This window comes from Haliotis rufescens, unplaced genomic scaffold, assembly GCF_023055435.1.
Source record: "Haliotis rufescens isolate VD_foot unplaced genomic scaffold, xgHalRufe1.0.p SCAF_17, whole genome shotgun sequence".
NCBI classification, from domain to species: domain Eukaryota; kingdom Metazoa; phylum Mollusca; class Gastropoda; order Lepetellida; family Haliotidae; genus Haliotis; species Haliotis rufescens.
Window position 1 is genome coordinate 6625678 of NW_025963857.1, and position 72089 is coordinate 6697766.

Sequence of the window (72089 nt, forward strand, 5' to 3'; positions counted from 1 at the left end):
ACTGTGCATATTAAAAATGTGTGTACGGTCAACTGTGCATATTCAAAATGCCCCAATGGTCACACGTACATTTTCAAAATGCCTCTACAGTCAACTGTACATATTCTCTATGTCTCATAAGTCAACTGTACATATTATCTGTGTTTCTATAGTCAACTGTAGATATTCTCTGTGTCTCTATAGTCAACTTTACCTATTCTCTATGTCTCAATAGTCAACTGTACACATTCCCTGTGTCTCTATAGTCAACTGTACATATAATCTGTGTCTCCATAGTCAACTGTACATATCCTCTGTGTCTCAATAGTCAACTGTACGTATTTTCTGTGTCTCTATAGTCAACTGTACCTATTATCTATGTCATAATAGTCAACTGTACCTATTATCTATGTCATAATAGTCAACTGTACACATTCTCTAAGTCTCTATAGTCCACTTTAAATATTCTCTGTGTCTCTATAGTCAACTGTACATATCCTCTTTGTCTCAAAAGTCAACTGTACATAACCTCTGTGTCTCCATAGGCAACTGTACACATTCTCTATGTCTCTATAGTCAACTGTACACATTCCCCGTGTCTCTATAGTCCACTTTACATATTCTCTGTGTCTCTATAGTCAACTGTACATATAACCTGTGTCTCTATAGTCCACTGTACTTTTTTTCTATGTCTCTATAGTCAACTGTGCGTATACTCTATGCCTCTATAGTCATCTGTACATATTCTCTTTGCCTCTATAGTCAATTGTAGTTATATTCTGTGTCTCTTTAGTCAACTGTACATACTCTCTATGCCCCTTTAGTCAACTGTAGATATATTCGGTGTCTCTATAGTCCACTGTACATATTCTCTATGTCTCTATAGTCAACTGTTCATATTCTCTATGCCTCTATAGTCAACTGTACATACTCTCTATGCCTCTATAGTCAACTGTACATACTCTCTATGCCTCTATAGTCAACTGTTCATATTCTCTTTGTCTCTATAGTCAACTGTAGATATATTCGGTGTCTCTATAGTCAACTGTTCATATTCTCTATGTCTCTATAGTCAACTGTTCATATTCTCTATGTCTCTATAGTCAACTGTTCATATTCTCTTTGTCTCTATAGTCAACTGTTCATATTCTCTTTGTCTCTATAGTCAACTGTTCATATTCTCTATGCCTCTATAGTCAACTGTACATACTCTCTATGTTTCTATAGTCAACTGTTCATATTCTCTTTGTCTCTATAGTCAACTGTTCATATTCTCTATGCCTCTATAGTCAACTGTACATACTCTCTATGCCTCTATAGTCAACTGTTCATATTCTCTTTGTCTCTATAGTCAACTGTAGATATATTCGATGTCTCTATAGTCAACTGTTCATATTCTCTATGTCTCTATAGTCAACTGTTCATATTCTCTATGCCTCTATAGTCAACTGTTCATATTCTCTTTGTCTCTATAGTCAACTGTGCGCATTCTCCATGCCTCTATAGTCAACTGTACATACTCTCTATGTTTCTATAGTCAACTGTACATACTCTCTATGTTTCTATAGTCAACTGTGCGTCTTCTCTATGCCCCTACAGTCAACTGTGCGCATTCTCCATGCCTCTATAGTCAACTGTACATATCCTCTATGTTTCTATAGTCAACTGTACATACTCTCTATGTTTCTATAGTCAACTGTGCGTCTTCTCTATGCCCCTACAGTCAACTGTGCGCATTCTCCATGCCTCTATAGTCAACTGTACATATTCTCTATGTTTCTATAGTCAACTGTACATATTCTCTATGTTTCTATAGTCAACTGTACATATTCTCTGTGCCTCTATAGTCAACTGTACATATTCTCTGTGTCTCCATAGTCAATTGTAGATATATTCTGTGTCTATTTAATCAACTGTACATTCTCGCTATGCATCAATAGACAACTGTGCGTATTCTCTATGTTTCCATAGTCAACTGTACATATTCTCTATGCCTCGGTAGTCAACTGTACATATTCTCTATGCCTCTATAGTGAACTCTACATATTCTCTGTGTTTCTATAGTCAATTGTAGATATATTCTGTGTCTATTTAATCAACTGTACATTCTCTCTATGCCTCAATAGTCAACTGTGCGTATTCTCTATGTCTCCATAGTCAACTGTACATATTCTCTATGCCTCAGTAGTCAACTGTACATATTCTCTATGTCTCTATAGTGAACTCTACATATTCTCTATGTTTCTGTAGTCAATTGTAGATATATTCTGTGTCTATTTAATCAACTGTACATTCTATCTATGCCTCAATAGTCAACTGTACATATTCTCTGTGTCTCTATAGTCAACTGTACATATTCCCTGTGTCTCTATAGTCAACTGTACATATTATCTGTGTCTCTATAGTCAACTGCACATATTCTCTGTGTCTCTATAGTCAACTGCACATATTCTCTGTGTCTCAATAGTCAACTGCACATATTCTCTGTGTCTCTATTGTCAACTGTACATATTCTCTGTGTCTCCTTAGTCAACTGTACATATTCTCTATGCCTCTATAGTCAGCTGTAGATATTCCATGTGTCTCTATAGTCAGATGTAGATATTCCCTGTGTCTGTATTGTTAACTATACATATTCCCTGTGTCTCTATAGTCAACTGTAGATATTCTCTGTGCCTCTATAGTCAACTGTACATATTCCCTGTGTATCTATAGTCAACTGTACATATTATCTGTGCCTCTATAGTCAACTGTACATATTCTCTGTGTCTGTTTTGTCAACTGTACATATTCTCTCTGACATCTTTACATGTGTCCAGGTCTGTATGTTCAGATGACTGTTGACAACACCACAGTGGTATAAGCAGTATTTAATCTCCGCTGTAGCAGTTCTAATGCAAACGTAGCAGTATTTGCTAAGCTGTAGGGAACCCACATGTTTTCTATAGCCCGGGATCAAACTAATTGTCATGTGAAGACGTTGTGGGCAAACAGAAGCCACTGCAAGATTTCTATGCAACATCCAAGCCACCCCGCCATTGTCGCATACACTCGCAGTCAGTGGGTACGATCTTCTGGGACAGTAGGGCTTCAGCTTAAAAGAAGGTGAAACTCATCACCCGGCGCAGTCGATACGGAAGGAGAGATGAGGCCTGGACTACTCTTGTGCGGCTTGTTATGTGCGGGGGTACACCTCGTCCTTGCTCGGACCTTCCGTCAACGCAGCCAGACCAATAATGGGCTAGAACTCTCTTTGAGTAAACGGAATGTGTATATGCCTAGTTGGTACGCGTTAGTCTTCCTTGATCTCCGGTATAGTGTCTGCAGCAATGTCCAAGCAGTGACCGCAGAATCATGGCGGTTCAAAGCAAGATTCGGGTTACCTACAAGTAAGTTGGGTTTTCATTTATACTTTTTATGACCTCTTGTGTTAGTAACTTCAGTATACGTCAAAGCCGTTGAAAAGATTGGCAAGCTTTGTTTCGATACCATTGAGTTGGTAACTCTCCAAGTTTTGTATTCTTTCGCAGTAAATAAGGTACTGATAATTAATTTAAAACATAATTCAGAGCAGTGTCTTTTGTTTAAAATGAAACCTGGTGTCTCAGCGATTCATTCATATACTTTTCACTTTTACGCCCAATGAAATATGTTTTGGCGCATAATCGAACCTTGGGAAGTGTGAAAAGCAATACCTATATTTTGTATATAATATTATAAATTATAATGTCCTCCTTCTTGTTAACTATGCACAAAACTTTATCTTGGTACAGATTTAGAAGAGACCCATAGTCAAAATATAAAGTATAAAGTCCAACTAGATTTTAAAAAAGCTACAAAACCTTCCATAATTATAAGAAATATATATACAGGCGTTGGAGAAACGAAAATCGCTTATGTTGTGTGATTGATAAGGTCCATTATTATTTTTTTTGTGATTTTATTTCTTTTGGGAGTACACAAACAATAAGTTTACAGAATATAGTTCACTTGCATTATTATGATAACTTATTAGTCAAAGTGTTCGCTTGTCTTGAAGTAGATCCGGGTGGGTATTCCCCATCATAAGTAAGCAGTGTGAATTCCATTCCATGCCAAGATATCTGCTTGATTACATTGAGTATCCGTGAATATCCGGGTTAAAATAGGTCTTCATCAAACAATGTCTGTCGTAAGAGGCGACTAAAGTGATCGGGTGGTGAGACTCTGACTTGGTTGATGCATGTCATCGAATTCCCATTTCCTAGATCGATGCTCGTGATGTCAATCACTGGATTGTCTGGTCCAGACTTGATTATTTACAGACCGCCCTCATTTAACTGGAATATTGCTGAGACTAGCGTTAAACAACAAACAAACACACGATTATTTCTGAACAAAGTGAGTGACATGTTAACGCCGCCTTGAACAGTGTGTCAGAAAATTCAGTGTTCCTGATTATTTTTTTAGGAAAACCGAAAATAACATAAGACTGTATTGCTTTGGTGAAACCCACGGGCACGCCTACGGTGCTGACAGACCAAGTGTCATAATCAGTCTCAAATAGGGATTCGAACCTACGATGAGAACCTCCTGGTACAGCTAATGAACGCAGGTCAACACAGCTAATTCCGGAGCCTTAAACTACTGTACTGACTGTGCCCGTCCGAAACCTGAGAACGCAACCGTCGCAATACGATTGTTATTTATATTTCAGAAGGAATTTTGTCTATTCTGTTTGCGCGGGTGATGCAGTCTGGAAGAATACATGTCTTAACATCAAACGCTTAAACAAATTGAAATTTGCTTTGATATCCGTTTTAAGCCCCAAATAGGTTACGGTGTTAATGACAAGTAAATTGGAGGATTGTCGTGGAAGACAGCGGAATGTGTAGTTATTGTAGAGAGGTCCTGCTTAGTATTCATAGTTACTGTCCTGTAAATCCGTTAAGATTTGTCTACCCGTGCCTCTATACCTGACACCTGGTGTCGCTATTGTACTGCATTATATGTGAATGAGAGCGGTAGATATACGTAGCTGTTACCTACTACTCGGCGAGCCTATCTTTGACACAAGACAAAGTCAATGAATGAAATTCTGTTTTTTACTTAAATTACAATTACATGTTGTAATTTCGTACTTTGACGGATTTGTTTTCTACCATGATGACGTCACCGCATATCATCATTATCTATTATGTATACATATTGGTAAGGAATGACTTTCTATATCATTAAATTTTAACTGCAACGAAGCGTTAACAATAATCTCAACATATTGGTAAAGGTGAGGTGAGATGACATGGGGTTTAACGTTGCGTCTAAGATTATTGCACTTATAAAGCGACGTGCATGCACGTGTGTGTGTGTGTGTGTAGCTGGAGTCTGGACTGATGCCGATTAATAGTGCTAGCTCACAGAGATACCATGCCGCAGTTTAACATGAATACCTCACTCATACACTGTACGTGTATACTGACTCCGAGCTGACTAGTCCTTGTTTTAGCCCCTTAATGCCGAGCGCCAGACGGGGTAACAACAAGTACCATCGTTTAACGTCTTTTGGTATGACGCGGCCTGGGATCGAACCCCGTACCTTCTGTTCTCTTGGTGGACGCTCTTCCACTAGACCACGGAGGCGGTTCTATTGGTAAAGGACAATGGTGGATAGCATTCCAATATCATTCCACGACGTCCAATATCATTAAATCTGTTATGGTAATTACTTGGTGAAGAACATGTTGCATTGAAGACATTCGTATATATTGATATATTTCTCAATCAATCGCAAATAAGTTCGAATCCCATATTCATCCCCATTATAATCCTTGGTTTATCAGAACCATATCCGACATCGAGGTTATCTGCAGAGATTTCTTATGATTACTGAAAAAGGTTGTGTTGTTTTATTAAAGTATTAAACTGCACGACCTACATCGCTGTGGGGTTTCCTCCCCAATAAACTGACAAACCGGAATAAAACTGTAGTACAGTTCAGAGCGCTACACCCACTCCACCACCAGTTGTCCGACCCTGCCCAACACAACAAGTGAGTGAGTGAGTATGGTTTTACGCCGCGTTTAGCAATATTCCAGCAATATCACGGCGGGGGACACCAGAAATGGGCTTGACACATTGTACCCATGTCGGGAATTGAACCCGGATCTTCGGCGTGACGAGCGAACGCTTTAACCACTAGGCTACCCGACCGCCCCTCAACACAAGTGCATGTATGGGTGGGTGTATTTTCCTGAAATATGTCATACAATGGATTTCGGAATTGGTTAGAGACATTGTCTTTTACGATCTGACACCCAGTCCAGATCAAGACAATGTCATTTGTAGCAAGTTAGGGTACTTTTCGGTAGTTGAGGTTAGGTTTGCTGTTTGGTTGATATGCAACTTAATTTGACTTGTAACACAAATAGTATTTAAAGACATCAATCAAATTTGGTAGGACTTTCATTTTGCCTGCGCCTCGTCCCTTTAACGGAGTCGCCTATCCGGATACGCTACTTGCTTGACACGTGGCACGGTCACCAAGTGACCTTCATACCTTTCACGGTCAAGGTTACAACTACGACTATTGTACAGTAGCTGTTTATATAGTCGTTAGGATTGGTGCACTATGTTTAAATGAAGATATTTGTATCAGGATGTTATATCAAAACGATATCCTGTCACAGTGAACATTAATATTAATACTGTATTCACCTTTTTGAAAACACCTGGTGTCATCTCATGATTTGGCTGGAATTGTACAACCGTCTCTGCTTTTTGCAGAAATGTCTTATGACATTTTGTCGCTTTTATTTACACACCGCTGTCAATGAATATTATCGAAGAGCAACTGCATTGACATTAAGGACACTATATGTGATAGTGGAAAAGCCTTTCGTGAAGCTAATTGCTGCTAGATATAATCTGAAAGTGTCCAATGCTTTCGTTACAACGGGTGAGTTGGATTTAACGCCGCTTTGAACAATTTTCCGGTTATATCACGGCGTGTCACTTTAATGTGAGAGGAAAGCCCGAAGTAATACAGCTCTCAGACGTTTACCACTATGTGTTGGGAAACCTAGAAAATATAATCGGGGCGAACCGGGATTGAGGGATACAAGGACCCCATCCAAGCCCCACCCCCATCCCCCAGTTATTATGAATTATATGACAAAAAAAAGAATTGTGTTGCGTATCGTGGCTCTATTACAAACTATTTGTCATAATTTGTCTTGCAGAATACTACACAGACTTCTCCATATTAGGTCTTTGAAAAGCATTTAGAAGTGATACACATAAGGAAGAGAATATATGGATGTCAACTTCTTTATTATGAGGAACACAACGTTTCGGAGTATATGCTTACTCCTTCATCAGTTGAATGATTCACAACGTTTCGGAGTATATGCTTACTCCTTCATCAGGTGAATGATTCACAACGTTTCGGAGTATATGCTTACTCCTTCATCAGTTGAATGATTCACAACGTTTCGGAGTATATGCTTACTCCTTCATCAGGTGAATGATTCACAACGTTTCGGAGTATATGCTTACTCCTTCATCAGGTGAATCATTCACATGATGAAGGAGTAAGCATATACTCCGAAACGTTGTGTTCCTCATAATAAAGAAGTTGTCATCCACATATTCTGTTCCTTCTCCATATTAGAAGTAAACTCTGACCCTACAGCGACAAGAACATACACTAGTCAGACCCTATTCACGACAGCAGGATCATGTATGTATACACAAATGAATCATTGTCGAAACAGTCACGACACACATGCGTCGTGACGATTGGGAATGTCAGGTTAAAATAAATGTCACGAATATAACAAATGAACTTTATGCCTGTTTCCACCCGGTTCATATCCTACATCTTTAGCTACTGATACAGGTAGCCCCACCTATGCTGTCCCCGACATATGGAGTCAGGTCTTTGTCGAACACATACCCCTTACATTACATACCGTGAGCTATTTGCCAATGTATGACCTACTTTAAGTACTGATTCACCGTGTCCCGCCCTTACTGCCTCCATATACGTTATTCTAACGGTGGATGAGTGTAGGACTGCTCGTCAATATGAAGGCGTTTTGTTATTTTGTCATATTTATATCTACGTTTGCATTAAGGGCGTTATGATGATGCTTGTACTCACACTGAATGTTGTACGACTGTGATTTACAGTGCAATGAAAGCCAGTTTTTTTAGTGTAAAATACAGGTGAGATAAACGCTGGAGGGAGGTAATGAGTGGGTAAATGTTTTTAAAGATGGGACCTAATGGATGGCTGTCCTGATGTGGAACGCGTGGTAGGGTGGTATTAAACGCCACAAATCCCGATAATGAACCGTGGTCTGTCAACACATCCCCTTTTTTTAATGTTTCACCAACGCTAACGAGCTTTGGGAAATACTGCTAAAGCGGCAAAAAACAATCTCACTCTTACAGTGTACGTTTGTACATTTGTTGAATAGATATGCTACACTATTGTAGAAAAGCTGTAATATTTTAAATCATTTACGCGTTTATCCCCACTACAGACTTACATGTACGCTAAATATATAATATATAACGTCAACGTCAGTGGATAATCAGCCTCGATTATCTGCCGAAACAGATTCCACTGGGTTTACACGGCACAGTAGCAGTGAAAATAATATGAATAGATCACTGTAGTTCAGTGATGATACCAAATGTCCCCGTAAAACCCCGTTATTACGGATACCCTGCATTCCGGACTGGCACTGTAGGACGTCTACATACGTTAAACGTCATTACTCAGTAACAATGAACCGGTAGGGGGGTGTCCACAGGGAACAGAACAGTCTATATTAACGGGGTTCACTTTAAAATACTTTACGTGGGTTCTGGAGTAGAACCGGAGAGCGGAAGGTCCGGGGTTCGATCCCCGGCCGCGTTAAACGATGTTACTTGTTGTTACCCTGTCTGGCGCTCGGCATTAAGGGGCTCAAACAAGGACTGGTCGGCTCGGAGTCAGTATACTGTGTCTAAGTGGGGTATTCATGTTAAACTGCGGCATGGTATCTCATTGTGCTAGCACTATAAATCGGCATTGCTCCGGACTTGTACGAGCAGCCACACACACACAAACACACACACTCACAAACACACACTCACACACACCTAGACTCGTTACATTGTACCCCGACGGCTTAGGACGTTGCTCAATATATCAATCTCTGGTTTGTTAGGAAAAGACTCGATTACGAACAAACCGCCGTCATACAAGAGGACTATTTGTGACTGCGGCGTTAACAATAAGTATATTAACAAATCAACATGTAATAACATGCTGATTAATTGCAAATAACAGAAATTTAGTAAACGGAAATATATATGCGATAGTTTAAGATGATACGAATAGGATGATACCCTTATATGCAAACAATGACGTCTCTTTGTACGCATCGTTATAACATAGATAAATATATTCGGAGTTTATGTTAACAAACCTGCTGTTGTTGAGAGCACGTCCCTGCGTGGGAATGATCACAGGATGCCGTTCACTGGTCATATTCCGTACACAGATACAGGCTAGACGCTTCACCACCCGCGAGGAATACAATGTCGGGACATATGTGTGTTGTATCATCAATACAACATTGACAAGACGTATACAACATGTCGGGAGTCTATGTTTGCCAACATGCAGTATTTGACGAAGTAACTGCTTTAAAAATTATGAAAACACCTATAAGGATATGCTATACACATCTTTAAAGTTCTTGAAGACAAGACACGCTTGGATAAACACTCTCAGTTTTGAGATACACATAGGACTGTCTGGTGAAGCTGCGTTTTTGTCCCGCATAATCAAATTTGTAACGAAATGTTTGGATTATAAACATGTGGGATGAAATATTTTTGCCATTTGATTCAAGCATTTGGGATACGATGACATGCATCAACCAAGTCAGCGAGCCTGACCACCCGATCCCGTTAGTAGTCTTTTACGACAAGCATAGTCGCCTTTTACAGCAAGCATGGGTTGCAGAAGACCTATTCTACCCCGGATCTTCCCGAGTCACGACTCCTTTTAGTGTCTAGCATCGCAGACCAAAACAATTTGTTCATTGATATTTTTACATAATCAAGACTTGGGAGGATCTTTCGCAATGAAGTATTCGTATTCGAAATCGGAGTCGTATTTAATGCTAAAACTTTAATATATATTTAGTTAGAAATAACAAGGTTTCACTGCATGTGTTTTTAGACATAACATACTGCCCCGATTGTGCCAAATAGAAACCTTTTTTCACATGTCTTTCCAATAAGGAATTATGAATATGCGAAGAAGTCCACATGTCTCTTGGTTAGGGTATTTCAATACCCGTTAATACAGGCACGTTTTCGCGATCTTCTTGGTTAACCCAGTCAAAAGAGGCAGGGTTAAGTTTAAGGTCAAGTTCTTGACAAAGAAAGTTTAAATATGATAACGACCTCTTCTTTTAAATATTTGTAAAATAGCTTTATTTTTACAAATATACCGTCTATACATATTAATGAGGCTGAACGGCAACAATCTCGTAGCGAAAGTCGGGAGGTTTCATATGTGACATATTTTTCTTATGCATTGCTTGGCTTTTATTAAAATGCCGGGCAAAGGAAAGTTTACACTTGAAAACTGGATTTGAGCAAAAATTACTAACGTCATCAAAACGGTCGAAAATAGTCGCCGAAACACTGCAAACGGTCCAAAACACAGCTTTGACACCTGTATCAAATACATCCACACCGAATAACCATTTCTTATTTATTTATTTGTAGCCACCATCAAACATGCAGGTATACTTTCTTTTGCCAGGTAGTTTTTAGTCCTTTAAGAACAGCATTAACTGAAATTATTGATTAAGAGCAAAATGCATAATTTATGCAAACAAGATCAGGCGTTAACAAACCGTATGTTTCCGTGTCAAGTATGTCAAACAGATCCACGAAGTCTTTTACAGTGTGTACAATGCATAACAGAATTCTGGAAGCATTGAACTTGAATCATTATGTTATATATAATGAAACATATTTCAAGCAGTGTACAGCTGTCGCAGTTTCGGTCAATCTAAACCCTTTTCATGAGGAGCCTATAGACGTCTTTAATATCACCTACCATTATACTAGCCTATGGTGAAGTACATGTACATACTCTGCACAGCGCGCCTCTCCCTGACCTTGCTGTTTGATGACTACATTAGAGCATATAGACCTTCTCCCTCACCGTGTAGGGAGCCTCGCCCTCGGCAAACTACCTGATTAGTCATGCGTTCACTACACCGCCACTTAATGCACCATGTCCGAGGGTTTGTCCGGCAAATTCTTGGATATGGTGCAAATTCCAGTTATATCATACTAATGCGACAGACGGTTGGAAAGCAAATGTAGTTAAACACAGGGTAGTGTGAGTGAGTGAGTTGGGTTTAACGCCGCTTTTAACAATATTCCAGTTATATCGCGGCGTGTCAGCTTAATGTGGGAGGAAAGCTCGAAGTGATGCAGGTCTCAGACGTTTACCACTTCGGTGAAACCCACGAGCACGGGTATTGTGCTGACAAACCTAGAAACATAATCGGGGCGAACCGGGATTCGAACCCACAATCCTAGGTTTCTGGCGTGCCAAAGGGACGCAACTCTGCACAGCGAATCGCGGCGCCTTAGACGACTGGGCCACCCGTGCCCCCTCACACAGGGTAGTAATGTGAATGTTTATTAGATCTTCAGCATGAGTATGCCCGTGAAGATCCGGGGTAGAATAGGTCTTCAGCAACCCATGCTTGTCGTAAAAGGCGACTCACGGGATCGGGTGTCAGGCTCGCTGACTTGGTTGATGGCATCGTATCCCAATTGCGTAGATAGGTGCTCATTATATCAATCACTGGATTGTCCAGATAATTTACAGCCCGCCGTCTTGAAGCTGGAACATTGTTGAGTGCGGCGTTAAACAACAAACAAACAAAGTGTATTATTCTTGAACTTACAAGATGTGTAAACATCGCTTGACGTGTATCCTCGATCCCTTGTCAAATTAACCCTGCAGTTGTCCGTGGTTCGATCCCCGGCCGCGTTATACCAAAAGACGTTAAAAGATGGTACGTGTTGCTGTCCTGTCTGTCGCTCGGTATTAAGGGGCTGAACAAAGACTGGTCGGCTCGGAGTCAGTACATTGTGTCTGCCAATGATCACCTATATCAGAAGGATTTTAACAGGCTGACAATGATCACCTATATCAGTAGGAAGTAAACAGGCTGACAATGATCATCTGTATCAGTAGGAAGTAAACAGGCTGACAATGATCACCTATATCAGTAGGAAGTAAACAAGCTGACAATGATCACCTATATCAGTAGGAAGTAAACAGGCTGACAATGATCACCTATATCAGTAGGAAGTAAACATGCTGACAATGATCACCTATATCAGTAGGAAGTAAACATGTTGACAATGATCACCTATATCAGTAGGAAGTAAACAGGCTGACAATGATCACCTATATCAGTAGGAAGTAAACAGGCTGACAATGATCACCTATATCAGTAGGAAGTAAACAGGCTGACAATGATCACCTATATCAGTAGAAAGTAAACAAGCTGACAATGATCACCTAAATCAGTAGGAAGTAAACAGGCTGACAATGATCACATGTATCAGTAAGAAGTAAACGGGTGACAATGATCACCTATATCAGTAGGAAGTAAACAAGCTGACAATGATCACCTATATCAGTAGGAAGTAAACAAGCTGACAATGATCACCTGTATCAGTAGGAAGTAAACAAGCTGACAATGATCACCTATATCATGTCATCCCTTCTGTTTCAGTTTGTCCAATCCTAAAACACTATTGCGAGAAAATAGTACGAGACAAAACTGCAGTCGAGTGCCAGATCAGCATAGTGGCTACCGAAGTCGCCAGCATCTGTGATTGTGCCACGCCAGGTAAGTGCCTTCAAAATCTCCTACAATGTGTGGGGGTTGGAAGTGAGAGTGTATTGAAAGTGTGTGAGGTGGCTGTTTGAATGGTGGGGGGGGGTGGGGGGGGGGTGGGGGTGTGGGGGGGGGTGTGTGGAAGGGGGGGGGCGTAGGGGGCAGTAGGGTACCAGTGAGTTTTGGGTGAGATTGGGTGTAAGGTGAGTGTGAGAGTGGGGTGAGAGTGAGAGTGGGGTGAGAGTGAGTTTTGGGTGAGTGTGAGTGTGGGGTGAGGATGATTGTTGGGAGATGGTGAGTGTGGGGTGAGAGTGAGAGTGGGGTGAGAGTGAGAGTGGGGTGAGAGTGAGTTTTGGGTGAGGATGAGTGTGGGGTGAGGATGAATTAGGGGTGATGGTGAGGGTGGGGAGAGAGTGAGTGTTGGGTGAGAGTGAGAGTGGGGTGAGAGTGAGTTTGGGGTGATGGTGAGTGTCGGGTGGGGATTAATTAGGGTTGATGGTGAGTGTGGGGTGAGAGTGAGAGTGGGATGAGAGTGAGTTTGGGGTGATGGTTAATGTGGGGTGAGGATGAGTGTGGGGTGAGAGTGAGAGTGGGGTGAGAGTGAGTTTGGGGTGATGGTGAGTGTGGGGTGAGAGTGAGAGTGGGGTGAGAGTGAGTGTGGGGTGATGGTGAGTGTGGGGTGAGAGTGAGAGTGGGGTGAGAGTGAGTTTTGGGTGAGGATGAGTGTGGGATGGGGATTAATTAGGGGTGATGGTGAGTGTGGGTGAGGATGAGTGCGGGGTGATGGTGAGTGTGGGGTGAGGATGAGAGTGAGGTGAGGATGAGGCTGGGGTGATGGTGAGATTGGTGTGAGAATGAATGTAGGGAGAGAGTGAGTGTTGGGTGAGAGTGAGTGTTGGGTGAGGATGAGTGTGGGGTGAGAGTGAGTGTGGGGTGAGAGATGGTGTCGGGTGAGAGTGGATGTAGGGTGAGGATGAATTAGGGGTGAGGATGAGTGTGGGGTGAGGATGAGTGTTGGGTGGGGATTAATTAGGGGTGATGGTGAGGGTAGGGAGATGGTGAGTGTGGGGTTAGAGTGAGAGTGGGGTGAGAGTGAGTGTTGGGTGAGAGTGAGTGTGGGGTGAGAGTGAGTTTGGGGTGAGAGAGAGAGTGGGGTGAGAGATGGTGTGGGGTGAGAGTGGGTGTAGGGTGAGCGTGAGTGTAGGGTGAGGATGAGTGTGGGCTGATAGTGAGTGTGGGGTGAGAGTGAGTTTAGGGAGAGAGTGAGTGTCGGGTGAGGATGAGTGCGGGGTGAGGATGAGGCTGGGGTGATGGTGAGATTGGGGTGAGAATGAATGTAGGGAGAGAGTGGGTGTTGGGTGAGAGTGAGTGTGGGGTGAGAGTGAGTGTGGGGTGAGAGGGGGGTAAGGATGAGAGTGGGGTGAGAGTGAGTGTAGTTTGAGAGTGAGTGTGGGGTGAGAGTGAGTGTAGGGTGAGAGAGAGTGTGGGGAGAGAGTGGGTGTAGGGTGAGTGTGGGGTGAGAGTGTGTTTAGAGTGAGAGCGAGTATTGGGTGAGGGTGAGTGTGGGGTGATAGTGAGTGTAGGGTGATGGAGAGTGTGGGGTGATGGAGAGTGTGGGGTGAGAGTAGGTGTAGAGAGAGTGAGTGTAGTTTGAGAGCGAGTGTGGGGAGAGAGTGGGTGTAGGGTGAGAGTGAGGGTAGGGTGAGAGTGAGTGTGTGGGGTGATGGAGAGTGTGGGGTGAGAGTAGGTGTAGAGAGAGTGAGTGTAGTTTTAGAGTGAGTGTAGGGTGAGAGTGAGTGTTTGTTTGTTTGTTGTTTAACGCCGCACTCAGTAATATTCCAGCTAAGTGACGGCGGTCTGTAAATAATCGGTCTGAACCATACAATCCAGTGATCGACATCATGATCATCGATCCACGCAATTGTGATACAATGACATGTATCAACCACGTCAGCGATCCTGACCACCCGATCCCGTTAGTCGCATTTTACAGCAAGCATGGGTTGCTGAAGACCTATTCTACCCCGGGTCTTCACGGGTCACGGCCGTTTGTATATGCTTTGCTTCAATTGTCATGTGTCACGCTTCGCTTCAAGTGTCATGCGTCATGCTTTAAGTCACGTGCCATGCGTCATGCTTTAAGTCAAGTGTCATGCGTCATGCTTTGTGTTAAATACCATGAGTCATGGGGTTTGGGGTGGTGGTGGTGGTGGTGGTTGGAGGGGGGGGGGGGGGGGGGGGGGGGGGGGGCGGCGTTTCTATAAATAATGGACATTACACCTTCCCCAGGACCAGTCATCCTAAAATGCAACATTTTTTAATCCGGATTACTGTCCGGAATACTTAGGCTCTATGTACGTGTATTGTATTACGGATTTGTTTCAGTAATGAAAGCCATCGCGCCCACAGTACTGACATATTACATTATCAATGGTTTTGCTGTCCATCACAAGTATGAACAGCGATAGCCCATATTTCTCTTCTTTCCAAAAAAGCTTTATACACAACCGAGCATTACACTGGAAGTCGCAAATAACTGATAGAACTCTATAACGACTGTAGGCACGTACTGGTTTACAGAATGTGTTTCACTGTACATTCAGTGAGTGAGTGAGTGAGTGAGTGAGTGAATGAGTGAGTGAGTGAGTGAGTGAGTGAGTGAGTGAGTGAGTGAGTGAGTGAGTGCGTGCGTGCGTGCGTGCGTGCGTGCGTGCGTGCGTGCGTGCGTGAGTGAGTGAGTGAGTGAGTGAGCGAGCGAGTGAGTATGGTTTTACGCCGCTTTCAGCAATACCCCGGCGGGGAACACCAGAAAAGGCTTCGCACATTGTACCCATGTCGTGAATCGAACGCGGGTTTCGGCGTGACGAGCGAACGCTTTAACCACTAGGCTACCCGACTGCCCTACTTTACATTCAATACGTACTGCACCACGATATGTACGTCACAGAAACCTCTTTTAACATGTTGAACTCCAAGTAAGTTAAAGCCTTTCAATTATTCTCAAAAGAAACATTTAGGACATGAATTCACAGGCAATGCAATGAGATACATACTGAATGATGACTATCTTGCACCACACAATCTGCTAAACGCCACCATTCCAAAACCATACGAACATAAGTTTGTTTCCGTTACGTGATGAAATCCAGAAGCTCGGTTATCGTGAGACTAACCAAGAGTCATAATCGGTGTAAGATTCGAACCCACAGTCAATGGATCCTGCTACCCCTGCGCAGTGAAGAGCTACAACTCCTCCCACTTGGCCCCCGTACCCCCATTCTTTGAGAGCCTTTGTGCAATGTAAAGTGTATACACATCGTAAGAAATTTTCGTTTCCGTGGATCACGAGAGTGGATCGTCCTCGTTGTAAGTGTCTGATGGTGTTTGGGTTTTCAGTGGTGGTTGTCAATGGCAACTGGGGTGAGTGGTCCGATGCTGTGTTCGACCTGTGCTCCGTGTCGTGTGGAATCGGCACGGAGTCCTACACCCGCACAAGGCTGTGCAACAACCCCGCCCCATCATACGGGGGTGCTCATTGTGTTGGGGACAACGCAATAGGCCCATATACCCGATCCTGCTCTAGACCAGCATGTACAAGTAAGATATAATGTCGTATCGCAACGATCCCCTTGTAATCCTGCATGTACAAGAAGCATCACACCATGTGGTGATGTAATCCTGCATGTGCGTGTTGCATATATTTCTATCACACACCATATTCTATAGTAAACCTGCATGTATAAGTGACAGACATTGTCATATCGCACCGATCCCCATGTAATCCTGCATGTACAAGAAGCATATAGTGTGATATCACACCATATGGTGATGTAATCCTGCATGTGCGTGTTGCATATATTACTATCACACACCATATTGTATAGTAAACCTGCATGTATAAGTGACAGACATTGTCATATCGCACCGATCCCCTTGTAATCTTGCATGTACAAGAAGCATATAGTGTGATATCACACCATATGGTGATGTAATCCTGCATGTGTCAATATGATGTTATTTCATAACACGCCATATCCTATCGTAATCCTGCGTGTATCAATATGATGTTATTTCATAACTCACCATATCCTATCGTAATCCTGCTTGTATCAATATGATGTTATTTCATAACTCACCATATCCTATCGTAATCCTGCGTGTATCAATATGATGTTATTTCATAACACGCCATATCCTATCGTAATCCTGCGTGTATCAATATGATGTTATTTCATAACCCACCATATCCAATCGTAATCCTGCATGTTACAGTATGATAACACACCGTATCAATATGATGTATTTCCATAGCACACAAAACCCTATTGTAATCCTGCATGTAACAATATGATGTTATTTCATAACTCACCATATCCTATCGTAATCCTGCATGTATCATATGATGTTATTTCATAACCCAACATATCCTATCGTAATCCTGCGTGTATCAATATGATGTTATTTCATAACCCAACATATCCTATCGTAATCCTGCGTGTATCAATATGATGTTATTTCATAACCCAACATATCCTATCGTAATCCTGCATGTATCAATATGATGTTATTTCATAACTCACCATATCCTATCGTAATCCTGCATGTCTCAATATGATGTTATTTCATAACTCACCATATCCTATCGTAATCCTGCGTGTATCAATATGATGTTATTTCATAACTCACCATATCCTATCGTAATCCTGCATGTATCAATATGATGTTATTTCATAACCCAACATATCCTATCGTTATTCTGCATGTATCAATATGATGTTATTTCATAACTCACCATATCCTATCGTAATCCTGCATGTATCAATATGATGTTATTTCATAACCCAACATATCCTATCGTAATTCTACGTGTATCAATATGATGTTATTTCATAACCCACCATATCCAATCGTAATCCTGCATGTTACAGTATGATAACACACCGTATCAATATGATGTATTTCCATAGCACACAAAACCCTATTGTAATCCTGCATGTATCAATATGATGTTATTTCATAACTCACCATATCCTATCGTAATCCTGCATGTATCATATGATGTTATTTCATAACCCAACATATCCTATCGTAATCCTGCGTGTATCAATATGATGTTATTTCATAACCCAACATATCCTATCGTAATCCTGCGTGTATCAATATGATGTTATTTCATAACTCACCATATTCTATCGTAATCCTGCGTGTATCAATATGATGTTATTTCATAACCCACCATATCCTATCGTAATCCTGCATGTATCAATATGATGTTATTTCATAACCCAACATATCCTATCGTAATCCTGCATGTATCAATATGATGTTATTTCATAACCCAACATATCCTATCGTAATTCTGCATGTATCAATATGATGTTATTTCATAACTCACCATATCCTATCGTAATCCTGCGTGTATCAATATGATGTTATTTCATAACTCACCATATCCTATCGTAATCCTGCATGTATCAATATGATGTTATTTCATAACCCAACATATCCTATCGTAATTCTGCATGTATCAATATGATGTTATTTCATAACTCACCATATCCTATCGTAATCCTGCATGTATCAATATGATGTTATTTCATAACCCAACATATCCTAACGTAATTCTACGTGTATCAATATGATGTTATTTCATAACCCACCATATCCTATCGTAATCCCCAGAATGGTGAGACCTGATTGGTTCACGTGATCACGTGATACTTTGTCATATTGCACCGATCCTTTGGTAAAACTGCACGTCCAAATAAGAGATATTGTCATATTGCACCGACCCTTTGGTAAAACTGCACGTCCAAATAAGAGATATTGTCATATTGCACCGACCCTTTGGTAAAACTGCACGTCCACATGAGAGATATTGTCATATTGCACCGACCCTTTGGTAAAACTGCACGTCCAAATAAGAGATATTGTCATATTGCACCGATCCTTTGGTAAAACTGCACGTCCAAATAAGAGATATTGTCATATTGCACCGACCCTTTGGTAAAACTGCACGTCCAAATAAGAGATATTGTCATATTGCACCGACCCTTTGGTAAAACAGCACGTCCAAATAAGAGATATTGTCATATTGCACCGACCCTTTGGTAAAACTGCACGTCGAAATAAGAGATATTGTCATATTGCACCAATCCTTTGGTAAAACTGCACTTCCAAATAAGATATATTGTCATATTGCACCGACCCTTTGGTAAAACTGCACGTCCAAATAAGAGATATTGTCATATTGCACCGATCCTTTGGTAAAACTGCACGTCCAAATAAGAGATATTGTCATATTGCACCGACCCTTTGGTAAAACTGCACATCCACATAAGAGATATTGTCATATTGCACCGACCCTTTGGTAAAACTGCACGTCCAAATAAGAGATATTGTCATATTGCACCGACCCTTTGGTAAAACTGCACGTCCAAATAAGAGATATTGTCATATTGCACCAATCCTTTGGTAAAACTGCACTTCCAAATAAGATATATTGTCATATTGCACCGACCCTTTGGTAAAACTGCACGTCCAAATAAGAGATATTGTCATATTGCACCGACCCTTTGGTAAAACTGCACGTCCAAATAAGAGATATTGTCATATTGCACCGACCCTTTGGTAAAACTGCACGTCCAAATAAGAGATATTGTCATATTGCACCGACCCTTTGGTAAAACAGCACGTCCAAATAAGAGATATTGTCATATTGCACCGACCCTTTGGTAAAACTGCACGTCCAAATAAGAGATATTGTCATATTGCACCAATCCTTTGGTAAAACTGCACTTCCAAATAAGATATATTGTCATATTGCACCGACCCTTTGGTAAAACTGCACGTCCAAATAAGAGATATTGTCATATTGCACCGATCCTTTGGTAAAACTGCACGTCCAAATAAGAGATATTGTCATATTGCACCGACCCTTTGGTAAAACTGCACGTCCAAATAAGAGATATTGTCATATTGCACCGACCCTTTGGTAAAACAGCACGTCCAAATAAGAGATATTGTCATATTGCACCGACCCTTTGGTAAAACTGCACGTCCAAATAAGAGATATTGTCATATTGCACCGACCCTTTGGTAAAACTGCACTTCCAAATAAGAGATATTGTCATATTGCACCGATCCTTTGGTAAAACTGCACGTCGAAATAAGAGATATTGTCATATTGCACCGACCCTTTGGTAAAACTGCACGTCCAAATAAGAGATATTGTCAAATTGCACCGATCCTTTGGTAAAACTGCACGTCCAAATAAGAGATATTGTCATATTGCACCGACCCTTTGGTAAAACTGCACGTCCAAATAAGAGATATTGTCATATTGCACCGACCCTTTGGTAAAACTGCACGTCCAAATAAGAGATATTGTCATATTGCACCGATCCTTTGGTAAAACTGCACTTCCAAATAAGAGATATTGTCATATTGCACCGACCCTTTGGTAAAACTGCACGTCCAAATAAGAGATATTGTCATATTGCACCGACCCTTTGGTAAAACTGCACATCCAAATAAGAGATATTGTCATATTGCACCGACCCTTTGGTAAAACTGCACATAGTAAATCGTCACATCATCTTTGATCATGTTGTACACCTGCATGTACTATTATGATTATTATATAAATGTATTGGAATTTCACACCCGATAGTTCACTAAATCGTACCTAAGATGAACCTTTATCTACTGATCCTATGCTTGGCAAACAGGTGGACAAGTTGGAAGTACATGTATATCACCTGATCCTGTACTTAACACGTTGGATATATATCACCTGATCCTGTAGTTTACACGTTGGATATATATCACCTGACCCTGTGCTTAACACGTTGGATATATATCACCTGATCCTGTACTTAACACGTTGGATATATATCACCTGACCCTGTGCTTAACACATTGGATATAAATCACCTGCTCCTGTAGTTAACTAACACCTGTACAAGTTGAATGTGTTTTGATCACATCTATTGTCGTTTAACAGAAGTATAGACCCTGTTGTAGCGCTACACTTGGTAGTCAGGACCACCCGTCACTGTGTAGCGTAAGCAATATGCACTAGTCCTGTAGTCCTTGCCCAACCGCCAAACAGTGAAGGTATCGATTACACACTTGACATTTTTTAGGGTTTGCTATATGTTATCATTATACAGATTAGTGGACCAAAACTGTTAGTTTCTACCGCTGCAGTGTGCAGAGATTGTTTTCACACATGGTACCGGTGTGATGACAAACGTCCATTGAAATGCCTTAAAAAATATTTTCTAAACGTAAGCATATTGTCCTCTACATTAACATTAAAAATTAATGAACCATTATCGTTTAGTGCATCCATTATACAATGAGCGTTTGACACATACGGGTCGAGCTCTCCTGTCATCTCACCCGTCTTAATCCAGACGTCCTTCACAGCTCCAATATTAAAACCTGACTTTATTAACCATATAATATTCCAAAAACATTTTGCTCACTATGAAAAACAATTGTTAAACATGACCTGTCCGATGATAAGAAGCTTTTTTGTCCTTAGCCAGTTCAAAGTACAATAAATTCGTTACAGACAAAAGTGGCATTCAGACTAGATATCTATATCTACTTCAAGTCTGTCCCAAGATTTGAACTCAAATTATTTAAATGATCTCAGTATGGCTCATATTTTTTTAAGTTGAACCGGTAAATGGAGGCTGGAGTGCATGGAGCGAGACCCCACTTTCTGCATGTACAGTAACGTGCGGAGGTGGTACGGAGGTCTTGTCGCTGAGTCGGGAATGTAACAACCCCACCCCTGCTAGAGGCGGAGAAGAATGCCAAGGACAAGCAACAGGCACAAGGACCAACATTTGCAATACCCAAACCTGTATTAGTAAGTTTATATGTTTCTTTTGTTTGATGCTATGTGTACCAGTCAGGACGGCCTGTAGATAATCGAGTCTGGGTAAGACAAACCGTTCGTAGATGAGGACGTTGTTTGCTCATCACCGATCAAGACCACCCAATTCAGTTTGTCAGTGATTGTATTACCTGAGGACCTATTCTTACCCGATTCTTAAAGAGTCGGCGAGTGAGCAAGTCTGGCGTAACGCCGCTTTAAACAGTATTCCAGGTATATCAGGGCGGGTCTGCTTAATGTGGGAGGAAAGCCCGAAGTGATACAGGTCTCAGACGTTTACCACTTTGGTGCAACCCAGGAGCACGGGTATGGTGCTGACAAAACAAAGATCATAATCCGGGCGAATCGGTATTCGTGCCAACAATCAAGGGACGCAACTCTGCACAGCGAATTGCGGCGCCTCAAACGACGAGCAACTATGTGTTCTTTACACAAGTGATGGTCGTATGTATTTGTTCCCCTTAAGAGGACTCGTGAAGACCTGGGTAGAATAGGTCTTCTGCAACCTATGCTTGCCGTAAAAGGTGACTATGCTTGTCGCAAAAGGCGACTAACGGAATCGGGTGGTCAGGCTCGCTGACTTGGTGGATGCATGTCATCGTATCCCAATTGCGTGGATCGATGCTCATGATGTCAATCACTGGATTGTCTGGTCCAGACTCGATTATTTACAGACCGCCGTCATATAGCTGGCATATTGCTGAGTGCGGCGTTAAACAACAATCAATCAATCAATCCCTGTAAAAGATGTACAGAAATTTGAAATAGAAATAAGAGATCACAGAAATTTGAAATAGAAAATTTATTTGAAGTTTAACTTTCATTTTGAACCATTACCAGAGGCCATTGGTATATACACGGTCTCTGTCAAGACCATTAAAACGATAATCAAGCTACCGTGGTCTTCCAAAAGGTAGAATGAGTACACAGGATTGGTCGATATGAGTCCACATGTTTTGTCTCGGATATAGTTCTGCTGTAGGAGCAGGTAAGCCTGAATGTACATGTGACATACTGGCACTGAGTGTCTGTTTTCCAGACGATGGTAGCTGGGGAGCGTTTGGACCCGAGGTTGCCGTGACCACCTGCACTACTACATGCGGAGAGGGACAGAGGACGTACCGGAGGACACGCGCATGTGACAGCCCCGCACCTTCACCCGGGGGCCAGGCTTGTGTCGGTTCGGCGACGAGTGACGTCATCAGGACATGCAACGAACAAACGTGTCCAAGTACGTTGGAGTTGTTGGGTCGGGTTGTCGTTGTGTTGTGGGGTTAGTGTGAGGATGAAGATGCGAAAAGGGTTGCCTTGGGACTTGATCATAGGGTTCGGTTTGATATCGTTGGCTGGGGTTTGGTTGATTATTGGGTTCAAGTGATATCGTTGGGTGGACTTTGGTTGATAATGGGGTTTAAGTTTATATCGTTGGGGGAGTTTGGTTGATTATTGGGTTCAAGTTGATATCGTTGGGGGGAGTTTGGTTGATTATTGGGTTCAAGTTAATTTTGAGGGTGTGGTTTGGTTGGTAATGGGGTTTAAGTTGATATCGTTGGGTGGAGTTTGGTTTAAAATTGGGTTATAGTTGATATTGTTTGGTGGGGTTTGGTTGATTATTGGGTTAAAGCTGATGTTGAGTACAGTGGGGCGTGGTTGATGGCAGGATTAAAGTTGATATCGTTGGGTGGGTTTCGTTGATTATTAGATTAAGGTTGATTCTGCTACAGCAGAGATTTCCTATGATTACGAATCCGACTATATCAATAGCATGGTGTTTATGAATCACTATCAAATAGTGATGATATCAGGTGTTTGCGAAAAGGTGAGCGCATCCTGCCCCACCGACGGCACCCGTCACAAACACATGCAAGAGCAAGTCAAGTGTCCTCCCGCGAAAAACACAGGAACATAAAATCATGGTACAAGTGAAAATAGGGAAATGCATCGAACATCATTTTTGTCACTGATGTCTTCAGATTTGGAAATTACTTTCACAAGCCCTGAAAAGCTTTGGTCGCTTTACTAAAGCCTTAAACGTTGTACCCCTGATCAAGCAACTCTTGAGCTAGAGTCGTATGTCGCTCTTTGAAATCTTCATAGAATGAGCATGCCCGATTGTACCAAAAGCCTTGTGAAATGTCGGCACCAAAGGCAGAAGCTGCTGGAATATTGCTCGACGGGAAGGGAAAGTTGACTATTGGAAAGTTGAAGTCATCTCTCTGGCCATACAGTCTTGTGGAGAGTGTTGTATCACTAAGAATATGTATGCATAGATCTTAATATGAAACAGACGAGTTGGCTTCATTGATCTCCTGTATTTCTAGTTCAGATGGGTATATATGTGAATAGTTGTTGAAGGGTGGGGCTAGACTAACAATGAGTCTCTGAAATCTTATATTACACAATATCCTTCTTGACTCTAAAAATAATAAAAAATCCCTATTTGTGTAATAGAACTAGCTAAAGCTGGCTAGACTTGCTTTTGTATGCGTTTCTAGATTTATTTTGTTTCATAAAATAAATAAAGTCCACAGTCAGGGTGCAGGACTAGGGTGGGGCTGACGTTTTGTGTGGGGGATAAAATGGTGCTTATTTTGACTGAAGATGAACCCCACATATGCTTTCTGAAGATTATAATTGTGTGGTGGCGGGGGAAAATTATATTTAAATTTCAATTATTAGTTTTGTAGTCTTTACACAAGTGATGTATTTAGTCCCCATTAGAGAATACAGAAATTTGAAATGGAAAATATATGGAAAAGTCGTTTAAGGTTTAACTTTCATTTTCATATCAATACCAATGACCTTGTATCGGTATTCGGTCTCTGACAATATCTTTAAAACGAATTGAAGCATCTTTGCTCCGCCAAAAGGTAGAACGAGTCATTAGTTGATATGAGTCCATATCATCGAACTTATTATGTACAAACATGACTGATATTCATATGGTCACATGTTTTGTCTCTGATATAGTTCTGCTGTAGGAGCAGGTAAGCCTGAATGTACATGTGACATACTGGCACTGAGTGTCTGTTTTCCAGACGATGGTAGCTGGGGAGCGTTTGGACCCGAGGTTGCCGTGACCACCTGCACTACTACATGCGGAGAGGGACAGAGGACGTACCGGAGGACACGCGCATGTGACAGCCCCGCACCTTCACCCGGGGGCCAGGCTTGTGTCGGTTCGGCGACAAGTGACGTCATCAGGACATGCAACGAACAAACGTGTCCAAGTACGTTGGAGTTGTTGGGTCGGGTTGTCGTTGTGTTGTGGGGTTAGTGTGAGGATGAAGATGCGAGGAGGGTTGCCTTGGGACTTGATCATAGGGTTCGGTTTGATATCGTTGGCTGGGGTTTGGTTGATTATGGGATTAAAGTTGATCTCGTTGGGGGAGTTTGGTTGATAATGGGGTTTAAGTTAATATCGTTGGTGGAGTTTGGTTTCAAATCGGGTTACAGTTGATATCGTTGGGTGGGGTTTGGTTGATTATAGGGTTAAAGTTGATATCGTTGGGTGGGGTTTGATTGATTATGGTATTAAAGTTGATCTCGTTGGGGGAGTTTGGTTGATAATGGGGTTACATTTGATATCGTTGGGTGGGGTCTGGTTGATTATGGGATTAAAGTTGATCTCGTTGGGGGAGTTTGGTTGATTATTGGGTTCAAGTTGATCTCGTTGGGGGAGTTTGGTTGATTATTGGGTTCAAGTTGATATCGTTGGGTGGGCTTTGGTTGATAATGGGGTTTAAGTTGATATCGTTTGGTGGAGTTTGGTTGATAATGGGATGACAGTTGATATCGTTGGGTGGGGTTTGGTTGATTATTGGGATTAAAGTTGATATCGTTGGGTGGGCTTTGGTTGATAATGGGGTTTAAGTTGATATTGTTGGGTGGAGTTTGGTTTCAAATGGGGTGACAGTTGATATCGTTGGGTTGGGTTTGATTGATTATGAGATTTAGTCCCCATTAGAGAATACAGAAATTTGAAATGGAAAATATATGGAAAAGTCATTTAAGGTTTAACTTTCATTTTCATAACAATACCAATGACCATGTATCGGTATTTCGTCTCTGACAATACCTTTAAAACGAATTGAAGCATCTTTGCTCCGCCAAAAGGTAGAACGAGTACATTAGTTGATATGAGTCCATATCATCTAACTTATTATATACAAACATGACTGATATTCATATGGTCACATGTTTTGTCTTCGATATAGTTCTGCTGTAGGATCAGGTAAGCCTGAATGTACATGTGACATGCTGGCACTGAGGGTCTGTTTTCCAGACGATGGTAGCTGGGGAGCGTTTGGACCCGAGGTTGCCGTGACAACCTGCACTGCTACATGCGGAGAGGGACAGAGGACGTACCGGAGAACACGCGCATGTGACAGCCCCGCACCTTCACCCGGGGGTCAGGCTTGTGTCGGTTCGGCGACGAGTGACGTCATCAGGACATGCAACGAACAGTTATGTCCAAGTACGTGGGGGTTGACAGCGACGCTATTGGTGTGGCTGTCGTTGTGTTGTGGGGTTGGGGTAAGATTGCAGATACGAGAAGAATTGTCGTGGGACTTTACAATGTGTTTCGGGTTTATTGTTTGGTTGATTATGAGGTAAAAGATGATATTGTTGAGTGGGGCTTGATTAATTATTGGATTTAAGTTGATATTGTTGGGTGGGCCTGAGTTGATTATTGTGTAAGGTCGTTCGAGGTTGGGGTGAAATAGTGAGTGAGTGAGTGAGGTTTTACGCCGCTTTTAGCAATATTCCAGCAATATCACGGCGGGGGACACCAGAAATGGGCTTCACACATTGTACCCATGTCGGGAATCGAACCCGGGTCTTCGGCGTGACGAGCGAACGCTTTAACCACTAGGCTACCCGACCGCCCTGGTGAAATAGTGCTTGGTTAAATAGTATTGATGTTCTCGGGAGGGGGTGATGTTTGGAGGATAGGGGCTAATGTTTTTGACGGGGGTAAGACTTGATCTTGTGTGAGGGGTCGGTGCTACGGGGGGATTGCGATAAAATGTTGTTTGGGTTTATATTGTACGATGGGGTTCGTGGTGTATGTTGGCCCAAATGTTAGGTTAGGGTCGATGTTGAGTGGTTGGGGTTGTTGGTTAGGGCTGATGTTGTTTGGGGAGTTGATCTGAGGTTAAGGTCGATGTTAGTGGTTGGGGTTGTTGTTTGGGGCTAATGTTGGGTGAGGGTTGATCTGAGGTTAAGGTCGAAGTTGAGAGCTTGGGGTTGTTGGTTTGGGCTGATGTTAGGTTGGAGTTGGTGTGGGTGGGATTAGGGTCGATGTTGTGGGCCTGGTGTTATTGGCCGGGGCTTGGTTAATATGATGTTAGTTATTCGGAGGGTGTGTTATTGGGGCTGAGAGTGTTGTATCAAAACATCATTACACTGCAACACAATCATAACAAAACTTATTTCCGATGTTTTATTTTCACTGTTCTGCCAGTTGATGGGATGTGGGGCGCTTGGACTGCGGTATCGACCACCGCGTGCACGGTGTCGTGTGGGGGCGGTACCCAAACCAGGACAGACCGTCGTTTGTGTGACAGTCCCGCCCAGGCCAATGGAGGCCTTCCCTGTAGTGGAAACAATGAACGGAACGTACCCTTGAATTGTAACACTGATGACTGTACAGGTTAGCATCAATTATCCTCAGTTACGTTTTTCTTTTCCTCGGTTATTTTAGGTCCTTAGAGTCCTTGTTCGAAATAGCATGATTTATGTGTGGTAGGTATTGTCGATCGGTTGAATAAAAAAATACTGAAAGGAAAGAAGGAAAAAAGTTAAGGGACATTTCCGGTTGACGGTTGAATATTGAAATAAGGGGATTTGCACTGTCAACTAGTCTGATCTGTTTTATCTATATCTAGTCATTTCAACACTTGCAAGTGATGGACATAAGCCTCTGGAAGTACAGAAGTTTGAATAATATGAAAATCAAAAACATTTTGTTCTTCTCATCCTGATAACGAAGGGATTATTGAAAATAGCTTCCTTCAGTAGTCGTAAATTCAAAATGTCCACACCAGAGAATAACTAGTCTCTGTTATCTGGCGAAACACATTCCATTGTGCGTAATAAAGTAGCGATTAAAATTATATGAATGCATCACTGGATGACACCGGGTGTTCGCGAAAGTATATAATTGGTTGGTTTGTTGTTTAACGCCGCACTCAGCAATATTCCAGCTATATGACGGCGGTCTGTAAATAATCGAGTCTGGACCAGACAATCCAGTGATTGATATCATGAGCATCGATCCACGCAATTGGGATCGATGACATGCATCAACTAAGTCAGCGAGCCTGACCACCCGATCCCGTTAGTCGCCTTTTACGATAAGCATAGTCACCTTTTACGGCAAGCATGGGTTGCTGAAGACCTTTTCTACCCTGGAATCTTCACGGTTTGAAAGTATTTAAGCAATGTTCCCGAATACACGGCTGTACTGCTGTGCTGCACCAGACAATAAATACTTACTTTTTTATGCAAGTTGTATGAATGGCGGGTACAACGGTAAGGCAGGCATGCTTACCCGTTTCGCGAACACCTGGTGTCATCACTGATTTTCAGTGGTCCATTCATATTATTTCCACAGCTATTTACTCTTTACGCCAAGTGGAATCTGTTTCGGCAGAAAATCGAGCATTGACAATTTATATTTACTGTTTGTTTCAGTGAGTGATTACGGTTGTACGCAGCTTTTAGCAATATTCCAGCAATATCACAGCGGGGAACTCCAGAAATGTGCTTCATACATATTGTTTGTTTGAAAATCGGTTGAGCATAGCTTGAGTCCCATTTTTAAGCAATCAATGAGACAAGGATGGTGCAGAATCCTGACCTCTTCATGTGTATTCAAATAATACCAAATTATAACTTTTCTGGTTTGTGTCATTGGACTACATATGTCATGTTAACATGAAGGTGGTTCGAACAAGTCTACGGTGAAAAGAGGGTTTCTACATGCCATCTCACATCTTCAGTTATTCAGGATGGTGGGTGGTCTCCGTGGTTCGATGTCCCTGAAATCGAGTGCACCACGCCTTGTGGGGGAGGACGACAAAACGTCACCAGGACGCGCACGTGTACGAACCCTGTGCCAATCAATGGACAGCCATGCACTGGGTCTGCAATAGGAAATACGTTTGAAAAGGCTTGCAACGCTGAGGATGCACAAATCTGCCCACGTAAGTGGTGAATTGATAGGAGAGCAAATGAGGCCATAAAATACCTTTAAACTCAGTTGCAATAACTCTAGTTTTCTTCAACGCCAGCCAGTAAACAATCATGACAAGATAAACCAGTGGTTGATAGAATGAACATCAAAGTAAAAAAATATGTAAAAAGTAGTAGCAAATTCTGTGAGAGAGGTTGCAGTAATAGTAGTAGTAGAAGTAGTAGTAGTAGTAGTAGTAGTAGTAGTAGTAGTAGTCGTAGTAAACATGTTAGTGAGTGAGTGAGTGAGTGAAAATTTAACGTCAAATCGGGAAAATATCAGCCATATCGTGACGAGTAGTAGTAGTAGTAGTAGTAGTAGTAGTAGTAGTAGTAGTAGTAGTAGTAGTAGTAGTGGTAGTAGTAGTAGTAAACATGTTAGTGAGTGAGTGAGTGAGTGAGTGAGTGAGTGAGTAACGTCAAATCGGAAAAATATCAGCCATATCGTGACGAGTAGTAGTAGTAGTAGTAGTAGTAGTAGTAGTGGTGGTGGTTGTAGTAGTAGTAGTAAACATGTTAATTTCACCATGTAAACACTCAGCATCTGTCTACAATGGAAGGTTGTGCTTGGTGCTACTGTTTCAGAGGCTGCATGTTTGACAAGTCGCATAGTTGGCGGAAACAACGTGGACCCTGCTTGCAAGTACCCCTTCGTAGTCGGCGTGCGTCGGTTCGGCGCCTACTCCTGCGGGGGGAGTCTGATTGGACTCAACAAGGTCCTCACTGCGGCTCACTGTGTGGTGTAAGTTTGTTTGTTGTTTAAAGGGCAAGTTCACACGGAAATGAACCTATTTTTCTTGTATTTTTTCCACATTAAAAGTGTTAACCTAGAAGTGTCAAAGACAAAAATATAAAAATATCACAATTAATTAACATATTTTTCGCATTAAATCGATTTATATTTTTCACATTAACCAAGTGTTCTATTTCCACAACAAAAACACCATGGCTTATGCCCCTTGCAATATGACGTCATTGGTGCCAATTGATAAACATTATGACGTCATCATGATTTGTTTAGAGCCGCTTCACGTGGTGTAGGTACAGGTGTGTGATTCTAGCGTCTCAGATGCCAGCCAGCATAGTGTTATGCTGAGTCACCACTGCGCCGGAATGTGTCGTAGGCCATGTTGTTTTACCGCAAACTGGTACTTGATATCTTTTGCGTTGAGAATAGACAGGGACCCAGTTGAATTGGCACCAATTACGTCATAATCTAAGGGGGATAACTCAGGCCTGTTTAGCTCGAAAAACGAAGGCCTCATAACGGCATATCATTTTCACACTATTGTGAGCTTCCTACTTTCACTGTGAAAAAAATGAGTGTATATTTTCAAATACAGATACTAATTAATTCTAAAATTGCGTTTTGTTTAGAAAAAGATAAAAAGTGATTTTTGTGTGTACACTTCCCCTTTAACGCAGCAATATTCCAGCTAAATGAATAGCGATCTGTAAAAAACCGAGCGGCATAAAACCCAACTCTGTCACTCTTAATCCAGTTATTAAAAAGTCCAGGTTCAACAAAATTGACGGAATACGTTTATTGCTGGATTTTGGTGCCTTGAAACAAAAAATAGTTTACCAAAATCGGACATGGGAAACCATCCGAAAATAGGTCAAATCCAAGATGGCCGCCAACAAAAGTAACAATAGTCATAAACATGGAACCAATAATAATAGAAACATTTATGATGAGTCTATCTATATTAGCTTGACAGGATAAATGCAAAGGAATGTATATTTCACAATTTGAAAAGGAAAACCCACATACATATTAGAAATAATTGCCTCAGAATGACGAAAAGGTACACAAAATTGTTAATATCAGTAATTCGTGCAGAAGATGAACCCATTTATCATAATATTTGTTTTTCAGAGGCCTTCAAGCTTCTTCTCTGTCAGTAGAGGTCGGAAAGCATTGTTCCAGTACCAGCGGCAGCGCCAGTTACAACTCTCGCAACCCCAACATGGAAGTCATGGAAGTAGAAGAGTTCGTCATTCATCCCAACTTCAACTCTGGAAACGGACTGTGTCAGTGCCTTTGTTTTTACGTCATCTGGGGTATACTATGTTCGTGTTTCTGCAGACCTCTTCCACGCAGAAACATTAGGGTCACTGACACAATACGATCGTTGAGAGTCGACTTTCGTAAGTCCCATATACTTTCGATATTCGGAGAACGGGCCTCGGGAAACATTTTCACAATCAAAACATCGCAAGGTTAAAACTTTCGTAACTGTTATACTTTAGCATACACTTACGATGTTCGTAACGCCATGATCGCTTTGTGGTCCACTTTCCCGAAAAAAAGACATCATAAGGTTACGAACGTCGTAACTCCCATCCTTTGCCCTAAACCCATTATAGCCGTATGATTTGCTTTGGGAACAGCAAGAGTGACAGGGCGCTAAAAATAGCCGTCCAATCAAATGACACTCACCTGCGATATAACTGCTGTGCTAAGATAGTGATTGGAGCTAGATGGAGATGGGGTTAACACGAGGTCCCGGTGATGACTGGGTCCTAGGTATATAATAATAATAGAATTGAGATACGATACACATGATAATCTAAGATGTTGATTACCTCGCTGCATCCATATTTTGTTGAATTGATTCGGAACCTCCTATACGAGGAACCTGTAGTGTTCCCAGTACTCCGTTATTTGTAATAAGGGTAGACTAGGATAGCGTTTGGGGGTAACAGTTTAAGATCTGGGGCCGTATTCATAAAACTGCTTACTCTTAACTCGCTAAGAAAATTCTTAGGAGTGTAGTTATTAGAGCTCTAAGAGTAACGTTTGTTATTTCTCAGATTTCTTCTAAAGCACTTGAACAATGTTCTTGAATATGTCCGCAAAACATACCATGACAACATGGTATCAAGCACTGGGCCCACTTGCACAAGGCGACCGTAGCGCTACGACGATCTAACACGCATACTTTAACACAGACTTACTATAGTCGTAGCGCTAAGCGCCCTGGTCCATACACGCCGCCAAGCATATACATGTAGCTTTAAACTTCCTGAAGTTTAAAAAAATACCATTATTCATCCACAAGGATACTGTTGATATCAATGGAGAGATGTATCTTATATGTTGTAGTATTCGATGCTGCTGTCTTGAAGCTAAAGAAAGATGCGATCACCACAAAGTGTCGTCAAGTTGTTCAAATGGCGCCTTCGTCTCAGGTGACCCAGACTGGGAGGACGTGTACTGTGATTGGATGGGGAACAACTTCCTGTAAGTGTGCATGACGGGAACTGACATAGGCCTTGTATCACATAGCGTCAAATGGTGACCACAACTGTGCAGCCCCAGTGCTATAATACGACTAACGAGAGAGGGCGTCAATGCCCCAATTTGAGGTGTTCATATTTGTCATAAATGATGAAGGTCATGGTCACGGTATAGTTATGTACCAATCGGGTCAACTCGGCTTATTCCGTTGCCTTTCTAATGCCTCGAGAAGCTGTGGTGTATTAATATTGAACTGTAGTCCGCGTCATAACGCCAGCTCAGGTTCCTAAAAGTTCGTACAACAGGACGTCCGAGTTAATAGAAATTAGGCATATAACTTGACATTGAGCAACATTATAAATAAGGGTTCCGACTACCGCCAAAATGTGATAGTCACGTGAACTAGTGGAACTAGCGAATCCAGTTTTTTACTAATTCTGGTGGAGATTACTTATTGGAATGAGAGAATTAGTTGGATAGGAATATAGTTTTGTCACGGCATATCGATGACAAAGCTCGAAGACGCTTACGGCTTTAGTGAAAGCCCTGATCATGGTATGGGCGGGTATCCACGACCAGTCTAAGGGACGCAACCTTTGTGGAGCCTTAAACCACTGGATCTCCTGGGGCTATTGTGGTTACAAACTTCTTTGATACACACTTGCTTGATAACGGAGTCAGAACCTACACCGAAACGTCGCTCTTAATTGTAATAAAGAAGTTGTTCATCCATAAATTCTTATCCTTACTTGTTACAAACATGTATCAATGTATGGTTAATTATTTTATATTATGTTTCACATTACATTATCTCTTTTAATACGTTTACTTATCACCTTTAGCAATAATTACTAAATAATAGGGGCGGTCGGGTAGCCTAGTGGTTAAAGCGTTCGCTCGTCACGCCAAAGACCCGGGTTCGATTCCCAACATGGGTACAATGTGTGAAGCCCATTTCTGGTGTCCCCCGCCGTGATATTGCTGGAATATTGCTTAAAGCGGCGTAAAACCATACTCACTCACTCACTACTAAATAATACGTCACAATGTAGATGATACACGAAGGAGTGTTTTATTTCAGACAATGGCCCTGCTGCCAGTATTCTACAGGAAGTAGACCTAGAGCTGTACGACTCTGAAGACTGTCGTGACACCTTCCCCTCCACCGCCTCCGGAGTCGACAACAACGTCATTTGTGCTGCTAATGGTGTTAGTGGCGGCGAGGACGCGTGCCAGGTGACTACCTGCTTCAGTATGCTGTCTTGAGTGGATATCCATTTTAAACTACAGCATTGTATCTCAGTGGGCTATCACTATAAATTTGAACACTCACTCACTCACTCACTCACTCACTCACTCACTCACTCACTCACTCTCACTCTCACTCACTCACTCACTCACAGGTCCATGCACCAGGGACGGATCCAGCATCTTTAAAAGGGAATTGTGCAAAATATCAAAATCCTCTCTCGGTCACTTTGACAGCCTACAACATTTTACATTTTGTTTTCAAAAGAGGTCCGGACCCCTGAAGATCCGGGGTAGAATGGGTCTTCTGCAACCCCGTAAAAGGCGACAATGCTTGTCGTAAGAGGCGACTAACGGAATCGGTGGTCAGGCTCGCTGACTTTGTTGATGCATGTAATAGTATCCCAACTGCTTGGATCGATGTTCATGATGTCAATCACTGGATTGTCTGGTCCAGACTCGATTATTTACAGACCGCCGTCATATAGCTGGAATATTCAAAGTGCGGATTAAACCAACCAAACAAACAAACAAACAAACAAACAAAACAAGAATACAGGGAAGCATTAGGCACTTGGGTTCGTGTACATAGCGCCTCGTCTCATTTAGTGGATCCTACCATTGTTTCAGGGTGACTCGGGCGGCCCGCTAGTCTGTCTGGATGACAACGTGTGGGTACAGTACGGAATCGTCTCCAGTGGGTTTGAATGCGCCAGGGCCAACCAGGCGGGGCTGTACACCGAAGTTGCTGCTTTTAGGACCTGGATCGACAGCCAATTTGTGTAGAGGGCTTCTTTCGGAACACACTAGTCATACCATTTCACATGAAAAGAGACGATGTGTTCCGAGTGACAAGGAAATGATTCGTTATTCCTGCCCAGCAACTGGATAGATGGTATATGAAAAAGGATATGTGGCAGTGATATTGGAAACACTAGACATTTGGTGTAAACCTTGTGGGCCGTAAGAACATTAATAAACAAGTTAGTTGATTTGTTGATATGGATTTGAAGATGTAACTGTGGACACCAAACTGTGTAAATCCTTCTTCGCAATGTATCGTAAGAGGTATATGAAACTTCGAGTCATGAATGAAAACACTTTTTATCCCAACATCAACCTCGTTAAAATCAGATCATTTTCTCCGATACGATACCTCTCTCTCAACGTGAAGTTTGCACAACCCCATATAGGTTTCGCCATGTAAACTTTCTTATCAGCTAATCAGCATCGATGAATACTCGTTTGGAGTGAGCGAAGCATTCAGACCATCATTTACGTATCTCGGGCATCAACTTAATCGACCAGTTCTGTAATATAATAAAGGATGCGTCATAACGTTGCGTGAATATTTTAATTTTTGTAACTGTCGTTTCTGAGCGCCATGCCATCTGGAGGACCTTCAAGCAGTATTTGGTTTTCGCTGAGAGGTTTCTTCTGTTAAAACTGGACCCCGTCATCCTTCTGTTAGTGAGTGAGTGAGTTGGGTTTAACGCCGCTTTTTCCAGTCATATCACGGCGTGTCCTTCTGTTAGATTAGGCGGTCAAAGGTCACTCACGGTTCACCTGACGTGGCCTCCTGTGGAGGCGTTGTCACACAGATGTTCAGGCAGAGTGGTGTAGTATCGGAGAAATAGTTCTGAATTTAATGAGATTGTCTCAACATAAAACTGGTTATCGCCAAATGTCTGTGTTCTAGAACCAAGTCTTTCACCATTAATTAGTAGCTTCGTCGTCGGGAGAATATATTTTGTACAAATGTTTATTTTTTTTCTGTAACATAATAACCATAGAGAGCTCACATTACGTCGAGGTGCGATGGTGCCGAGACAGACATCCGGTTTCCATTCAGTGATGAATATTCATGTAAAACCATTAATGTGCTGAACTGTCACGGGCGCCGCTTTTGGGACATTGACATCTGACAGTGTCAGCATCATTTTGGGGTAAAGAATTCACAAGAGGATCGATACCTGAATGATTGTAATTGATTTTGTGGAGAATGTCAATTCAAGTCGATATATGTACAGTATATTTCTAACGTTAAACGCATTATACATGTGAATTTTAATAATAAATGTGTTACGTAATTGTTTATTTATTGTGATTCGAAAATTCTCTCACCTGACGAGTTACTGTCTTCAACTTTAATAAATGTGGTAGTCTGCATACATATACTCTCCTGTTGATTTTCGTAAAGATGAGAGAATTGAAAATAGGTCGTCGACTTCAGTTTCAAAACAGATGAACCATATCTAGCACAGTGTCTACGATTGACATCACATACAGGGCCTACAACTATGCGAAAACATGCAACTATTCGTCGTATCAGGGCGGTGGTGTAGCCCAGTGGTTAAAGCGTTCGCTCGTCACGCCTAAGGGTCAGGTTCTATTCCCCACATAAGTACAATGAGTGAAGAAACCCACTTCTGGCGTCCCCCGCCGTGATTATTGCTAAAAGCGGCGTAAAATCATTGCTTTATTTGTTTTGGTTTGAGAAATGTACATGGGGACGAGTTATAGTTGGAAAGATGTTAAGAAACTTTTAAAAGAATCTTTATCTTTGCCTCACATATGTAAAATGATATACGTTCGTACGAAATACATAAAATTAATGAAAATATGTTCTAAAACATTCGTAACTGTAAACTTTAACACGAAACACGTTCGTATTATTCGGGCACAATCATAAGAGAGACACACGATGTCCTAGACGGGTTTGCCTGCTCCAGAGCGCATGCACAACATCGCCTGCAGCCTCTAGGAAGCGAAATGCGGGGTACCGGTCTCGCTCTATCTGACCTATTTCTCCATGACCTATTTCCGTGTATCGGTTCTGTCTGTCGAGAGGGACGGGGACAGACCTACAGCAAGTCGCTGACCCAGTTTCCGTGTAGCGCGGTATTAGCGCTTTTGGACAGTAGTAATAAATGACGTGTCAAGCCACATGAGTAAACATATTAGCATTGAGGAGGTACATGTAACTCTCATAGAAGATTGTGGTTCATGGTTAAAGTTGTCGGTTTCAGTTGTAACAATAGCTGCATGTCTCCACTGATCGCGTTCATTATTAAATAATATTACAACAATGTAGTTATTACTTTGAAAATATTAATTATGAAAAAATATTAGTAACGTTACCTCTGTAGATATATCAATGTCAACAGTATCATGTATGCCACTATGAATGTGTCAACTTAATACTCCTTGTTCTTGAAAACAATAACACGTTTCAGGAAGTCATTGTTGTGAAAACATATTACTTGTGTTGTTTTCATAATATGTTTGTTTTCTACTTATATATTACATAAATATTTCAACTGAAATGTGCCCTATTCTCATTTCTGAAGCTACCACTGATCCTCTGACTCTATGTATGTATGTATGGATCGAGGGGCGTGCGTGAAAAAACCTAACGATTTTACAAACGCTTCAAACACCTAATGTGTCCTATCACACTGCAACAGTACTTGTAGCAAAGTTAATGAGAGAATGTTTCTTTGACGCGGCATTTAGCAATATCCAATCTATATGTAAATAATCGAATCTGGAGGAGGCAAACCAGTGACTAAAACCTTGCGAGAGCAATCCTGCCACTGGTAAGGTTGGGGAACGATGACACCTGATCAAGACTTCACACTAACCACAAAATAGGTCGGCAGGTCCATTAATACGTACATTTACTCCCTACAATCTTGAATATCGAGTACAACCTTCAAGAACATACACAATATGAATAAATTTCCGCAAATTAAGAACCGAAAAGTAAAGCTACGGTTGAGTAAAGCTACCATTAAATCTGGCGATGGAAAACAAGATAATCGCTGGTCCGTCTTATAAGTTGCCGAGTAATGTTCCCCAACATCGTCATATCGTCAGTCTCACTGGTGATAATGCTGGAGTCCACTGCCACGGGTAGGGGAGGTGAAATGGGGTTTAACGTGGGGTTTAACTGGTTTAAATAGGGTTTAACTGGTACGCGCGCGCGCGCGCGTGCTTGTGTGTGTCCTATTAATACCACTTGAAAACAGTAGTGCTACGCCCCAGTGGATACCCCACTATAGGCTTGTTTTAGCCCCTTAATGCCGAGCACCAGGCAGAGTTTCAACAAGTACCATCTTCTAACGTCTTTTGGTATGGTGTGGCCCGACCACCGAAAATCTGTCACTTAACATGGTCAGCAAAACATAATACAGTAATAAGGCCAATCGCATTGCAGAGTTGCCTCCCTTAGGAATAAATTAATCCTGTGGTCGTGGATTCGAATCCCGGTTCGTTCTGATCATGTTGGCTTTCATTCCACATCAAGCTGACATACAGATGTATAAATGAAATACTCCTACGTGTTCAGAAGTCCAAAGAGTATACACACACCTGAAATGAGTTAATGTTTGTGAATATTTCAGTTATTTTTGGCCATGCTCCCAGTGGCTCAAAGTATATGTTGATCAACCAGGGATTAATCTGGGATTCCAAACCGAGTGCCCTTGTCAGGCAATGCTGATCAACCCGGGATTAATCTGGGATTCCAAACCGAGTGCCCTTGTCCTCTAAGAAGCTATAACATTAGTTATGAACTCAATATTCCAGCTTTATGACAGCGGTCTGTAAATAATCGAGTCTGGACCAGACAATCCAGTGATTGACATCATGAGCATCGATCCACGCAATTGTGACACGATGACATGCATTAACCAAGTCAGTGAGCCTGACCACCCCATCAAGTTTGTCGCCTCTTACAACAAGCAGTCACATAAGCATGGGTTGCTGAAGATCTATTTGTTGCAGACTTGGGGCTGACTGTCTCGTTAAGTCAATGCTCTTTCATTGAATGTCATTGTGTCCCAATTGAGCAGACTGAGGGTCATGATGTCAACCACTGGATTGTCTGGTTCAGAATTGATTATTTACATACCCGTTCATATAGCAAGAAAATATTCCTGAATGCACACAACACAAAAACAAAAAAATTTAAAAGTTTGGATGAAAATATAATAATAAGTTTATTGTTAGCAAATGATCATTCCCACCAAAAACTAACTGAAAAGCTGACAGACAGGGATTTGACAAAATGCCAGTGTCGTGGTGGAATGTACAACATTTCCCCCGGCCCCAACACACACTCCACATACGGAGCCTTGGCAAACAATGGAAACTTAGCATGATCCGGCTCCTCCAGGTCCACCTGTGACGTATTCACCAGGAGTCTGTTCGGGTGGGGGTACAGGTGGTCTGTGACTCTGTCCGAGTAGAGCCTCACATACTTCCACCCCACAACTTGAGCCAGAAGGTTATGCTTGGGGTCATAGTGCAAAGGTGACACAGTACCTGCAGGCCCAAACCATGCATTCTGATCAACATCGTCCTCCTCCCCTAAACAGCAGTAGGTTGGAATACTGATGTCCTTTTGCAGCTCAGGAATCTGATCAAAGAGTTGATGCTGAGCTAGATAGCCCTTGGTCACCTGTGCGGGGTTCTCAATGTAGCGCTCAATAAATTCTGTTATTGTCATTAAACTCTGTGACCAAGACTCTTCTGTGTACTTAGATCCTAGCTCAATAGGTACAGTTCTGTAGCCAGCCTTTTGTTTGATGTAGTCCAGATCCCACTTCCTGGAACTCAAGGCCGGCCAGAAATCAATGGCATCAGTTACAATAACAGCTTGATGTTTGTCCATGTAGCTTTCTTTAAACTTCTGTAAGGATGGACAGGAGCATCGAGATACAGATTTATCTCCATCGATCCTCACATCTGCAACTTTCAGTCTCTTAGCTTCACTCACCTCATCTCCACACTGTCGTTTCCTGGGAGGGTTGAAGATGGTTTGAATTAATGAAGACATCCGTGCCAGGATGTTGTCCAAGATGGGGGCTCCCATCAACAGACCCATGTCACATGACCTCATGATATCAGCCAATGAAACCTCTCCTTTTTGTTGATTCAGCAGCAAACACTGACAGTACACCTTCATCACTGAGATGACTGTATAGGTGTATCTCCAGCTGATGTCCACGTCCTTCCAGTACCCTGTGTTCAGCTTCTCCCAAGCCATGTCCAACAACACCTCACAGGAGTGCTTGACACTTCCACCATCTTGTCCATACAAACAATCACATGTCTTCTTCAGGGAGTCATGATAGTCTTTCCCCAGAATGTCAGGACTGGTTATTGTAACCAGCAGCTCATCTGGTGTCTTGGGAAGCTCTGATCTTAGAGCTGCGAGGTCAGGCATCCTGGCAAAATATTTGTGGAAATTAATCAGTGGATAAATGTCTGAACTTTCCTGGTGTACAGTATACTTATGGTATAAGAGAAAGCCCTACTATAAAAGGGAACCTGTGAAGATCAGGGAACGGGGTAGAATATGTCTTCAGCAACCCATACTTGCAGTAAAAAGCAACTATGCTTGTAGTAAGAGGCGACTAACAGGATCGGGTGGTCAGGCTCGCTGACTTAACAACTGGAATTAGAAAGAATCATTAAAGATTCCAAGATCAGACTTGTACATTTTGGGGGACTATATGACTCCCAAAACTGTGTTTTGATATAGATATATGTCTTAATACTCAAATTTCATAACCACAAATGACACTAAGTCATGTGACAGTCACGACATGATGCTACATCTCTTGCGGTCTTGACATGACCTTACATCTCGTGCAGTAAATATATGATCCATACCACATGATGGTCAAAACAAGATCTTACATCGTGGATGGTCAAGCCATGATGCTACATCAGTACGGGATTCGTAGTACCTTTGCATGCAACCACAGGATTGAATTTGTAGCTGTACACACGGTCACATATGGTGTACAGTATACTTATGGTATAAGAGAAAGCCCTACTATAAAAGGGAACCCGTGAAGATCAGGGAACGGGGTAGAATATGTCTTCAGCAACCCATACTTGCAGTAAAAAGCAACTATTCTTGTTGTATGAGGTGACTAACAGGATCGGGTGGTCAGACTCGCTGACTTAATAATTGGTTGATGCATGTCATCGTATCCTAATTGCGTGGATCGATGCTCATAATGTCAATTACTGTATTGTGTGGTCCAGCCTTGACTATTTACAGACCACCGTCATGTAGCTGCATATTGCTGAGTGCGGGGTTAAATATTATGGTGCTGTTCTATAACTGAAACTACTGATATTTTATATATGCATTTTACCTGATGATTAGTATTACTTGCTAAACTATAATTATATGAAATGATGTATAAATATTACACCATGATAACTCATAAAAGCACTTGATGTGGATCTAATTATTATAGGAAAACTTAGTATATAATAATAAATGTTATATCATGATATAAAAAATAAACAAACAATAATACGGAAATACTTCCGCCCGTACCCCCCCCCCCCCCCCCCTTTCCTTTCAAAAGTTGTATGCGTCGATAGTGTCACTCAATCCTTTTAATTATGTATCCCCGTGTTGTGGGGTTTTGGACGCTTCAGAAACATTCATAGTTGTCTCTCTAATCAGATGAACAACAGTAAAACATCTCATTTTCTTATAAAAGTGGAGAGAGAGAGAGCGAGAGAGAGAGAGAGAGAGAGAGAGAGAGGCGGGCGGAAGTCGATCTTACCCACAACTAACCCTCGGGATCGAAGGTGCACGCGAGATCTGTGAAGCAGCAGCCCGAAGCAGTTAACGCTACTAATCAGTAAGCTGCGTTACTTGCAGGTGAATTGTTCTCGACGGAACAGACTTCCCGTTGTAAACATGTCGGTGGTGACCTCGGTCGTGTACACGTGCTTACCCTATTTCCTGTCAGGCGCATAAGAAATACGTTCTATTTTTAGATAATGTATTCATTTCTTTACAGGGTTTTTGCGATTCCATTTATATGACCCTGTAGCTCAAGAACGGTGATTAGAGTTCCGAAGGAAAACCCGGATGACAGTATTCCCCGCCCATTTATATAACTGAAGCATGTCAACAACTGTCACAGCGTAGACTCTCTCAATCATTGCGGAGGTATGAATTCATTTTTTGTGAAAGTTTGACATTATACCCAAATCGGTTACTTTCCAAGAAATGTTCTTTTTTGTATGAATACGCCCAAAAGATGTACGATTCGCACAGTGTGTTCCTACCTCAGTGAGCACTGATCGATGATACCGACATTGACGAATCGCGTGCCTGGAAACGTGATGTCTGATGTCAGTGTTGATTGTCGCTTTAGTCCTCGACATCCCCGTAACTGCCAGAGAGATAGGAATAATTCTTTAGCCACATTACGAAATGATTGTTTATATGATCACGAAAGCAAGTTCACAATTTGAAGCGTTGATAATTTTTATTACGTTTCTGTATAGATCTAGATCTACAGAAATGTACCCAAGGCAAAATCAGAATTATTCTTAGTAGAATAAATGCTAAATTTATGTCATGATGTACTTTCATTAAATCACCGACGATTGATATATTTCTCATCATTTGTTTGAAGACAATATGTGTTAACTTTTCAAAAAATGCAAACAAACACACATTGATGCTATTATATTGACATCAACAATAATATTTATTGACAGGTTTTGCAAGCGTTACGATTTGTATATTATTTTGTTTTTGTTTAATTAAAAGATTATAAATTTGCAACCAACACCGCTCTATATATATCATTATTAGGATGTTATTAATAAATATAATTTATCAATTTTAATAAGTGACTGAACTTTGTGCTTATATATTATATATGTATCACTGTGTGTGTAGGTCAGGGTAGGGTCAGTGGTCACAAGTGCAGAAATTGTGTTATTTTCTAGTTCACAGATACTTCTGAGACACATTATTTGCACAGACTAGAAGTTCTAAAGTTCTAGGCTGGCTTGATTTGTAAAAGGCTGTATAGCCAAATCAGAGTACAGCTGTACCCACACTCTTGACCCACTTGGTGATTTTAGTAGACGCTGAGAGCTTACCTAAGTTTCTCACGTGACTGAGGCGTCTTCATATGTAACAGTTGCATAAAGAGATTTCATATATAGGAGGATTACAACAGTCTTATGACATTAGTGGAGTATACCAGTAATAAAGACTAGTGACTGGTAAGTATGTTACAGCTAAGACAATGCTCATGGTCAGTTGAAAGTTGGGGGTAGGGGTGGGGATTGTGGTGTGTATTTCACCTTTAATTCAGTTGTTTTGACTGTTCGAAGTGATTAATATTATGTGAAAAGGAAATGTGTTGGTTTTGGAACAGGATTTTGAAAGTCTGATTAAAATAATGAAAGTGTTACTATCACCCTCTCCTCTTTAATTATTTATTTATGAATGGTTAGAATAGGTCTTCAACAACCCATGCTTGTAAGAGGGGACTGTGTTTGTAGGGGGCGACTAACAGGATCAGGCGGTCAGACTTACTGCATGTCATCGTATATCCCAATTCCGTATATAAATGCTTGTGATATCAATCACTAGATTGTCTGGTCCAGACGTGATTATTTACTGACCACCCTAATGTAGCTGGACTATTGCTGAGTGTGGCATTAAACAATAAACAAACAAACTATTTATTAACGGAGGGTAGGGCATTTTTTTGTGTGACCTGTAACTTGAAAACTACTGCGTAGATTCTTTTCACACTTGGTGAACACTTTTTATACCTATAAATGAAGTTTGATTTCAATATTAAGAATTTCTAAAGAGAGAAATACAGCTTTTTTTTTCATTTTTCGATTTCTTTTACTGAAACATTTGTCCGACCTATAACTTGAAAACTACTGCTTGGATTCTTTTCAAATTTAGGGAATAGTTTAGAGGTACAGTGCAAAGTTGAATTTTGATATGTGTATTTTCTAAAAGAATATCTTTCTTCATGTTTTGAATTAGAATATTTTTTACTTCAACATTTGTGCGACCTATCACTTAAAGACTACTTCATGGATTCTTTTCCAATTGGAGATACAGTTTCTGTACCAATAGGAGAGGTGCAGTGCAAAGTTTGATTTCGATGAGCAGTTTTTCTGAGAAATGTTGCTTTTTTCATGTTTTTGAACTTAGAAATATGTCGGAGTGAAAGTCAGGGGTCTTAATGAGCCCTGCTCACATTTTGTCATGTTTTATTGTAAGGCCTGTGTTTTTTTTCCAGAAAAAAGGTTCACCAAAGTTCTTAGAGAATGTGGATTTTGGATGAGAACAACCTGGCAATGTGTGCCATAGTTACTGTTGCTATGCAGTTCATCTTCTTCCTCATCGCATGTACATGTAAATTTGACAAAGTGACAGACTTCGCTGGTGGCACAAACTTTGTGGTGTTGGCTGTTCTGACATTTTTTCTTGCTGAGGTATGTGGAACGAAATGTCGAACATGTTGAAGTTGACAGAAAATAAACTGTTTTGCTATATCTGAAGAATAAAGATTTTTCGACTGCATGGTCATGGAGATTAGGGCAGACACTGCATTGAGCTGGACGTGATTAGGCTGGGGAGGGAATTTAGCACAGTGTTAACTGAGGGAGGTCCTGGGGTCATTTTGGACCTCGGTTTCACTCATGACAGAGGAATCCTACCTATTTGAAGCAGTTTTCTTCCAAAATGATCCAAATCCTACTGTCAATGAGTCACATTCGATGCAACACATTTTTATCAGTCAAACACTCTAGGTCCTACAAAATAAGAGAATGTTACAATGGTAACAGCAATGTTCCGCCGGGGTGAGACGCTAACCAGTGACAAGGTCCTCATGGGGAAGGCAGTCAAACACTTTATTGCCCAAACACGAGCACTACAATATTAGTAGGTAGATACAAGGTGGCAACAGGAAGTGGCACTGATAGTATTACCTTCACAACTGATAGTAACAATAACAATATCATAACAAGCCTCTACATTCATTTATGTATTTGTAATGACATGTTTCAAGCAACAGAATATTGATGTCAGATGTTGTTATTTTATGTCAATATCTTTAAGTTGTACGATTAAATAAAAGTTCAACTAATGCATGACTAGTTAGCTCCTGATAATCAAGAAATATGACGTCATAATACGCCCAGTGTCCACCATCATCCAATGAGGGGAGGTGGGGTAGCCTAGTGGTTTAAGCATTCACTTGTCAGCTTGTCACGCAGAAGACCTGAGATCGATTCCCCCATTGGTGCAATGTGTGAAGCATATTTCCTCTGTCGTGATATTGCTGGAATATTCCATAAAACCATATTCACTCACTCACTTCATGTACTGTACCTACCTAACACCTATTTTAACAATTACTGCCACCACCAATTGCAGTATTGCAGTTATCCTCAAATAAAAGATGTGTTGATCCCAATACCTAGCAGTCCTGGGCCCACCTGCACAAAGCAATCTTAGTGCTAATCCTAGCACTAAAGTAAGATCGAAACTCCCATACTTTAACATAGGCTTACAATAGTTGTAGCGCTAAGATCGATGTGCAAAAACAATTGCTTGTGTTACAGGTATCACTACCTACAAATATTGTCCTCCAACTAGTTGTGGTTGTCTTCTGTCACAACAGATGATAATTACCTGTCAACTAATCTGTATCACCATGGTTATCTGAATCAACTATAGTTTAAATATTTTCAGGGTTTGATCTAAACTCTAAAGCTTTACTAGCCGGGTTTAAAGATAAAATGACCTTGTAACAATTGGGAACTTTGTATTAGTCTCCAGGAATTTATGCTAGCCCCGGGACTGTTGGCTAGTGTTAGTTACTATGGTTTTTATTTTGTAATGGTAGCAGTTGCTACTTTAGAATCGTGTTTAAACTTTTGATGACATCTTTCCATGTTGTTTTTACTGTTTCAGACATACAGCACTCGGCAAATTATCATCACAGTGTTTGTCGTTGTTTGGGGCCTTCGGTTGTCAGGATATTTGCTGTATCGCATCATCAAGATCGGAGAAGATAAACGCTTTGATGACAAAAGAGAAAACTGTCTGAAATTTGCTGGGTTCTGGGTATTTCAGGTAAGCACTATTTCATCAAAACTATAGAATGCGTATATGCTGATGCATTCTTTTGTTGAACATGTTACAAACAAAATGGCCATGACATCATACAGTATATCTTTACATCATTTATTTGAAAATGTGAAAAAACACATTTTCTGTAAACAATTTTTTTAACATGATAAACTATGTTTTAGTCTGTTTTCAGTCGTACAAATGGGTATCTCATACCTCTAGTCGCACGTTAAAAGGAAGCCAGAAGCTGGAATGTAAACAATATACTTGTTTCCGTCCGGTTGCGCACGCACCTCCCAATGACATGTCAAAAATCTCTCAGCCCGCCTCTGAGCTGGTCGCTCGAGAAGGACTTTCGCGATAGACTGCTAGTTTGTTGTCTACTAGTACTTATCGTGTGTCTACAGTTGTTGTTCTAATAAAGTAATGATAATATGTCTTCCCTGTAGACTCCTGGAATGTAATCCTTGGTAATCCATTGTTTGTGTTCAACACTACTGTTTGACTTGATTATACATGTGGCAACATGTCGGGCATTTGTGCCTCGTGTCAACGAAAACTGTCTAAAGTAGATCCTCACAAGTATTGTCCTTCCTGCATAATTAAGGACGGGTTTTCAATGTGTTCGTGGGATAAACGTTGTAAAGAATGTGAGCACTTGTCTTCTCTAAACTTTAACTTGTATCTTCGTGTGTTGGCGAAGCGGGCTACTGACCAGCACTACAAGCAGAGAAGGTCATCGGGTGGATCCTTGGACTCTGCACCCTCTACATCTGGCCCAGGGGGTGGCGCGTCGGCCACACCCAAGAAATCAGTTGATAAAGACCCGCCTCAGTCAACTTATGTTTTCGACAAGACACGTGACCGTTCGCCTGCTGTTGATACTACTCGCACGACTGATCTTCGTCAATCGGTTGATCGAGAGCGTCACTCAGCCACCCCCGTTACGACGGGACCGGGTGGTGACGAGGACCACGAGGGGACTACGGTCCCCAGTCGGTCCGTCTCTCGTCCTACCAACGACGATAGGAACGTCGTGCGGGTCGACAGTGAACACAGATCCCTCTCTAGAAGTCGTTCCCGTTCACGGGACGACAGGTCAAGGGCGTCGTCGAGAGACAGTAAACGACACAAGGACGTTTGTCGCCTTCGTGGACGTCGTGAGTTCGTTTCGGACGATAACTATGATGGGGATCGTAGAACTTCTACAGTTAGAGATTGTAGCCCTCGCCTGTGGCTTTAAAGTCGGAGATACGCCACAGTCTCTTCAGTTTTCACCTCCTGATGTCTTCAGAGCCACGATATGGACCATAGCTTTGCCTCTGCTCTACCGGGACAGAGTTTTAACAAGCCGCCTGGTCGATCTAGTTACCCGATCTATGGCATGCCGTTTTCGTCACCCATGAGTAGGGACTTGGATTGGGGGCTACTCTTCAAGACACCAGCGCCCTCCAAGATTCTAGTAGAAGACAGGCATTTGGAATCTATGGACACTGCTGTTCGTCACCAGTACAACCACTTGCTATGCTGTCGACAGCGATCGAGGCCCTCTCAGTGTACTTTGAGGAGAAAGACCCCCTCGACGAGGACGAAAGGACGGTGCCATCAATCCTCACCTGTATGCAACGGCGGATCTCGGACGTCCTCGCCCAGTCCCGATATGTATCGGGCCAGATTACTACAGCACGTCGTCATGGTTACATCGACTGCACTGACCTACCTGATCGTCATGGAAGGACACTCTTACGGGCCCCGTGGTCATCGCAACAGTTGTTTGACGGTCGTACCAACGACGTTCTGGACAAGTACTCCAAGGAAGCCGAGCGTGACATCATCATTTCGGCTTCACACAACATGTCCAGACGGCCACCGGTTTCGAACGCCCCACCATGCCGTTATAGAAACGACAATGTGCAACAGGCCTTTCGTAGGGACACGACTCGACAGCCGTCCCGCGAGAGTGATGCGGACAGAAAAGGTCGCCAGGTCTCCGTTTCCAAGTATCCCAGGGGGGGACAGAACCAGCGGGGGCAGAAGTGAGGACCCTTAGACATGGGCGTACGCGCCCGTCTCATCCCGGGGGCCAAGAATGTGATAGTCGACGCCCTGTCGAGACCATCGAGGCCGTCTCCCACGGAGTTGATGATCCACCCGACAGTTTTTCATCTGCTGACAGATCGACTCTGGTTGCCTCAAGTAGATCTCTTCGCAGGTTACAATAAAAACTGTTGGTGAATGTACGCATTCTTCTGTTTTTTTGTTGCATGCAGTACTTCGGCTGTTTTATTATGGTTATTCGGTGTATGCATCGTCTTCCCATACTTTATAGTACTGCTCGTATTTTTTAGTTGTCTTGTATACTGCGAGTTGCTCTGTACCTAAATTATGCGCCGACCACACTTCGATCGCAATGCAACTGACGTGTGCAGTTGTCTTGTCTCAACGATAAATTGGTGGATGTCAAAGAGCATTAACCATGCTATTTTTCGTTACCTAGGATACGACGAGTCGTTCTGTAACTACATTATAAGCCGACCACACTTCGATCGCAATTCAACTGACGTGTGCAGTTGTCCTGTCGCATCGATACTTACTTGTGGGTCGAAGAGCATTACACATGCTGATTTAGTTACCTTGTATACTGCGTGTTGCTCTGTAACTAAACTATATGTCGACCACTTCGATCGCAGTTCAACTGACGCGTGCAGTTGTCCTGTCGCATCGATAGTTAGTTGTGTGTCGATGAGCATTAACCATGCTGTGCGTTCGGGATAAACAATTTGTCTCGTCCGTGCATCTGGTCGAATGTTCTATTGTCACTACAGGGGTGAGGAACTTGGTACATTCGACGTGAAAGAGGTCACTTCCTGATTACTTCCCCGACCCTCCTTCCAGTGTTCCGTCGAATTCTACCCATTTGTATGACTGAAAACAGACTAAAACATGGGTTTTTCAGATTAAAAACGATGTTTTATTGGTCTGTTTTCAGTCGTACGTTCCCACCCAGCCATCCCCACTGGGAAGTAATCTAGTCCAGTCCTGCTTAATGGCTTATTCTTCGAGATTTGTGACATGTCATTGGGAGGTGCGTGAGCAACCGGACGGAAACAAGTTTGTTTACATTCCAGCTTCTGGCTTCCTTTTAACGTGCGACTAGAGGTATGAGATACCCATTTGTACGACTGAAAACAGACCAATAAAACATCGTTTTTAATCTGAAAAATCCATTTTTATATTACTTTTTCATTTTTGTAAGTGTTGCCTGTGTAAAAGGATTCAGAAATACATAATTCCTGTCTTTATTTTTATATTTTCCTGATGCTGGCTGTCATGTTATTTGAAGTTTTTCGTATCCATTTTAAAAATGAGGTAGGTTTTGAGATATCCAGTGCTAAATTTTACAAATTGATCTTATGGTTCCAACACATGGGTACAATGTGTGAAGCCCATTTCAGACGTCACCTGCTGTGATATTTCTGAAAATTTGCTGAAAGCGGCGTAAAACCAAACTCACTCACGCTCCCATTAGGGGATCAGGTGAGCCACAGAACCTAATGCATCTTTCTACTGTTGCAGGCCGTGTGGGTGTTCACTGTGAGTCTGCCTGTGATATTCATCAATGCACCAGCCAGCGCACTCAAGAGCATCTCCATCACACCACAAGACATTGTCGGCATTGTGTTCTTTGCAATAGGGCTTTTTTCAGAAACTTTTGCAGATTTCCAAAAATTTGGTTTCAGGAATAATCCAATCAACAAAGGAAAATGGTGTGATAAGGGTATGTGTTGTTACGTTGTTTTCTGTTGTTATTGTTGTTAAGCAACACTTTTGATTTTATTTACTTGGTCTCTCAACTGTAAATTTTGTTGAATTGGAAAAACAAGTTTAGATTTTGCTCTCTCTTTTTTTATCGTGCCAATATGCTGATAGCATTCTGCGCCAAAAATATAAATAATGTTTATTGTTCTTCCTGAAATTGATGGTTGATAGATGAACAACAGCATGAACAGTGTTCCCGCTTGATTCGTCAGGTTTGCATTGCTGAAAGCAACAGCTGTGGTGCAGGCCTGGGCTCTCCTCCAAAATTAAGCCATATTTAAATTTTTGTACCAGCTGGCCTGTAGTGGAGCAGAAAACTAAAGAAGAAATTGAATTATTTTTCCACCTACCGACAGATATTTCCCTGTTACAAATCTATAAAGCAAGTAATACAAAAGTGTGGGCTTAATTTAGCACACTATTATTGCTACATGGTATTCTATCAAGTTATGAATAGTGGTTAACGATACAGCGATGCAGTATTGTATTCCCATATGAGACCCACTGTACTAAACATGGATTTATCATCTACGAGGGCAAACATATGGGGGTTCATGAGAATCATATGTGCCCTAGGGTCATATCACGTCACGAGACAACAGTGTATTGTTTCCGTCATCTGGACGGCATTGTTGACATCATTCCAATCTTATTGTGATGTGAGGTTCAGAGCTCCAGATAAGCTTTTGGTGTTGTGGGTATTTTACCCATGTATTTTAAAATCATTGGGTATCAGTAATTCTATCTGGGTATTCAAATTTCTGTTACCCACTAGTTTTTACACATGTGGGTATTTAAGTTAAATATTTAAAAACACTATTCATCTAGTCCCTGTCGTGTGGGTCCGAGAGCTTTATAGGACTAAAAAATACCATGATACTTCCACAAGAAAGTGTGATGGCAAATGATCATGATGTAACTGTCATCGTTGAGTTTTGCAAGGTTGACAGAATGCCCATTTATAATTTCAAAATAAGTTGCTGATTTGCTAATCGAATACGCAGGTTTACTTCACAATATTTTGATGATACACACAAGTTATATTTTTGTAGCGTATCTGTAATGTTCGTTGCGTATTTGATACCCTTGGATTTCATTTTACTGCGTATTTCTGCATTTCTGATGCATATTTTACGCAGATACGCAGCTTATCTGGAGCTCTGAGGTTGGAATGAAGTCACACTAGAAATGACGTCATACCGGTAGCTGAAGATTGTTGACGTCAATCGACAAATTGTGGTTCCGTGGCTGTTGCGACTTGCTGTCCTTATAGGCAAACACTAAAATTCGTCTCTGTATGTAGACATCTTCTTTAGTAATAAATAGAACATTATATTCATGTTCATGTCATTCTATGTTTACAACTCTTGTGCCTAAATTCCGGTATTTAGACACTCTTGTCGTAAACGTAGTATGACATGAACACACATATAATATCCTCTATTTATGACCTTGTATCGTAATACATACAATACATTACATTAGAGGTTAAATTGGTATAAAAAGACGTAACCTATAAGAAACAGAGGGGCACAGGTGGCCCAGTCGTCTAAGGTGCCACGATTCTGTGTGCAGAGTTGCGTCCCTTGGGCACGCCAGAAACCTATGATTGTGGGTTCGAGTCCCAATTCACCCCAATTTTGTTTCTAGGTTTGTCAGCACCATACCCATGCTTGTGGGTTTCACCGAAGTGGTAAACATCCGAGACCTGCATCACTTCTGGCTTTCCTCCCACATTAAGCAGACATTGCCGTGATATAACTGGAAAAATGTTAAAACTCACTCACTATAACAAAATGTTCAAACCACCAGCTTATGCAAATTCTCTAATATTTCATGGTTGGACATTAATCGCATAACATTCACAGAGCCCTCCACCAATATGTTTCTGTCCTAAAATATCTTCGATCTTTGATCTCTGAAATATAAAAACAAATGATTCAGAGTTGTGATTCACCTTCAAAAAGAAAGAATATCATCTGAAATAAAAGTACAGTATCGGGGTACAAATTGCTTCACACCCATAGTATCATATCGCATCCCACCGAAACGTTACACCTCAATCAATACTTATTGTTGATATACTTATGTAGATTATCATTTGCGTATTAAGAACACTGGACTATGGCAACTCTGGGATACTGTAGACCCCATGACACATGATTGTTGAATGACCCCACTGAAAAAGTGTTATTTATGTCCAGTAAAGTATCGACTGTAGCGTTAAAAAAAGCATGGTATTTCGGCACTAATAAATGTTAAACACTGCACTTCTCCGCAAATACTGAAAGGAGGTGTCCCGGGAACCTGCAACTAAAATCTGTGGATAAACAATCTACTTTTCTATGTAGTTACCTGTATTGAAAAGTGTCCCCAGTAAATTAATCGACCCGTAAAGATCCGGGGAAGAATAGGTCTTCAGCAACCCATGCTTGCCCTAAAAGGCGACTATGCTTGTGGTAAGAGGCCACTAACGGGATCGGTGGTCAGGCCCGCTGACTTGGTTGATGCATGTCATCGTATCCCAATTGCGTGGATCGATGCTCATGCAATCAGTCACTGGATTGTCTGTTCCAGACTGGATTATTTACAGACTGCCGTCATATAGCTGTGATATTGCTGAGTGCGGCGTAAAACAACAAAGTAAATTAACATGATTAATTATGAATTTCATGTGAATAAACATCAACAACACTTTTAATTGATCTGAGACAGTGGTTGAAAGTGCAGGGTTCATTCTCGGAATTTTATGGCATAGGCCCTTTATGTGAACATTTCAAATATTCCCGAGGTACGCCCATACAGCACAATGTAAAAATGCCCCATTGTATTTGAAAATGTGGTCCTTTTTTCAAATTTAGGGACTAAAAGCACTAGGCCCCACCCTAGAAGTATTCCTGAAAGTGCCACATGCTATCAGGAGACAGATATGCACAGTATGCCAGGTCAAACTAGGTGTGAATTGTCTTAAATATGCCAGATCCTCTTTCAGTAAAATATCTTTGAAATCAGGTCTTAGTTCTCGCTATTGTTAAACAAAATTCTGAGGACATCCCATTAGTGTAACATTAAAACGACCTTTCATCCGACCAATCGGAGCGTCCTATACCAGATCAGGAAAGTGACAGTCAAAATGTGTTTTCTAATCATGCAACCTCAAAAGGTATTCCGAACGACAGTGACAGGCTTTACGACTGAATCCGTCAAAATCATCATCTATCTCTCGCTTTAATGGGATGAACATTTTAATGGCAGACACATTGCATAGTACAATGTATGTGGGAGGTACTGCCATACAATCTTGACCATATATTAGACATTCCATAATTTTCTTTTTTTTCAGTTTTCAAAATTTTAATTGAGAACTTTGCCAACATATTTTTCAAGCATAATCTGAAATGGAGGTCTCCATTTTGAAAGGGTGCCATAAGGCTTGAGAAAGCTGCTTTCTGATTGGCTAGTGCCTACTGCTAAATAGTAGCAGAAGTGATTGTAATGAGATTGTCTTTCAGCCTGCCTCAATGATAGAACATGTGTGTTGATAGATTATTTGTCTTTTTGTCAAATACAATCTTTTCTCACCTCTTTACATGATAAAAGAAGACATTTTCACCAATAACTGCCCAATTCATGCAATAAACTTAACTCTGTCAGGTTACTCAGTGAGATTAAAATGTTATATGACAAGAAAAGATAGATATCCTCTGTAAGGTAGATGTATAAAGGGAGGCAACTCCTTGTTCATCTTTGTCTTTAATGAAATTGGGATAAGCATTGTACTTTTTTTAATTTGACCAGTGAAAGACTATGATATATGTGTAGCATGATACCTTGATTATATACTGTAAATCTTGAAATTAACGCGAGCGTGAATTAAATGCGAAAAATGCAAGTGGCCTTTGCTCGCATTTTTAAACATCGCATTTATATCAACAATAAGACATTTTGGATAGCAGAAATACCAACTTAGACATACGCTGATGTATTCCACACCACTGTTTATTGAGCAGCACTTGTATATAAAGTATATAAACAATGTCATGCAAACACTAATTACATCCTGTGAATTGTCACTGCTGGGGTCAAGACAAGAGTTCTACTCACTTATGTCATCACTGATCACACCTGCAAGTCCAGACAGACGCCACATCTATGCTTTGCGACTGTGTCAAAGGCCCACACGAGCCAGCGCGCATGTATTGTTTTTGCGGAAGTACTTTACTCAGCGCTAATAAGCGGTGCTATTTGGTGTGTGATTGGATTAATGTAAGGTTGGATTAAGGTGAGGATTCTAAACCTGACTGAGGACATTTTCTTTAGATAGAAATCCACTGATGCTTGAGAGGAGGGGGTGGCGCATTCATATTGAGTCGCATTTTTGGCTAGGGTCCAGTGGTCACATTCTTTTGGAGACGCATTAATTTCACGATTTACAGTATTCAATAACTTGATTTTCTTTCAGGATTATGGAAAGTCTCCCGACACCCGAACTATTTTGGTGAGATCACGCTATGGATCGGCGTGTTCATAATGAGCACCAGTATCCTGGTTGATGCTCAGTGGGTGGCTGTCCTTAGCCCTGTGTTCACTATGGCCATCCTGCTCTTCCTCAGCGGTATTCCCCTCCTGGAACAGAAGTCCGACGAGAGATACAGAAAGTAAGGTGTACAGGACTACTTGGAATGAGCGGTTCACATACTCATTAACTCTCCCTGTGTAGAGGCAGTGTGTTCTTTAGGGCTGTAACGATTCACTTATTCTAGATCATCGATACTTAGTAACACACGATACTTGAATCATCTGTTTGTGAGATTGCGATATGCTATATTAGAAAAGAAAATTGGGGAACGGGTGGCCCAGTCGTCTAAGGTGCCGTGATACGCTGTGCGGAGTTGCGTCCCTTGGGCATGCCAGAAACCTATGATTGTGGGTTCGAATCCCGGTTCGCCCCAATTATGTTTCTAGGTTTGTCAGCACCATACCCGTGCTAGTGGGTTTCATCGAAGTGGTAAATGTCTGAGACCTGCATCACTTCGGGCTTTCCTCCCACATTAAGCTGACACGCCGTGATATGACTGGAATACTGTTAAAAGCAGCGTTAAACCCAACTCACTCTCTAGAAAAGAAACTAATAGAGTTACCTCCCTTAATAGCAGAAGTAGCTTAACGCCACCTGTAAGCCACCTGTAGACTTAATGTTACATTTAATAACCATCCTTTCATTTAAAACTGTTTTGTTCTTGTGGTATTCTTTGATAAAAAATATGAGATAACAATGAATAATTGCATGAAGAAAGAGGTTTTATAGCTGTATTTCGGTGGTTTCATAATTTCTTACTGTTTGATGTGGTGTATCGTGATACCAGTAGTATCGTCAGTCCATATCATGATAGGAATCGTATCGCAAGATTCCATGCGATACTCAGCTGTAGTTTTCTTCCATGTCTTGATCAACAGTGGGTGACAGGGTAGCCTGGTGGTTAAAGCACTGGCTCTTCACAGCGAAGACCTGGGTTTGATTCTCCATATGGGTAAAATGTGCAGAGATTTACCAGGCCTAATTATTTGGGAGAGTCCAGGGGACTCACAGCCATTATTGTAGTCCCAGGTTTAAACAATGGGGATGTCAGAGAGAAGTCAATATTGAACATGATAATGTTAATTTGCATACCGGTAATAGATTTTCAATTTTTCTGACATATCTGGGATGTCACTTTTGTCTTACTTGTCACTTGTTCTGTGTGACAGGAACCTGTTTGATATTGATTCAGATTAAAGTTCACCTAGTTTAAACTTTGAATTCTTTTTTTTCAATGCTACCAGATTTCTCTTTGTTGATGGTAGGAGAAAATACATACAGCTACTTGAAGACAAATTTGTAGATGGTAGGAGAGAAAATACATGGCTATTTGAATGTGAAATTGGCTTGTAAAACATTATCTAGTGAGGCCGTCTCGCTACTGCTGTTGAAAATTGTTTCCTACACTGCCTGTGAGTAAGAGTAAAACTCACACTTTTATACTGTCCCCTTTAGTAGATGCTCCCAACTGACCATGATGACAGATTGGGGATGGGGAGTGTGGTTGGGTGTAGAACTGTTGGAAAATCACTGTTAGCTAAGCTGTGTTGTGTTTAATATTTTCATTTTTGCACTTTGTTTCATCATGAATATTTAAATAACACCACTAGAAAGGCTCAGGGACGTCACCTTTGATTAGGGTCATTTTGGTAATGGGAAAACATCGCTTTTGGTTTTAGGCCTTTTCAAACTTTACGAATTTTATGTACCGTATTCGACATAATAAGCGCCCACAGCGATATTTGCTAATATATTGGCTAGTGAACAATCCCAATTAGCACCCCAATTGATACAAAAGACTTATTTATTCGCGTATAATACGCACTCGTGGGTTACATGCACCATTAATTACAACGTATGGGCAGTTAAATTTTGGAAAAATATATCTGTCGTAAATCAACATTTCAGGCTGTCAGCATAAACCATGAAATTTATCTTTCAACTCACCAAAAGAATACTCTAAAAAGAGCTCCCTATTTCTAATTTTGAGAGCGTCCTGGGTGCTTATTATGTTGAATGTATTAGGTATGATTCTATGAAATACTGTTTCAGGATTTGGGGTGGTGGGGTAGCTTAGTGGTCAAAGCGTTTGCTTGTAAAGCTGAATACCCAGGTTCAATTCCCCACATGGGTACAATGAGTGAAGCCCATTTCTGGTGTCCCCTGCCGTGATATTGCTGGAATATTGTTAAAAGCGGCGTAAAACCATACTCACTCACTCACTGTTTCAGGAATGAAGACTACGTCACCTACAAGAAGCGAACGAGTCCCTTGATACCCTTCCCCCCGCCCGTGTATGGCGTGTTCCCCTCCTTCCTCAAGTGTCTGTGCTGCTGTGAGTTCCCCCTCTACAACCACCTCAACGAGGAGGAGGAGGTCATCAGGACAGACCAGCCACAGACTCTGGCTTGACCACATCACCTCCTTGTGACCTGCCTGCATTATCTCTGTGTCATCGTATCCATTCCAGACCAATATATTTCATATTTTGTGGATGAGGAGGTGGTCATCAGAATTCATCACCAGGAGACTCTGGCTTGGCCACATTGCAACCCTGTTGTCCCTATCCAGGTCAATCTCACCATAACTGGGCCATACCAGTTTTGACCAGAAATGACCAGCCACTCTGACTTGACTACCTCATCTCACAACCAGCCTTGATCGGACACGGTTTTATCCGAATTAGGCCAGATCAGACACGGTTTTATCCGAATTAGGCCAGATCGAACACGGTTTTATCCGAATTAAGCCAGATCAAAATTTTTTATTATTATTCTATTTTTGTATATGAGGAGCATCAGAATTGATCACACACAGACCTCCTTGTGACAAGCCTTGAACGATGTCTATTTTACAGAAACACTGTTCAAAGTGGCATTAAACTAACCTCACTCACTCACTCATGATCTTGAAAAAGAATTGTTAATGTGGACATCGGACCCAATCTCATTAAAATCAGATCTTAGTTTTTGCTACCACTTAACCAAGATCTGAGGACATCCCATTACGGGTCACATCAGAACGACCTTTCGCGAATTTTGACCGACGAATGAAATGACTGCCAAGAAATCGACATTAGCCAATCAGAAGGCAGCTTTCTGGAGCTTTACGACACTAGTTTCAAACTGGCGACTACGCTTCGAAACACATTTTGACGTATTCTCAATTAATTTTTTTTAAATTGATAAGAAGAACATCTGGAGTGGCATATAGATGGCCTAGATTGTATGGATATTATCAGAAAACCCGTTACTGCCGTTCGGAATACCCCGTGTTAAATATTTCGTGGTTGCATGATTAGAAAACACATGCCGACTGTCACTTTCATGATCTGGTAAGCGATGCTCCGATTGGTTGGATGAAAGGTCGTTCTGACATGACCTTTAATGGGATGTCCTCATATCTTTGTTTAGCGATATCGAGAACTAAGATCAGATTTTAATGAGATTGCATTGGACCCAGTTCATTCTCTCCACATATGAAGCAATATTGTTCTTTCACTTAACAGGCAGCATACCCTCTACTCAAATTTGATGTTCCCACTACACTGTGATGAACGTCTAGATATACTGCCTGTAGCCATGCTGCCAAAACCTTACCCTACTACCTCCAGATACCAGTCACATGTCTGATTTGTGAAATCATCTTTTAGTGTGCCTTACGTTTATGTTTCTTAGTCTAAAACAAAACATTTAAAGAGGCTTGGTAATGAAAATCATGTTTGATGTGATTCTGATTGTAATGAAAATCAAATGTTGGTTCTCTCCAGTTTAGCAGTAGCAATAACTATGATCTGATTTTAATGAGATTTGGTTGATAATGATCTGAGGTCATTAATTGAGTATTACAGTTTTGATGTATGTGTGCTTGTGTTGTGTGCTGTTTACATTCCCTCCAGCTGGAGGCACTTCTGCTCCTCTGGACAATATATACTACTAAAAAAAAGTTAAAGAACACCCAATTCTTTCATATTACTACGGTTAATCTCACATGCCAAGACAGATAAACTGTAGTAATATGAAAGAATCAGGTGTTCTTTAACTTCTTTTGAGTAGTATATATGTGACCGACCATGAGGTAAGGGTCCTTATGGGTGCCAGGATACATTTGTGCTGAAACGTTGTGAAGAAAGCAGCTTGACATCAGCTTACTTCCGTAAAAATCGACATGTGTGGACTACAAAAACATCTTATTTTTCTCTCGTTAGTTCATAATGTAATAAAAACATTATTTCAAAACATTTCAGTATACATGTCTATGTTCAATTATCAGACATTATATCTGAAACTGCAATTATTACATAAACAGTTATAAGTCTGAAATTGGGACTTTGCGGGAAATAAGTCAGATTGTTTGAAGCCAGGTATCTCTGTATCAAATATGATTTGAAGGGGGCGGTCGGGTAGCCTAGTGGTTAAAGCGTAAGCTCATCACGCTGAAGAACTGGGTTCGATTTCCGACATGGGTACATTGTGTGAAACCCATTTCTGGTGTCCCTCGTCGTGATATTGCTGGAATATTGCTAAAAGCGGCGTAAAACCATACTCACTCACTCACTATGAATTGAAGCTTTTGAATTGTATTTTTGTGTTGTTAAGATACTCTCGGTTTAAAGTATAATGAGAAGTCAAAGTGTGATGTTTCACCAATCAGGTTTCTTATCCTATGGTTTTTCACAAATGCTGATTTCAAGACATTATCCATTATCACTACATATACACATGCTGTTTATATCATTTAGCAACTGGTCTGTATTTCTAGTTCGGGGACAGGTATTAGTGTCAGTCACTATATGAAAGGTAAGGCCACACAAAAATAAATGATTTGTGTGGAATTATATTTTTTTGCTAAAGTGCAGGATATTATTTTACATTTATTGAATTTAAGGTCTGATATTTAGGAGATGCGCGTGTGGTTTCAAATGTTAAATTTAGCGAGGTTAAATCTACAGGTAACCTAGCTCTACATTAAAAACACAGTATGTTTATCTCCTTTCTACCATGACTACCTAAAACGCAAACTCTTTGGTGTTAGCAAATATACTGAGTGGGTTGAGTCCAATGTTTTGAATGGGTTATCGATCTGAATTACGGAATCATTGAACCAAATATGGCGCTGTATATACTCAAGCAGTTTGTTTACACTGATATACTTCGCTCGAACATATGACAGGCATTGAAAGCTTATAAGCAGGGCAACTTGGTAAGCTAACATGAGGTGGGCATCCCTTAAGATAATAAAGCAAGGTTTGCAAGGCTTTCACTCTACATCGCGCGTCGCCATTATGACGTCATATCGCTCGTGATGTAAAAGATATGACGTCACAGTCGTATATAGAAAAGCGCCAAAATTCCAAGCTCTCTGTTGTCTCCAAAACGTAAATACATTCATTTTGTAGAAGATGTCAGTTTTCTGCACGAAATGTATTGCCACACATCCTTTGAATATTGTAGTAACCCCATCTGTGTATTTTGTGACCTGTAATTGTAGATATAATTATTTAAATATGCCTACCAACAATGACTAAAAAAGTACTATTCTTTGAATATTAGCTTCCAAGGTGATGCCGCCGTCAAACCAGCTGTTTCAATGAGAGGGGGTTTATTGTGATTTAATAGCCTCTGATTGACCAATCAGAATCGAGTAATTTCCAAATTCATGGTAGAATTTCTGTTCACATTTGTTAAGATCTTATATGAGATAAAGTACCATAGAAGAGATATTCCTGATTTAAATTGTCAGGCTTTGCCTTAAGATGAGCTTGTGGGGAGATTTTATTATGGCTCTACATATATTCACATGATTTTATGTGAATCCTTTTTTCAATATAGGTACTTGCCTGTATAAAATATATGTAAATGATCAGAAAATCCTTATCTACTTTATGGTTTTTAATTTTCAGAATAAAGATGAGATACCAATAAACAAATAATTATTTATTTGTGGCCTTGCCTTTATAGCTAAAATGAAAGAAATCACCCAGTTTGAGTTGGCAGACCATTTTGGCATGATCCCATCTAAGCCTAGGTTTGCTTGTGTAGTTTGTAGTGTTAGAACACACCTCAATTAATTACTCACTTGTTAGAGGGGCGGTCAGGTAGCCTAGTTGTTAAAGCGTTCTCTTGTCATGCAGAAGACCCGGGTTCGATTCCAGACATGGGTATAATGTGTGAAGCCCGTTTCTAGTGTCCCCTGCCATGATATTGCTGAATATTGCTAAAAGCGGCGTAAAGCCATACACACTCACTCATTAACATTCTATCTTAGTTCTCACTTCCACCAAACGGTAGTGAGAACTAAGATCTCATGTTAATTTGATTGATGGTTGGTGCTGTCGAGGAAGTCTCTAGATTCAAATACTATAGGATTAGACCTCACGCACACCCAGAGCCCCCTTAATTTTGGACACTGATAAGTGTGGGTGTTAGCGAGCAGGTGCTTGTAAAATGCTCTGTTCAGACAAGTTACATGGTGGATTGTCCGAAGCAGGAGATTGTGAGAGTGTTCTTCTATTTATCTTGCCAGTTTTTGTTTGTTGATAGAAGAAGACTGAGGCCATGTCAAATATTGATAGAATATTTTATTGTTGAATATGAAGTTGATACAGTTATTATTCTTATGGTTTTACAATAAATATTTAAAAAGTAATTTTTTTTCTGTTATTACTGTGAATGAGTGAATGCTTTGTATAAGCAATGTATGATGTACAAACTGTTTTGAGTTCATATCTGTAATTACTCAATATCAGGTTTATGTCATACATGCATACTTGAGAAACAAACCCAGACTGTGAGTATGCAGAACAAGAACATCAGCCACTGGACCACCTTTTGAAATGAGGCACAGACCACCATGTCATAAGTCTATTTTTGAGTTGCAATAGTTGAAATACTTTATTGATGTTAAACAATTTGTCACACTTTCCATTACATTGGAGTACATTTCAGGATTTTGGAAAAGGGTATAAACGGGGATGACAAGTTATCATGCGTTTCTTTGTTGTTTAATGCGGCACTCAGCACTATTCCAGCCATATGATAGTGGTATGTAAATAATCAAGTCTGGACCAGACTATCCAGTGATTGACATCATGAGCATTGATACACACAATTAGGATGTGATGACATGCATCAACCAAGTCAGCGAGCCTGACCACCGATCCCATCCTGTTAGTCCCCTCTTACGACACGCAGTCGCCTTTTATGGCAAGCATGGGTTGCTGAAGACCTATTCTAACTGTGATTTTCATGGGTTATCATGCAAGTGTTGTATAAATGAAAGTAATTGGCAAGCAATTAGTGTTTGGCTGTTTGCTGTTTCTGTCAACAGATAATGGTTTACACTTATAGACTGTATTGAGCCTGAACAACTATAGCGTTTTCAAATATAAATGTTTAGCCTGTTTCAAAATGGCAGGGATGGAGTGGTGTAATCATTTGGGGATCTAGTGATGAGTTCAGCCCTTCCTGGAGATCCAAGTGTAGATCACACTTTACAGGCAGCTGGCCAGTGTCCCCTCAGGCAGAGGAGGAGTTCCTAGAGAGTGGATCTGTCTGACTGAAAGCAGATGGTTGGGTTCCATCCCCACCATCGTCATACTGAAAGATGTCAACAGAATGTACTTGTTACTCTGCCTGGGCTCATTGACGGGGTAGAACATGGGCTGGTGAGCTGGAGTCAGTATAATGGTGATAGGGGTATTCATGTCAAAACTGTGGCCTGGTATTTCAAGGGACATCGTCTTAGTCGGGACTACTACAAGCACATGCAAGCAAGCAAGCACACGCATACGGACGTACGCACGCACGCGCACACATGTACACACACGAACACACACACACGTTGAGTAAGGAGGGTCGCATAGACACACACTTTTGATAAACAAATGTGGTATGTTGTAGGCAGTAGAATTATCTAGAGAGAGGATTTTGATATATTTTGGACCCCCCCCCCCCCCCCTTCCCTTTTTTTAAAAAACAAAACAAAATGCAGTATCCGCCCTTGGTTCGGGTGTTCACAATGTGAGCCCTGGTTTATCCATGTCTGTCAACTGAGACCTGACGCTGATAGTTGTCTACGTGGCCCACGATTAATTCAAAACAGACGACACTGAAATGTTGCCTGCGTCGCAAGACAACATTCACTCGCAAGACAACATACTGTATATCAATGCCATTCTCAGACATAATATCCGGGGTAGATTAGGTCTTCAGCAACCCATGCTTGCCGTAAAAGGCGACTATGCTTGTAAGAGGCGACTGACGGGATCGGGTGGTCAGGCTCGCTGACGTGGTTGATGCATGTCATCGATCCCACTTGCGTGGATCGATGCTCATGATATTAATCACTGGATTGTCTTGTCCAGACTCGATTATTTACAGACCGACGCCATAATAGCTGGAGTATTGCTGAGTGCGGCGTTAAACAACAAACCAACCAACCAACTATAGGGAACAGATAACGACTGACCTTGGACAAGTTTCGCATTGGATCTTACTGTACCGTCTTGGTTTTATCACTGGTGTGCGTACTTTAGAGAGTATTGTTAGTAGATAGTGTATCTCGCACTTACGTCTGTAGATGTCATTTGACAACATCAAAGTTCAGATCGCACCACTGATATCCCGTGTACTTTTCACATCATGACGGCTTCACAAGGGTATAGCATAAGCATGGCACTCAATTTATATAGTAAGTATTATTATGCTACTTCTTTCGCCTGCCCAATCTGGGATTCGTGGTTAGAACTGGTCCCCAGAAACCAATACTTGTCGTAAGAGGCGACGAATGGTCGGGGATGTCAGGTTCGTTAATTGGGTGATTGCGTAATATGTTACCCCGACCGCGTCGGTCGTTGCTTACACAAAAGATCTCAATATTCATCCCTGGATTGTATGGGACAGATTCCATTATTTACAGGCCGAGTGCGGCGTTAAACAACAAACAATCGCATCTTACGCACTATTTTACTATTCTATATTAATTTCGTTTAGCTCAAATATCAGTTTTGTCTGCTCAGGTGGATGTAGATGCAGACATGACCCATTCACTGAGATTGGGGCATTGGTGGTCCAAAGATGTGCAGAATTGCGTCCCTTTGGCCTGCCAGGATTTGCCGATTGAAAATTCCGATCCACAATAACTCTTTATTGATCAGTAAATCAAAATATATATCCCATATATGTAAGTAGAGACTTACACATAAGAGGGTATATATTTTTATTTACAGACCAATAACGAGTTCCTGTGTTCCTGGTTGCGAATTGTTTGTTCGTATTTCAACAGCATATGTCCGTGTAATTTTGTATTTCACGTCGTGATATAACCAGTAAACTGCCGAAAGGGTCGTTAATCCACTCTCACCTACCCACTCACTCACTTGTGTCTTTCATTTTAGACGTCATCTGCATGATTGTACTAATAACAATGAACGAGGGCAAGACTCCGACTGAGGACACGGGTAAGTATAGAATTTGCAAGATACCCTTTACTACTGGCCAAACTATGGACAACGGCTGACTGATGCCTCCCGCAGTGTTAAGTGAAAATGTTTCATGTGAAAAAAAATAGTCATTAACTGAAATGTTGGTATTTGCTTTACATCCTACAGTTAACGATAATGCCTAGCAATCGATTAGTGGTTTTCAAAACGTCTCCACAAAGAGTGGCATGACAGTCACAAGTTCTATTATTTAGTGTACAAAACAAGGCCAATTTTAATGTTTGTTTGTTTCTTAACGCTGTACTCCATCTAAATATTCCAATTATGCGACTGTGGTCTGTAAATAATCCAGACCAGTACATCAGTGATTATGTCAGGAGCAACCTGGTCATCGCCCGAACATGCCAGAAATCTTTGATCGTGGGTTCTATTCCCGGCTCTCCCCAATTATGTTTCAAGGTTTGTCAGTACCCGTGCTCGTAGGTTTTCAAGTGGGAAACATCTAGCACCTGCATCACTTCGGGCTTTCCTGCTACATCAAGCTGACACGCCGTGATTATAACTTGAATACTGTTAAAAGCGGCGTTAAACCCAACCAACTCCCGAATGACCACTCGAACAATTAAGTCGCCTCTTGCGACAAGCATATAGGTTGCTGAGGAGTTATTCTAGCCTGGACCCACTTGCACAAAGCGATCTTACCGATAAGACTATTGTAAGCCTACGTTAAAGTATGGCAGTTGCAATCATCGAATCCCCACGGCGTAGAAGACCCTTTGAGGTAGTGGAAAAATCCACTGGAAAAAGCTTGGTAGTTGTATCCTTAGCTCTAAGACGCTAGGATAATCATCTTTTCTTTATTCATTTGCAGAAATCACACCATGTCTAAGACGAAATTACTACATTGGAAATGAAACAGCGCGGATTAATGTGCAGGAAGTGACGTCATCAAAAAGCACGTTCTGTGTCCTGGAATTGAACTCTGATCCTGGAACTCACATTTCCTTGAATATTCGTTACGTGTCACGTGATCACAAGGCCGCAAACTGTTTCCAGAACTATGTTCATATTGGCAACGATGGCAGAAGAATCAACGAGGTGTCAATGACGTCATACCGGTTTTGTAATGGCACGTTCAAGGAAGAAATTGTGTCTCGTCAGAATTATCTATGGGTTGTTTTCAAAATGTCCTCTCTACCGGAGGACTTCCATATTAACGTTTCCTCAAGTGTCAGAGGTAAGAAAAGACGTTTAGGAGTGTGTCAATGCCCTAAAAAGGAATCCCATGGGATTCAAGCGTTAAGTTTAGATATAAGGTCAGTACACCTGATGACAACTGATGACTGAAAAATTAAATTCGTTGATTACCGTAGTGCATGAATAGACCGTAACACAGTTTGATCTGATCTTACGGAGGCAAGGGAGTAAACTGACTGAAAAGGCCCCGTTTCCACTTGACGTTTATAGGGGGCGGTCGGGTAGCCTAGTGGTTAAAGCGTTCGCTCGTCACGCCGAAGACCCGGGTTCGATTCCGGACATGGGTACAATGTGTGAAGCCGATTTCTGGTGTTCCCCGCCGCAATATTGCTGGAATATTGCCAAAAACGGCGTAAAACCATACTCACTCACTCACTTGACGTTTATAGTCAGTTAACTCCCTTGCATCCGGAAGATGTTTGATCTCAACTCTGCGCCTGTTAAACGTTCCCTAATTGATCACTGAATGGTTAGCTGTTGTGGTTCCCGATAATTGTTTGTCTCCGTTCAGAGAAACGAATTTTACGTCCTAAAAACGTCCAACATTTGTTCATTTCAGTGACGTGTAACGGCAGTATGTTCCAGTGTTCTCCCGTGCAGTGTGTCGGCAAGGACACCCTCTGTGACGGCAAGCGTGACTGTGTCAACGCGAGAGACGAGTTTTGCCACAAATGTATGTCACAACATGTTATCATTTTGTGTGTTCTAATATTTGTTATATTAACATTGTTTATTTATTTGTTTGTTGTTTAACGCCGCACTCAGCAATATTCCAACTATATGACGGCGGTCTATAAATAATCGAGTCTCGACCAGACAATCAAGTGAATGATATCATGAGCATCGTTCCACACAAGTAGGATACGATGACGTAAGACGATAGGAGATGCTGATTCGTCGTATACCCGTGGCCTGCATATTTCCCATTTTCTTTTGCAGTGCCCCCTCCTGACTCGCCATGCTTCCAGTGTTCTAATGGCGTGTGCATCAGACCACAACTCCCCCGCTACAACCTCGACTACGGCAAGACCCTGTGGTACCTCTGCGACGGCGTCCGGCACTGCCCCGACGGCACCGACGAGAGGAAGGGTAGGTCGAGTGGACTGTTTTTGTTTAACGCCACACGCGGTAATATTCCAGCTATATGACGGCAGCCTTTAAATAATGGAGTCTGGGTTAAACAATTCAATGATTGATATTATGCCCAGAGATCCACGCCATGGGTCATCTTCCCGAGGCAAGGGAGTTAACTGACTATAAAAGTCCAGTTTCCACCATTGCCGAACCAGGCTAGAATTATTGCAATATAGATCTTCATTATCGATCAGATCGTCTTCACTGGGCGCCGCCATTTTGTATGAAGCAAATGCAACTGATATGAGAGGTGGAATCTGATTGGTCAAAAGGAGAGACATAGAAGGGACATAACTCGTAATAGCAACTGGTGGCGCAACGATCGAGCCCAGAAATTCCAGCTTAGTTCCTCAAGGTTGGAAACTGGACTTTTACTGTCAGTTAACTCCCTTGCCTGGTGAAGATGGCCGTCGTGTAGGATGGCATGCACTCAACCAAGTCACTACGCCAGACCACCCAACACAGGTAGCGGGGCCTTTTCTAGCCCGTTGTCCATTCATCATTTTGTCTTTTTGTCGAGCACTTTACCGTAATGCCTGTGTGATTTTTTCTTCAGATATTTGCTACCGCATAAGAGGAAGAAAATTGGGCACCATATCATGTATACCCAATGACGTCACAGATCACCATAACAACCCCGTGCTGATGTGGAACAACGTGGTCTGTAATGGCGAGCGTGACTGCTACTACGGGGAAGACGAATCCGAGGACCTGTGTCCAACAAGTAATGGCTCATTGTAAATTGGGATTTGGATTGGTTGAAAGGATGATAAGTGTCTTTCTTTATACAGATTCAAATTGTTATGCTGCGCTGATTGAAAGTAACGTATGTATCCTGTGATTTAAAGAGCACAGGACAGGACACTGTTCACAAGAATATACTGTTCGTTTTCCTATATACGTTCAGTCAAGTGTTACAGTGCTGACAGTTCTATTGTGGCTTATGTAGACCACGTGTTACTTTAGGTCATCCCGCCTTTTAGTACAACTCGATGTCTTTTCTGCCACCTTGTTTGTTTGTTTGTTTGTTTGTGTGTTTGTTTGTTTGTTTAACGCCGCACTAAACGACCCGTGAAGATTCCGGGGTAGAATAGGTCTTCAGCAACCCATGCTTGCCGTAAAAGGCGACTAACGGAATCGGGTGGTCAGGCTCGCTGACTTGGTTGATGCATGTCATCGATCCCAATTGCGTGGATCGATGCTCATGATATTAATCACTGGATTGTCTGGTCCAGACTCGATTATTTACAGACCGCCGTCATATAGCTGGAATATTGCTGAGTGCGGCGTTAAACAACAAACCAACCAAACCAACCAACCGCACAAAGCAATATTCCAGCTATATGACGGCGGTCTGTAAATAATCGAGTCAACCAGACAATCCAGTGATTGACATCATGAGCATCGATCCACGCAATTGGAATAAGATGACATACATCAACCAAGTCAGCGAGCTTGACCATCCGATCCCGTTAGCCGCCTCTTACGACAAACATAATCGCCTTTTACGACAGGCATTGGTTGCTGAAGACCTATTCTTCCCGGACCTTCACCGGTCTTAATGCCAAAATGTACACGTTTCACCGGCGTTATACATTTAGGGCGGAGTCCATGCAACCCTATTGTGGAAGTAACTGAAACACTCACTTTTTGGTATGAGGTGACTGTCGCCAGTGAGATCGTATTATGAAATCAGTAAGGGGAGGCATGTTTTCTTTTGTTATAATCATCATACTGAATTGTTCTTACCTTTACTCATTCTTTCATTTAGGTTTATTCTTTCCTCAGGTGTTGACGATGTCGTTTTCCAAATCAACCCAGTCGCCGTCGGTTTTGCTTCGGTGTTCCTAGTTGCCGTGGTGGCTGTGGCAGTCGCTATTATTATGTGTAATGCATGTTTTCAAACTCTCTTAAAGGTTCAAATGAGTTGTCCGTTTTTGTCGTAAACTTTTACATTTTCAAAATGTTCTTTGAAAACAGCATGTCTATTTGACAGCTTTGCTTTGATCCCAGCAATAGTAGTTACAAAATAGTATCTATTCAGAACTAGCCACTGTTCGATATGGTCGGCATGGCAGCCATTTTGAAAAAGTCGTTATTACCCATCTCCCATGCATCATTATGAAATCGGATATGCTTTTTTGTAATTTTTACCCTGATATGGCTTGTCATTTGAAACATTCATGAAGTTTATCAAAACTCGGGCTATTTAAGTTATTCAAGCATATTGTTTTTGTCCTTTTATCATGACCTTCACCTTTAAATGATGTTGCAAATCTTGTGGCTCTTGCAAGTCTGGTGGCTCAATTTCAGACTATAGTGAACAAAGGGATCATGAATTTATGGGGGGATATTTTTATGAAGTTGTATGCTCAGTCTTTACTACAAAAAATATCCCCCATAGTATTTATGATCCCTATCTTTTTGTTGTTGTTAAGTGTTAAAACTAGTTTGTTTTTGAAAAATGATTTTCAAATATCAAGTATAATGTTTGAGATAAAACTGATTCATGTAATATTACAGGTGGACGACGGAAAGGAAGACGTAGTAACATTGTCGTTTCAGAAGGATGTCCGACGTCGAACACAGATTTTAGCCAATCAGAACCCGAGGAGCGGGTCCCGCTCCAAAGTGATATCGAGGCTGTAGTGTTTGATACGGTGGGCTTGCGGCAGACTATTCTGTGATTGTAGAGACTCTATTCAAGTATGGCCGGCAGTCTACTTACCATGAATGTATATGTAATGCATGGTACCATACCATTGGGTGCTATGGCGTTATTCTATGTGGAAAGGTTGAGAAGTCTCATAGCGACAATAGTCTTCAAATACCTGGCCTTCTCATGGTCCATGATAAGCGGAGGAAATCATGGGTAACATCATGGCAGGGACACCAGAAATGGCTTCACACATTGAACCCCTGTGGAGAATCGAACCCGGGCCTTCGACGTGACCAGCCAACACTGTGACCCATACGCCTTATTTTGGTATGCGTAAGGGAAGTGAGTGAGTGAGTTTGATTTTACGCCGCAATATTCCAGCAATATCACGGCGGGGACACCAGACATGGGCTTTACACATTGTACCCATGTCGGGAATCGAACCCGGGTCTTCGGCGTGACGAGCAAACGCTTTAACCACCCGACTGTCCCGTAAGGGAAGAAATATGTATATTGTACACATTATTGACACCGGGATAAGCTACAGTTTAAATTATTTTACTTGTGTGGACTGACTGAAAAAAACAGATATCCCAGACAGCTTTGAACAGTTATAATATGATGCGTCGGCATGGTGTGGCAAGAAGCCCAGACGTGATGCAGGACTTGGGCGTTTATCTTGTTAAAGAATAAAAGACTATGACGAAGGTGTGCTTTCTGTTTGGTTTTCAATGTAGCCTGGCATTACTTTCCAGATAGTGTGGTTGGCAAAAGGAACATACTCACCTAAGAGGTGCAAGGCCGGGTTTATGCATAAGGAATGGACATTGTACCCATGTCGGGTTCGAACCCGGATCGTTGACGTCCAAGCTAACGTTTCACCCACTAGTACTAGGATATTCATCGCCCTCATTACCTTCCGAAATAGTAGCCACATAGCATTGATAGAGATTAAGATACGAGCATGTTTGTCATACTGATTTTATGAAACGAGTGTAAAAATTCTTGTATTTCCCGAGGGAGATAATTTCTTTATAAATAAATTAATACCCATCATTTCTTAATCCTTTTGAGATCCCCTTTATAAAAATGCACTGATCACGACCGCCTTCTTAGAAAACCATAATCGTCATCTATAACGTCATTCCGACCTTACGTCATAATGAGATCTGGATGACGTAAACAATAAACTGGTGCGCAAACGATTTAATGAACTGTTTTTTTTATAACCCTATGGGTATAAAAATGCCTTATTACAGACTTGTTCGTGGTAGTTTCTGCGTTGCGTCAAAACCTTTTGTTTATCGTCGCCATCTTGCCACGATGGCGATAGGCCACATCTCTTGCTTCCCAGTAAGAAGTATGAGGAATTGATCCGGACTGAATTATTTCATATACAAAAAGGCCTGTAAACACACATTAATGTTTTTTGTATCTATAATGTGCAATTAGCAAACAATAACAACGCTCGCCTCGTGTCAGCATGTTGTCCACTGTATAGCTGGGCACTTCCCGTTCCACGACAGCGGCCCCTAGCGTCGACGTCTCATCACCACCACGACGGGGATTAACTCCGAGGCGTGACAGTTTAGCTAAGATAATCTCACAACGCATTAAACCGTGGATGAAGTTGGGGTGATGGTCGCAGAAAATGTCTCCCTTAGCAAGCTTGTTTGGGTCAATGATTCTGGCATTGTACAATTTTGCCACGCATTATGGCCAAGGGAATTACCACGACCACACCAGTACTGGAGATATGAGCCGTCTCTCGGACTTGTAAGTGGAGGATTTTCATGTATCCTTAAATTGGTAAATACTCATGACACAAATTATATGTGCGTATTTTTCTGAAATTAATTGGCTTGATATACGAATAAAATGTGCTGAATAAAATATTTCACGCAGAACTCAATAGTCTTTACAAAATAGTCATTTAGATTTACTGTCATGAAATTAGTCTCGTGGTGATTTGTTTATATGTACTGACTCGTCAAGCTTTTGTTATCGTGGTTATTTCTATAAATAAAACAGTTTTGGATGAGTTGGTGTTGCTCAACGATTTCTATTGATATCATTTATGCAGTGGAATGATATTTTCTGTGTTTATCATTTTTATCTGTTCCCTGAATGTGTTTACTTTTCTTAAAGCGGCAGAATCCTGAACGGCAAGTACAGCGATAAGTGGATAGTGACAACTGCAACCGCTACGCCCAACGACAACGTCAAGTTTCTAGCACAAATACCTGGATGGAAGGTCGTAGTCGTCGGCGACAGAAAGTCTCCGTCTGAGTGGTCGTAAGTATATGATGTAGACAACGTTACAGTGGTCGTAAGTATATGGCGTTGTCCACGTCGCAGAGGGCGAAAGTATATGTCGTAGTCCACGTTGCAGTGGTCGTAAGCATATGACGTCGTCGACATTGAAGGGTCGTAAGTATATGACGTCGTCCACGTTGATTAGGTCGTAAGTATCTGACGTAGTTCACGTTGCAGTGGTAAGTATATGACGTGGTCCGCGTTGCGGAGGTCGCAAGTATATGACGTAGTTCACGTTGTAGTGGGCTACACTCGATTATTCAGTGTGTCTCCATTCTATTCTAGTATGCATACACAATCATAATAGAATGGAATGGACACGTATGGGTTTTTCTCTGATGTAGGTACGAACAGGTAAGTAACTTCTACAGAGAAGAATACCTTCATTTACTAAATTTGCGCATGCGTACCTTAAGGTTAGGTCATAGGGCATGCATTCGGTATGCATAATCCTGCGGCCGATTTAAGATAGTTTCGAAAATGCATCTTACCTTAAACTTAAGATATCTCATCTTTGAACGTAAGTAAAATTAATCTGACTTACATCGTTTCGAAAAACCCAGACTCAACAAGATCACAATTCTTGGTTTGTCAGCACAAAATCGTTCTCGTGCACTCCACCGAGTGAAAGGCCTGAATGGATTTGGTCTTGTCCAGCATTAAGCTGACACGCCTGACAGAAATGCTGTTTACAGCGCCACAGAAGCCAACTCACTGAGGTAAGTTCAACACATGGACTGAGACCTGATTGATATGGTATATGTTACAGACACAAGGACTGTGTATACCTGGGCCCCAAGGACCAGACCCTCCTTGGGTTCAGCACGGCGCCACATCTCCCGAAGGACAGCTACGCCAGGAAGAACATCGGCTACCTGTACGCCATCGCCCACGGCGCCAGGGTCATTTACGAGACTGACGAGTACCACCGGCCAACCAGGAACCTCACAGAGTTTATCCTTACACCAAACACGACAGGCTTGCTTTATGACGGCATCAATTTGTTCAATCCTTATAATCACTTTGGACAGCCAACGCTATGGCCTCGCGGGTACCCCCTCAGCTCGGTCGGGGACAACGCCTCTCTTAGCTACATCCTCGACGACTGGACGACTCCATCTATACAGCAGGGACTCGTTAACGGCAGTCCTGATGTGGACGCAATCGTTCAGCTCACACGCACAAGGAAACATTTAGCTCCGAACATAACGTTTGACGCCATAGCACCACCTGCGTTTGTTCCGAGTGGCGTGTTCTCCACGCTCAATTCCTATAACACTCTGTTTACCTATGATGCTTTCTGGGCTCTTCTGCTACCCACGACCATACCAAGCTTCGTCAGTGACATCTGGCGGGGATATTGGGCACAGAGACTCCTTTGGGAGATGGGAGGGG

At 41.6% G+C, this 72089-nt stretch overlaps 5 protein-coding genes across 9 annotated transcripts in view; 4 read left to right on the forward strand and 1 right to left on the reverse strand.

The window, feature by feature from the left end:
• Window positions 1–3012: 3012 nt before the first annotated feature.
• Window positions 3013–35714, forward strand: LOC124117993 (semaphorin-5B-like). 2 transcript variants are annotated; one of them, XM_048397463.1, is made up of 14 exons: window positions 3013–3368; window positions 12795–12911; window positions 16296–16496; window positions 21586–21783; window positions 22850–23041; window positions 24849–25040; window positions 26096–26287; window positions 27278–27466; window positions 28818–29021; window positions 29635–29791; window positions 30929–31083; window positions 32159–32296; window positions 33375–33529; window positions 34172–35714. In XM_048397463.1, the coding sequence occupies exons 1-14, from the start codon at window positions 3125–3127 to the stop codon at window positions 34325–34327; spliced, it is 2490 nt and encodes an 829-aa protein (XP_048253420.1). In that variant the 5' UTR covers window positions 3013–3124; the 3' UTR covers window positions 34328–35714. The 2 variants fall into 2 exon arrangements, with proteins under 2 accessions (XP_048253420.1, XP_048253421.1); XM_048397464.1 differs by lacking the exon at window positions 16296–16496 and having other exon boundaries at window positions 3014–3368.
• Window positions 35715–38525: 2811 nt separating this feature from the next.
• Window positions 38526–41344, reverse strand: LOC124140253 (lysine-specific demethylase 8-like). Of its 3 annotated transcripts, none has more exons than XM_046507928.2 (2): window positions 41151–41344; window positions 38526–39774 (listed from the first exon to the last, which is right to left on the reverse strand). In XM_046507928.2, exon 2 carries the CDS (start codon window positions 39771–39773, stop codon window positions 38562–38564), a length of 1212 nt encoding a protein of 403 aa, XP_046363884.2. In that variant the 5' UTR covers window position 39774; window positions 41151–41344; the 3' UTR covers window positions 38526–38561. The 3 variants fall into 3 exon arrangements, with proteins under 3 accessions (XP_046363884.2, XP_046363812.2, XP_046363732.2); XM_046507856.2 differs by having other exon boundaries at window positions 41144–41344; XM_046507776.2 differs by having other exon boundaries at window positions 41140–41343.
• A 51-nt stretch (window positions 41345–41395) lies between these two features.
• Window positions 41396–56938, forward strand: LOC124140445. 2 transcript variants are annotated; one of them, XM_046508036.2, is made up of 6 exons: window positions 41396–41531; window positions 43648–43843; window positions 45330–45491; window positions 49065–49266; window positions 53770–53965; window positions 56118–56938. In XM_046508036.2, exons 2-6 carry the CDS (start codon window positions 43676–43678, stop codon window positions 56296–56298), a joined length of 909 nt encoding a protein of 302 aa, XP_046363992.2. In that variant the 5' UTR covers window positions 41396–41531; window positions 43648–43675; the 3' UTR covers window positions 56299–56938. The 2 variants fall into 2 exon arrangements, with proteins under 2 accessions (XP_046363992.2, XP_046364082.2); XM_046508126.2 differs by lacking the exon at window positions 41396–41531 and adding an exon at window positions 42487–42604.
• A 5505-nt stretch (window positions 56939–62443) lies between these two features.
• LOC124123695 lies at window positions 62444–69085 on the forward strand. The gene is made up of 8 exons (XM_046486904.2): window positions 62444–62577; window positions 63284–63346; window positions 64200–64565; window positions 65145–65258; window positions 65525–65674; window positions 66276–66443; window positions 67508–67606; window positions 68243–69085. The coding sequence occupies exons 1-8, from the start codon at window positions 62529–62531 to the stop codon at window positions 68404–68406; spliced, it is 1173 nt and encodes a 390-aa protein (XP_046342860.2). The 5' UTR covers window positions 62444–62528; the 3' UTR covers window positions 68407–69085.
• Window positions 69086–69864: 779 nt separating this feature from the next.
• LOC124117905 (probable glycosyltransferase STELLO1) overlaps window positions 69865–72089 on the forward strand; it is a 5471-nt gene continuing 3246 nt past the window's right edge. Inside the window, exons 1-3 of the mRNA XM_046479959.2 lie at window positions 69865–70154; window positions 70527–70673; window positions 71464–72089. The exon at window positions 71464–72089 is cut by the window's right edge and continues 856 nt beyond it. Of these exons, the coding sequence (XP_046335915.2) occupies window positions 70030–70154; window positions 70527–70673; window positions 71464–72089 (898 nt within the window). The 5' untranslated portion in view covers window positions 69865–70029. The remainder of the gene's footprint in view (window positions 70155–70526; window positions 70674–71463) is intronic.

Bases quoted from the DNA above. Each gene is read 5' to 3' on its own strand.
- LOC124140445 (XM_046508036.2), top strand. From the start codon at position 43,676: ATGTGGATTTTGGATGAGAACAACCTGGCAATGTGTGCCATAGTTACT. The intron at 43,844-45,329 runs GTATGTGGAACG...TTACTGTTTCAG, and splicing joins TGACATTTTTTCTTGCTGAG to ACATACAGCACTCGGCAAAT. The intron at 53,966-56,117 runs GTAAGGTGTACA...TCACTGTTTCAG, and splicing joins TCCGACGAGAGATACAGAAA to GAATGAAGACTACGTCACCT.
- LOC124117993 (XM_048397463.1), top strand. From the start codon at position 3,125: ATGAGGCCTGGACTACTCTTGTGCGGCTTGTTATGTGCGGGGGTACAC. The intron at 21,784-22,849 runs GTAAGTTTATAT...TCTGTTTTCCAG, and splicing joins CAATACCCAAACCTGTATTA to ACGATGGTAGCTGGGGAGCG. The intron at 33,530-34,171 runs GTGACTACCTGC...CCATTGTTTCAG, and splicing joins GCGGCGAGGACGCGTGCCAG to GGTGACTCGGGCGGCCCGCT.
- LOC124140253 (XM_046507928.2), bottom strand. From the start codon at position 39,773: ATGCCTGACCTCGCAGCTCTAAGATCAGAGCTTCCCAAGACACCAGAT.
- LOC124123695 (XM_046486904.2), top strand. From the start codon at position 62,529: ATGACGGCTTCACAAGGGTATAGCATAAGCATGGCACTCAATTTATAT. The intron at 63,347-64,199 runs GTAAGTATAGAA...ATTCATTTGCAG, and splicing joins GACTCCGACTGAGGACACGG to AAATCACACCATGTCTAAGA. The intron at 64,566-65,144 runs GTAAGAAAAGAC...TGTTCATTTCAG, and splicing joins CGTTTCCTCAAGTGTCAGAG to TGACGTGTAACGGCAGTATG.